Here is a 70,980-nt window from a genome sequence, read left to right on the forward strand (position 1 = left end):
CAGCACATGTGCTATTCATCTCTGAGCATAATATTCCTCTACCTATCCTCTTGTTGCCATTATTGCGTCTCTCTGTTCAGCACTCAGTTATTCAGATACCTTTCTTAGGGTCCTGGATCTCTGTTCTCAAGCATGTTCTATCAGTGTGTCATTGATCAATGTGATCAGGATTGCCAATCATGTTTTGATCATATTCTTTTTATTTTTAGCATGTCCTCTCATGATAGTATTGGCACATTTAGGGCCAAGTGCTGAGACCTCACATGCAGCCTAACCCCTCTGGTATTAGTCTGTTACTAGGCCATGCACTCTGCTTATTGTTACTTCAGTTTAGCATTATGATAGCTAGGTTTCTGTGTGCTCTAGTCCTATTTTCTGTTACATGCTTACTGGACTGGAATGCAGTCCATGTATTTGCAATTTTTGCAATTTTACATGCCTGAACATAGAGAGGGCATGTCACCAGGACTTCCATGCTGACCAGACTCCATCAGTCCAACTTCCAGAGCTTCACCCCATTCCAAATCGACTCTGGATAACCAGCAGACTCCATTCTTATACAAACCTATCTACTCCTATTCTCTCTCAGAGTCTTTTACTACAAAAGCACACCCAAAGATCTCCATCATACCTGCTGCCACATTTGTCCAAGCCAGTGCAGAAGAAGGTGCTCAGCAGTTCACACTGCAGCCTTCCTTGCCTAATATTGGAGCCAAAGCCACATCTGCAGAACCAGCAGATCTTTCATCAGTGCTAGTAGAGTACCACAATTTTGCAGACATCTTCAGTGATACCCTCTCCAAAAAGCTATCTGAACACAGGCCATATGACCTCAAAATCAACCTTGAGGAAGGAACATCTCTACTGCTTGGCCCTATTTATTCTCTCTCAGAATCTGAACTCAAGGCCCTATAAGAGTTTATTGATGATAATCTGCGCAATAGGTTCATGACTTCATCCCACTCTCCACATGGGGCTCCAGTTCTATTTGTCAAGAAAAAGACCAGTGAACTCCGACTTTGTGTTGACTACTGTGGCCTAAACAAAATCTCCAAGAAAGATCACTATCCCCTCTCCCTCATTTCTGATCTCCTTGATTCCACCTGCTCCATGTGCATCTATACCAAGCTTGACCTTAGGCATACCTACTATCTTGTTCACATAGCTAAGGGAGATGAATGGAAAACAGCCTTTCAGACCCATTACAGTTCCTTTGAATAGCACATCATGCCTTTTGGCCTCACAAATGCTCCAGCAGCATTCCAATGATTTGTGAATGATATATTCTCTGACATGCTTGACATATCAGTAGTGGTCTATCTCAACGACATTCTCATATATTCCAACAACTCAGAAGATCACCAGAAACATGTTCAAGAGGTCCTACACAGGCTTAGAGCTAATGGACTCTACTGCAAGGGCTTCAAATGCGAATTCAACTGGGACTCTGTAGAGTACCTAGGCTACATCCTATCACCTGAAGGACTTCACATGTCAGAAGAAAAAGTCAAGACCATTGTTGACTAGCCAGTGCCATGAAAAGTCAAGGACATCCAATCCTTCCTTGGCTTTGCCAACTTCTACCATCACTTCATACATGGATATAGTGACATCATCATTCCCCTTACATGACTCACTCACAAGGGAACTCCATGAAAATTTAATGACAAATGCTTAGCTGCCTTTAATGAATTGAAAGAGGCCTTTACACATGCTCCCATTCTTACTCACTGGGTCCCTGATCAAAAGATAGTGGTGGAAACTGATGCCTCTGATTATGCCATTGCAGCTATCCTCTCCATCTGCCTTGAAGATGGTGAAATTCACCCAATTGCATTCCACTCCTGAAGCCTCCACAATGCTGAGCTCAACTATGACACCCATGACAAAGAGCTCCTGGCCATTTTTGAAGCTTTTAAACATTGGCAGCACTACCTTGAAGGCTCCGCAGACTCCATTGATGTCATAACAGACCACAAGAACCTTGAATACTTCACCACCACTAAGATTCTAACCCGCAGACAAGTCTGCTGGTCTGAATACCTATCTCAGTTCAACCTAGTAATATGTTTCCACCCTGAAAAACTTGGTGGAAAACCAGATGTGCTCACTAGACAATAGGATGTCTACCCTAAAGAGGGAGATAGCCAATATGCCCAAGTCAACCCCCACAACTTCTGACCTGTATTCACCCAAGAACAACTTTCCACATCACTCCATGCAACCTACCTTGAAGGCCCTACCCTCTGAGCCAGTGCCATCATGGACATTGACAAGCTCCACATCAATATCAAACAAGCACAATCTTCTGACCCTATATCCTCTGATGGTGTTACGATTTTTCCTATTTTCTTTTCTTTTCTTTTCTTTTCCCTTCAAGAGTGACCCCTATCTTTGCTTAGTCAGGGCACTTAGACCAGTGCTTAGGATCATGGGAATGCTTAGCTCAGCAACCCAGTTGGTCACTCTCCTATCATGATGCTGTGTGCTGTGAAGGGAGAGACAATATCCCTTTTGTCCTCCAACTGCAGTGCAGCAGTAACAGCACAACAGCAAGACAACAGCTTTTGTGGAGAGTCTGGCAACAGCAGGGGCAACAGCTCTATGACAGACAATATCTTTTGTGAACAACTATTAATAGCCAGATAACAGAACAGTATTTAAGTAGCTTAGTTCTTGCTGTAATACTCCAGTCTCGAACTAAAGTTTATTCTTCACTATCCTATCTTGAGCAACTTGTAACTGCCTTGATCCACTACTGCTATTACTTGTGAACTCAGTCAGCCTAACCCGAAGTGCAAGGTTCTGAACTGTTTATCACATGTTAATAGTCATGTGGAGTTTGGGCTTAACAGATGGCCTCTGCTAGGCTAAGGCCACTTCAGAATCCTCCCCCTCTCAGTGGTCCATTGATGAATCAGATATCCTCTGCTTTGAAGGCTGCATCTATGTCCCAGAGTCCAGAGATCTCTGTCTCCATATACTACAGAACAATCATGACCACATCTTGGCAGACCACTTTGGTCAAAACTGGACATTAGAATTAGTCTAGTGAAACTATACCTGGCCAAAGATGCACAAATACATCCAACACTATGTTAAGTCCTGCACAGTTTGTGGATGCAATAAGGCACCTAGACACCACCCCTATGGGTTACTCAAACCTCTGCCAGTTCCTGAATGGCCATGAGATTCTATTTTCATGGACTTTATTGAACAACTACCAGACTCCAACAGATTCACTGCCATCTTAGTAGTCATAGACTGAGCTAGCAAGCAAGCCATCTTCATTCCCACTCACAACACCATTAACTCTGTGGAGCTTGCCCAACTTTTCCTTATCCATGTATTCTCCAAACATGAGGTACCCAGTCACATTATATCTGACTGCAGCTTTGAATTCATCTCCCAATTTACTCACACCTTAGCCATAGCCCTTGACATGGAGCTCCACCTTACCTCTGGTTACCATCTGGAGGCCGATGGACAAACCAAACAGGCAAACCAAACTCTGGAACAGTACATCCATATCTACTGCTCCTACCAACAGGACAACTGAGACACCCTCCTACCCATTGCTGAATTTGCTTACAACAATGCCTCTAACATGTCCACTGGAATTTCCCCATTTTTTGCTAACAAGGGTTACCACCCCAACATCACTGTTCATCCTGAAAGGGACATTGCCTCTGCCCAGGCCCAAGATTTTGCAGTCAACCTTGACAAACTTCATCAATTACTGAAGGATGAAATTTTTGAAGCTCAGTCTCACTACAAGATCCAAGCAGATAAGCATTGGATTCCAGCACCCCCATTCACAGTGAGGGACAAGGCCTACCTCAGCTCTAAACATATCAAAACCATCCATCCGACCAGAAAATTTTCAGAAAAATACCTTGGTCCTTTTGAAATCATAGCCCAATCTGGTACTCACTCCTTTACCCTGAGGCTTCCACTGGATCTCCAGTCTATTCATCCCATCTTCCACATGTCACAATTGGAACCCATAGAAGAAAACACCATTCCTAACTGAATCTAACCATCACTGCCTCCAGTTGAAGTTGACAGAGAAGAACATTTCAAAATAGCCTAAATCCTTGACTCTAAACTGGACCACCAGTTCTGCTGCTCACTGTTGTACAAACTCCAGTGGCTAGGATATGAAGGTACCAATAAAGAATTTGCTTGGTTACCAGCCTCCAAGTTCTCCACTGATGAATTCATTGAAGAATTCCACCACTGATACCCAGGCAAACCAGGACCCTTGTCCAAAGTCATTCAAACATCCCATTTCTAATACAATGCTACTCTGGACACCACCAGCACTCCATCTTACCATTTCAATTCTAACCACTAATTACTACTATTTCAATCACTCTTACACTTTCAAATCAAAATCTTGTATTTACATTTTCTTTCTCCACTACCAACATCCGATGCCCTTTTCTATATACTTCATACAAATATTTTACAAAAAAGTGGAACCCGATGGGCTCACACCAGAATCCAAACTCTCCTCCCACTCCTTCAACTTCTCTATATCCTCATTCAGCCCCTTCAACATCGCCTCCCAAAGATCCTCCACCTTCTGATCCCTCTCATCCTTGAAAATCAGTCAGGCCTTCTTCCAGGCCTTCACCTTGGACTCCAAAAACAGCTCCAAAGGAGATGACATATCATCAGAACCATAGTCATCTTGAAGACCTGCCACAGTATCATGAACATCTGCTACCTCATCTGCCAACTCATCCAAGCAATGCATCAACTTGCATATCAATTTTGAAAGTTGGTGGAGATTAGCAGAGACCTCCACACTGCTGATCACCTCACTTGCAGTGATGCCCTTGTTGAACAAACAGGCAGTTTTCTTGACCTTGCAGCAAGAGCAAGTCCACCTTCGACCAGTGCCTTTGGTTACCAGTTGTGCATAACACTGTGTGCTATCTTGACAACAATGCACACAACTCCCTGAAAACAAAAGCTAAGTTAAGCCATAAAAGAAAACCAAGACACTTACTTTCACCATCCAACAATTCTTCACCTCCTGCCAGTCCTGCCACTTCCAACTTCACCTGCTTTTTGGAGCTAACAACCACCTCTGTCCCACTACTATCCACTATGCTCCTCAACCTGAACTTGTGTTTACAGCCCTTCTCCACTGGACCCACTATCCTTCTCTTTCTCTCCTGCATCTTCTTCCTCCTCTCCAGAGTCTCCTTGGATTTCTCGGACTCATTGTCCCTCTCAGTTCCCTTGTCCTGCTCATCATCAGACCCTGGAGGCACAGGGTGAGCCACCTTCTTGAAGCAAAGACCAGGGCCAGGATCAAACCGTTCTGTCAACACTTGATGCAGCCAGAAATCAACAGCCTCTGCAGGGGTCATTTGCAACCCATCCTCCATAACCATCCCCTCTAGCTCTACCTCCTCAGTTTCAGCCCTTGCTGCTGTCTCCATGGCCTCCCTCTCCTCAGCCTCCCTCCAAGCCACCTCTCTCAATGCCTCCTCTGCCTCCTTCGCCTGCCTCTCCACAGCCTGCTGAATCTCCTCCCTCTTCCTCTCCAATTCCTCCCTCTGCTCCTTTTTCTGTGACTCCCAGGCCCTCTCCTCCTGCTCTCACTTCCCTTGCCATTCCAAATGGCTCTCTATGGCTTTCACATATTCTTCCTCCATGGTTCACCATTCCAGACAAAACAATTCCTTGGCCTCTTCAGGGCCATCAGAGGTGGACCCTCTCACCAGAGGCTTGGGAGTGTATAAGCAATGATATGTGGTGAGCAATGATATAGGTGAAGATGGTGGTTTCAGTTCAAGCTGCAAAACTCCTATGGCCACCAACAATTTTCCATGTGGCCCCACTGGCCATCAGGATCTGTGCTCTTGAGGGCAAGAACACTAAGGGGGGGATACTGTTATGCACATGCCACCAGCCTCCATGTCATCTCAACCAACCATGAATCCAATCATGCTACCCACCGGACTCTGGCTGCTTCCCATTACCTACCAATTTCATTTCACCATTATCATTTCACATCTGTATTTCACATTGTAATATCTAGACCCTGAACTTGGTAGCAAATACTGACACCGGAATCTAATGGAACCTGACTCAGAATTAGCTACCATTAGTATATAAAGCCATGTACATCATCGTAACTACTCAGTTCGAATATCAACTTGGATAAGCCATCTACACTTCACACTCACTTCCACTCCTCCCTACCTCATCCATTGGATTCTGCTCTGAAGGATATTCCTATTCACTTCTCTAATGGAACTCTGTTCTGTCCATCCAGATCCTTGGGCTCTGACTCAAAGGTGATGTTGCCAATAGCTTCATCGATGCCCATGCACTCTGCCAGACTCTATGCATGCACTCAAGCCTACTCAATTGGCATGTTCCTAACACCACCACCAGATCTAATCAATGATGAAGAGCACTATGAAGTTGACCAAGTATTGAACTATAAGCTACACAAAATCAAAGCAAAAGGAGACAGTATGACCATGATGGTTGATTATCTGGTTAGCTGGAAGGGTTATAGCCTGGAGTCCAACTAATAGATTAATGAAAAACAAATGAATACTGACAATGCTATATATGATTATGAACTATCTCTAAATTAAGCCATTGGGATGATGGTCTTAAAGAGAGGGTAATGTTATAATTTTTTCTTTATTCTATTTCTTTTCTTATGATTAACCCCTATTTATGCTTAGTCAGAGTGCTTAAAGGGAGTGCTTAAGACTGTGAGACAAGGCTTAGTCATTACAACTAGCCAAGTCCATCATTGTCTTTTGACACAACAGTGTGGCTCAACAATGCACAATTGATCTTTTTGATGGTGTGCATCTTGCACATTGTTGATTCATTTAGTATCACTTCACAGCATTTCAGTGCCATTTTACATCAAGTACACTTTTGGTGTCTGATTGTCTATTGTAAAACCTCTATGGTCTGCTTGTTCCTCCACCCATATCTCATCAAAGACCACCCTACATGTCTCTCCCCTCAAATTTGACAGTGAGATGCTGGTTCTTCATAAGGATGACAACCAGCAGTTGTTTACCTGGAGGATATAGTGTTTTGGGTATCTAATAACCACATTTCCAGGATTGTCAGCTGTTCTAGCTATTTTCTTGCTTAATCAAGAAGTTGTTCCTATTGGTGTCAGGTGATAGTCATCATAACTTCTAAAAAAGTCATTCAAACTTATTAGCAACATTTTTCAGTGCTGCTTTGACTTTGATACTGCATACTGACTTTCTAATGCACATATAAGTACTGTTATATACATGCTGCTGGCCTCTGCATCATCTCAACCAACCATGAATTCAATCACCAAGTTTCACTGGACTCTACCCATTCTCTATTATCTACTAATTTTATTTACTATTATCATTTCACATCTGTATTTCACATTGTAGTATCTAGACTCTGAAGATGGTAGTGAACAGCTGAGACCTCAACTCAACAGACCTCAACTCAGAATTAACTACCATTAGTATATAAACCATATACAATTATTATAACTATTTAGTTTAAATACCAACTTGGATAGCCATTCACACTTCATGCTCACTTCAGTTTCTCTTCATCTCATCTGTCAGATTCTGCTCTGAAGGATATTCCTCTTTACTTCTCCAATAGAACTCTATTCTGTCAATCCAAATCCTTGGACCTCAACTCAAGGGTAACATTGCCAATAGCTTCATTGATGCCTATGCACTCTACCAGTCTCCATGTATGCACTCAAGTCTAATATTTTGGCATATTCCTAACAAGTATTCAGGAAAATTTTTCCTTTTCTTCCTCTCTTACTCTCATGTCAAGCACCTCTGCTCCACATCTCATTCTTTACAAAAATTTTAGATCCTTACATGCTGCTCTGCTTCACTCTTGAGGAGGCTCCTGAACTGTGAGACTCTGGTCTATGTGATACCCTGAGCAACTGAAAAATTGCAGCACAGATAGACATTGCCTATGGCTTTCTGGTAGGTCTTGTTTTAAACATCCTTCTTCACACTTAAGGTCCTTTTCTAAGTGGCTTATTGGAGCTCTTATACTCAGCCTTACTCTGTGGCAATTGATAGATTCTTCACTACAGCATCTTCTGTTGTTGAGGACCTGTCCAACCATTTTCTCAATAGACTATGGCTGGGATGGGATGGGTGTACCCATCCAAGGAGACTGCCACTATCCTGAAGGTAGCTGACTGCACTTGCTCTTCTTTCTCAGTACTCAAGCTCCTGTTAGACTGGTGGTTTTACAAAAGCAGACACTTGCCTGTTTGACTCTCCTAAACCTCTCTCAGTAGTCTTATTGAGGAAACACAACATCTGTGAACCTTCACTGTCTGTTAACCCTGCTCTCTGGTTCAGCCTATCTGGTGACACTTCTGTTCATTCATATAAAAAAATCCACTCTAGTGCAATATTCTTACAGGTCTACTCTATAGTAGATGTTGCATCCTCCTTGACTGGCCAAGTGACCAAGAGAGTGACAATGATGAACCAGAAATTATTTATAAAGACTCCTTGCAGGCAGAAAACACAAAACCTATCTGATAAGTGAAACCAAGACACAGAATATGAAGGCTGGTCCAGGTGAGTCTAGTTGTGTACCTCTATATGGTAACTAGTCTCCAAAGGAGTGTAGCAAGAAGTAGCTACAAGGATATAAGACTCTGAGTTGTGTACAGTGACTCACAGTATGTATGCAAACTTTTCTATAACAGAAATGTCACATATGGATCTGGATACTGAGTGGTGCAACCTATATATAATGCAAACTTTTAATGTTGGAATCCTATATGTGATCCTGGTGGAGTCTAGGGAAACTATTAGTGTTATCAAGTTACTCTTCAAAGTCTTTTGTTAGGTCTAGAAAGTATGAGGATGATATGCAAGGGCAGCAGATCTGTTTCATGTTTTTGGAAATAAAGCAAGACAAGTCAATATTTTGTGAATTAATAAGTTTGCTAGTGTTGTATGCAAGCCTCCAGGTAGGGTGTAAGATCATTGAGATGCTCTGGTGCTTTTGGTTGAAGGATATTGACCTATAGACAGTCTGCATAACTGATTCTATTGGAGGGGTATTGTACTGATGTATAGTTTAGTATGGATCTTGATTAGTCTCTCTATTGCTCCTCTCTTTTTCTCTATTCTCCTGTACACTACTTATGCTATCCCTTTACTAATACTAAGTATGCTACATTTAAACAGCCTTTGTAACTGCAGTATTTGTTTAGTGAGCATAGCAAACTTTGTATTGCATAAAGTCTTCAAGGCTGTGAAGCTTTTAGTAAACATAGTGTATTTAAAAGTTCACATAGCTAATAGTATGCTAGTTCTTCTAATATTCCTTACTAATCAAACACATGGTTAGTCTCCTGCAGCCTATTACCTTTTCTCATGCTAACTGTAAAAAGCTTAGACATCTGCAGTCAGCCTTGTATATATGTCATGATGGACCTTGTGGGCAGCCTTAGAGTGCCACATGTATACTAATAATGATATATGTCTGATCAGGTATTATAGTGTCAGGCCATGCCTATGGCATTTATTATTGAATAGAAAGTTCACACATGATGAAAGTTAATGGAAAAAGTTTGCAAGGCCAAGTAAAGTTTGCATACAAATGGAAAGTTCATATATAACATATAGTCTTCATGTACAAGGGGATGCCTGTGAATAATGAATAGTTCTTGACAAAATTACTGCTATTGAACCTGAAATGAGTGGTTTACTGAAAGCCTATTTAAGGGCAAAGGCTGAAAATAATTATTGAGGTCTATGATGTGGTGAGAAACAGCTAAGTGACTAAGAGAGGCAAGTGAGAAATGAACTCCTGAACACCAACACCTAACCACTCAATGCATGATCACTAATACAGATGAGTTCAGATGGTTTGAATATAATAGAAGCACTTTGCAGACTCAGATAAATCAAATATAAAGATATAAAGGTGGTTTATTCAAGGCTAGTTTTTGTTTTCTAAGATGCAATACTCATAAGGATGGTAGAAATAAGATATGGTAGGTGAATTGAGACTTAAAATGCAGAGCTACAATGCTCAGCTTAACTTAGAATACTCTAAAACCCAATACCAAGTCTCTCAAGCACTTAGGCTTGGCTAACTGCACCTGTGGCTAGCTAGCAGTCCTTGAAACCAAAGAATTGATACTCAGATGTCAAAACTCTTATTAAGCCAAAACCCAAATTATACCAAACCCCAAAGTCCAATAAAGACTTCAATTCTTATTCAATACAAGATGACTTAATAACAATAGCTATCCAAGTTAAGATTACACACAAAACTGCTGATATAGGTACAAACTACTGAGAGCTAGAATGCTTAAATCACAGGGATGGGTTATCTGTTGCACAATCCTCTCTCATCCTGCTTTTATACATAACTAACTCATATAGAATCTATAAATAATTTAGTCTGGTTACTTATTTGCTTGGCTAGCCCCAAAATTAAGTCATTATCCCACCTTGGCATGCCTCATATATCCTTTTCAGATGACCTGGAAAGCCCTTGGCTCTCTGTTTCTATAGTCCATGAATATTTACTATATAATTGATCAACAGATGTGGTGGCTTCAGTGCTGATTATAGTGATCCAAGGCAGCTGAGCTTTCCAGTTGTGGCTCATTCCCTAAACTTATTGTGAGATGACACAAGTATTTGATCAATGGTGCACTGATGGAACATGCTTTAGAACAGAGAACTGAGACCCAAAGAAAGGTATCTGAATAACTGGGTGTTGAACAGAGAAATAAAATGATGGCAACAAAGGGATAGATAGAGGAATACTACCCTCAGAGATGAATAGCACATGTACTGCTCAGACACTTGTATGCATACTTACAGTGCCTTAGCATGCTTAACACAGTGAGGGACTCTGCATCATACTGCAGTATAACACATACTATATTGAGTAAGTTAATTAATGCATGTCAGGCCAGAAGTAGTGCATTTTATGAGCCAGAGAGAATGATGAGACACTGGAAAAGAGAATATAACTATTGTGGCTGACTCCAGACATGGGAGATAACTCTAGAGGTCCAGAACAGTTTACTGCTGTCAGGGATGTGTCACTGAGGAAATAAGAAAGTGAGCAGACCTGGCTAGGCCAGCTAGCTGAGGTCAGCTAGCAAGGAAACATTGCGCTGACATGCCCTCTCCATGTTCAGGCATGTAAAATTGCAAAAATTGCGAATACATGGACTGCATTCCAGTCCAGTAAGCATGTAACAGAAAATAGGACTAGAGCACACAGAAACCTAGCTATCATAATGATAAACTGAAGTAACAATAAGCAGAGTGCATGACCTAGTAACAGACTAATACCAGAGGGGTTAGGCTGCATGTGAGGTCCCAGCACTTGGCCCTAAATGCACCAATACTATTACAAGAGGACATGCTAAAAATAAAAAGACTATGATTGAAATATGATTGGCAATCCTGATCACATTGATCAATGATGCACTGATGGGACATGCTTTAGAACAGGAAACTGAGATCCAAAGAAAGGTATCTGAATAACAGGGTGCTGAACAGAGAAGTGACATGATGGCAACAAAGGAATAGATAGAGGAATACTACCCTCAGAGATGAATAGCATGTGTACTGCTCAGAGACTTGCCTGCATACTTACTGTGCCTTAGTGTGCTTAACATAGTGAGGGACTCTGCATCATACCACAGTATGACACCTACCATATTGGGTCAGTTAATTAATGCATGTCAGGCCAGAAGTAGTGCAATTTATGAGCCAGAGGGAATGTTGAGACACAGGAGAAGAAAACATAACTATTGTGGCTGACTCCAGACATGGGAGATAACTCCAGGGGTCCAGAACAGTTTACTGCTGTCAGAGATATGTCACCAAGACAAGAAGAAAGTGAGCAGACCTGGTGAGGCCAGCTAGCTGATGTCAGCTAGCAAAGAAACAGTGGGCACAGTCATCACCTGAAAGAGAATAAGCATGGTAACTGCAATATGTGTGTGAATAATACCTGTGGGATCCAGCATGGAGTCCTGCACTTTGAGGATACCATAGTAGGATTGTATTAGTAAGTATCCTAGTAGAGTATTTAAATATGGTATTGTATGACTGGAAGGGAGAGTTTTCTGACCCCCCACAGTTGTGGTGTATTGGGCACAGAAAGCCTTGCACTCTAGCTCTGGGTTTGTGTTAGTAACTCTGGGCAAGAGAATAAACTTATTATTGAATATCATTGAGAGAGCTGTGAGAACTAAGCGAGGCATCGAAGCTCACAAAGGACTTAGGCCCAGTTTGATAAGAGGTTTTGGATTGTGCTATAATCTGAGAATAAGGGAGCAGTGTCTGAAGGGTGTCATCTTGAGTTTTTGAGGTATTTGTGATGCACAGTGCTACAGGTGGCAGAGGTTCAAACTCTTTGGTCTGTTGGACAGGGTTTCATTGTGTTTGTGTCTCTGGATCACATAGGTTTGAATCCTGTGGGTCTATGATCAGTTTGGAAGCTTGTGAACAGAGATCTGTGCTCTTTGGCACTTGTGGACATGTTTGTGATTGGTTTCTGCTTAGAGCACGAGGCTTTGAGTTGTGTATTGTGTGTGTTAGAGATTTGAGTTGATCTGAGCTGTGCTTGGGACCATTTGAGAGTTTTGAAGGAGTGTTTCAATGTATTGTATTGAACTGTGGTACCCTTTGCCTTGAGGCCCAGCAACACCAGTTGCCACCTCTTGTTTTGATAAAACAAAAAGCTTTGAGACTTAGAGAGATCTACAACTGTTATACATGTGCTATTACTGTTCACACACTGTGGATGCATTGAAGAAGACAATTATATTTGTTGATTACTACTTTTATCACATTATAATCCCCCCATGAACTAAGAGTTTTGTGTGTGTGTTGGTGTGAGTGTGGTCAGTGGATAGTGCTCTGCTGTATCTGTTTTCACCTTGTGCGCACTCAGATCCTCTTCACCGTGTTGGTGTCCGGCATTATCACTAGCGATACCATTTTCCATGGTGGTTGCGGCTCCAGCGGATTTCTCTGACAGCTGTACAGCCAAAGCAATGAGTGCCTGAACTGAGAAAGAAATGTACACATGTCAGTGCAAGGCATTGCAACAGAACTCGCTGTACTCAGTCCCGATATCGCTCTCTTCATCTTATGACCATCCAAGCGCGGTTTGAAATGCTCGTCGTGGCGTATTCAACCTCTAATCGCTGGAGTACATTTGAGGTTTGGAGGAAAGGCGATCGATGTCGATGAGACCTCGTTTTTCTCACACACGGCATCAAAGAGGATGGTATGCGAGTTGTGGGTCCGTCACCGCCATGAGCATCACATATTCAGAGAGGCGAGAGGTGAACACACGCCTACATTGGTGCATGCGTCCTTCAGCTTCATCTCCGGTCCTTCGCAACCAACTTTGTCACCCTGGAGCCAGGGCAAGACCAACGAGAGGAAAAGCTCTCGCCCTCTTCATGACCTCTGCGTTCCCTCAACACGCCTCGATCTCCCAATTGATATTTGATACACATACACACCTTCTCTCTGCGTTTGCTTTGTTTCACTCAGAGTGTCCTGATGGGCAACAAGACAAATTTCGCCTTGGCAAAGGGGTAGTCGATGTGTAGCGCTATCCGGAAGTGTTCATGCGAGGAACATGGGAGAAACTGGTAGATGGGAAACGAAGTGTCGATTCGTCATCGGTGAGTACCCTTGCTCTTTCCAACTATGTTTCTCATCAGCATCCTCCAGGTGCTCAGCTGTTTGTTCTTTGACTTTGAAACCGCCTCTCGTCGAGGTAATTTCCATCCAGACATGAAGCAAAGTGGTTCACCCCTGCTGTGGAGTCCGAGATTCCCACTGCGTTGTCGCATCCATCCCTGGTGAGATCGGGCTGGACTGCCAATACACGCTTTCGCCGCCAGATGTCCAGCAACGGGTGTTCGCCCGTCAGCTACGGATACCTGTGGATCGCGGTATCCCTATTACAGTCCACACACGAAAAGCAGAAGAAGATAGAGAATCATGAAGGAAATAGTGCCCAAGGACCGCCGAGTACGTCTTTTTCTCTATCGGGGTGCTGACAGTGCTGACTATATATGTAACGACAGGTCCACATTCACTGCTTCACCGACATTGCTGCCTTTGGCCTCCGCCTCCTCGATCACTTCCCGAACCTCCACATCGGCGTGACGGACGTCGTCTGCTATGCATCGAACCTCAACGCTCCTCAAGCAGGTGGCAGCCACCGACAACAAGCGAATCCTGCCGGAGACCGACGTGCGGTATATGGTCTCAGCGAACGTGTAGGCGTGCTGGAGCCGAAGCAGTCAAGGTTGTCATTCTCCCATTCGCCGATGATACCCTGGACTGAAGTGTTTGCAGCGGATGCTATGAGCGAGGGGTGGGATACGGAGCGGGTGTTGGATCTGGCGAAGGAGTACTCGGAGGGTATATGGGGTGGAAGGTAAGGGATTATCATCAAGCATACATCTATGCCAGGAACTAATCTAAACGAGACTAGATCTGATGTGGAGGACGGGAAGAAAAATATCATTGGACGCGATATAATATATTTAGTCTTGAAGCTCATCCAAGGCACGGCGCACCAGTACTCCGCATTGTCACCTTCCGGGTAGAACCTCCTCTGCGGTTGGCTATAGGCTAGAGTGATTGCATGAAACAGGAGAAAGGATGTGGACAGGAAAGATTGGATGTTAGAAAAAGTGGTACTCGGGCCCGAGCCTGTAGAATCTGACGACGAGGAGCTCTCAGAGAGACGATCGCCATTGTGTGATGGGGGAATAACTGTCACATACAGAGAAAAATGTTTAGTTTCGCCACCCCAAAACCAAAAAAATGAGGATATTATAATATTACTATTTCGCACATATACATGGGAATTGACGTACTTGTGTACTTGCGCCTTAAACTTGCATCATTGTCGTATGCCTAGAGCAAGTACTGACGCTAATATCATCAACGATACGAAGGTAAAAGGTCGGTGTTAGACGATCGAGGAAAGATGGCGTGGGAACCCACGACGTCGTTTCCAAATCTGATTCCGCGGCAGTACTTTGCTTACCACCAGGATATCATACAGAGATTCTTTACTGATGAACCACACTGAAGCATTACCCTCCCCTTGAGTCTGACCCAGAAATATTCAACGAGCTCCTCCGCCGCCTCGGCGTCAACAACAGCATCAAATTCATCGACATCTTCTCCCTGGACATAGACCCTGACGTTCCCCGGCCACCATTAGCGCTCATTTTTATATGCCCATGCGGCCTGCCACCATGACCAGGCGAAGAAGTATTGGAACGCATAGCAAAAGGTCCCTTTGATTCAAGGATGTTTTGGGTGCCGCAGTCAATTCGCCATGTCTGTGGGCTGTACGCGCTATTGCACTCTGTCTGTAACGGTGACGCGAGGAAGCACGTATGTCGTATGCTGCATTCCCTCCACATCACTCATCTGTGCATGTAGATCCTGCCAAACACACCTCTCTCGCGCCTACTCGAAAAGACATCCACCTTGACTTCAAGTCCTGAGCTGGCTCGCGTCTTGGAGGATGACAGTGACATTGAAGAGGCGCACTGCTCGATTGGGAGACGAGGGAACACGCCGATACCAGATGTTTCTGTGAATGCCGGAGGTCAGTACCTCGCTTTCGTCCTTAGGAGCAAAGAACGGGAAAACGCATCGTCTACGACAAAGTGCTCACACCAGACCAGGACTCGCTCAGCGAGCCAGTCCTCGACCTTATCCGTGGGTACATCAAGGACCTGAGCGCCGATGGGAACCTCGAGTTCAGTTTGATGGCTTTGGTAGAGGACAATTCTATGCTAGAGTGTATTGGTACTGATGTACATTAAAGTACTATTATGTTTCGAATCAAGTGCGAACCCACTGACAAAATCGATATCATAAACGCTTGGGTCCTGCACATGCTGAAGGAAAAGTTGCCACCGTTGCCGCAGCAATTCTGCAACAGTAAATATATGAGAACGAAGGACATACAATTCTATGCAGTCATGCGTATTCAGTATGGTCATGAATAAAACGTGTGTGCATCATACGATAGTTGTACGAGCTTACCTGTAGTGCGTTCGCATGGCTTTGATGTGCGGCATGATTTTCCATCCTACAGTCTTCTTCTGTCACCTCTACTTTCTCTTCGAGTGCGCTTAACTGCATCTGCAGCTTCACCCTCGACATGATAAGAGGATACAAGTGTGCCGACGACACAGTACATATTCCCCTGAGCCGCAAAAATCGGAGAAACATCGCAATTGCACTACGGACCCTCTTCCTTCCTCAGCCTCTTCTTCAAATCAACCTCGGGCATACGACCCTCATCTCTCGTAACAACAGGACTCGTATTCGGCATCGCCAGCGTCTCCCCACCCATCTCATCCACAAAAGACCACGTTATATTGATCCTCCCCAAAGTCTGATTAGCGAGCTACTGAACACGCTCGGGGAAAAGTCGAGGCTCCACCGGATCTGACATCCCGCACAGCGGTCTACGATGGTGATCTCTTGCGTGGTGGTTTCTTGTTGCGTGTTTGGGTCCGTGTCTGCCAATGGTCAGCAGTTGCCGGGGAAATGATGTGAATTAAGTAGGAGAAATGGGCTACTGACAGTGAGCTACGAGCTTCTTCCCGCAGATAGGGTTTCTGCTTACAAGTCAGAAACCCATGAGCTCTGTGCGATACGCAAGGAACACATACGTATTCGGGTTCTTAGTCGTCGAACCACTGCCATTGGCATCGCACTGAGTCGATCAAGTAAATCTCTGGTGTAAAACAGGTACATACGGCCAGTAGTCGAAGAGCAAGTACGATACTGCCGCTATGGGGTCCCCCTCTGTGTTGTTCTGTCCGCAGGCGCCCGAACCTGGAGTATACCATGTGCCTAAAAAGACATCTGGTTCATTCCGGGCAGCAAACGAGGGTGAGACTTATTCATTTACCATCTCCGATATGCATACCATCCAGCGACTCGACGGGAACAGGGGTGGTCGGGTCTGTACCGACGGCAGTACTCGTCAAAGTCCTGGTACCGTACATTTCACTCGTAGTGGTATACGTGCTGGTCGGTTCTCCAGCAAAACTTGTCAAAGCCCCAGCATCGTACGTTCCACTCGTGGTGGTGGTGGCGGTGGTATACGGCTGGCTGCTGCCGGGATCAGTATCAGTGGTAGTCGTGGCATAGGCGGTAGTTTGAGTCGGACTCTGTATAGTTTGGGACCCCGGGTCTGCTTCCATGGGAAAGGCGCTGACTGCCACAGCGAAGAAGAGAAAAAGAGCAGCGGAAAACATCATCAAGACATTAGGAGAAAAGGTCTGAAGGAGGTAAGAGCAGTTGAATGGTACCGCCTGCAGACCTGGGGATGAGGCTAGCTAGGGTCTGTCCAAGTCTGACGGAGAAACCTGTGCCCACTGGATGGAAGCAATCCACAGTGTCCTCCGTCCAGGTTGATGGGAAAATTTCATTGAAACAAGCATGGGCCAAGGGATAGAGGTGGGGGATAAGAAGTGAGTCAGACCATGCTGTGGGGAGACCGATTTCTCTGTGTACTTGCTATATATCATGTAACGAGCCCCTGGCATGTCGACCCAGAGTAAATATTGCAATTGATGACGCGTGACGTCATGGGGAGGAAAGGATCATCGTCGATACGCGGGTGGATGCAATATTTACGAGCAGGGGGGACATGCTATCAACCTGTTGCGTGAGACACCATATCCTCCGGGAAAACAACTGTTGGTCGCCATCCTTGTGAAGAACCAGTGCCTGTATCAAAACTCGACCTGCCAGACCCGGCAGCTAAATACCGGATATCATTCCCCAATGCAGGGTGGCCTTCGATGAGATATGGGAGGAGGAACAAGGCATTTGTCGACCCAGAACGGACCACCATGGCAAGACCATAGAGGTCCTACAACGGACGATCAGACACCGAAAGCGTACTTGATGTAAAATGGCACGATTCCATGAATGTGCCTTCATATTTGGCCATGGCTCCCATTTATTGCACAATGCCCTGCAAGCTGCACTAGAGCAAAGACGCAGTGGAACAGGTAATTGTTTGTCCTATTCGTTGAACTACCCCGGTCCTTCAGAGAATACACCGCCGAATGCGGCTGTTTCTTCCTACATTCCAGCGTCTCGACAAGACATTCCACAGTGTCCTCGGTTCATCATGAACCAGCCTAGGCAACGCAAGCAATATCAGCGCGCAACACGGCAACGGATGCAGATAAGACGCACATGCAGGATTTCTGAAAACGACGGAGCGACTGCTGCCTTCGAGATTATACTTGCCCTTCGAAAGACGCTACAGCCGTGTCCGTGTCCCCTACCAAATTCATCCCGATATCTGGAAGGCCAGCGTGCAACAGCGAGAATAGTTTGCGTTCCCAACACAGACGTAATCAGTGCAAGAGAGACGGGCCAAATATTTCCCACGCTATTTTGCTTTCAACCACCATTATCTCTGCAGCTCTCTAGGCTCGGATTTTCTTCTACCTCGACGCTTGACGCGACTTTGAGTCACGAACAAAGACGGCTACGACTGCAGATCATCTATATGCTATAACGGTAACGGCAGTGTCATCGTTCTATGCGATGGCCACGTTACAAAATGACGGGAAATCCACAAAGGTAGCTCTTGCTGTCTTGATTGATATCAGACTCTGATATCTTTATAGCGCTATGCGAAGGTCTAGTACAAAGATTCTAGCTGCAAAGGTCGGTCGTCCCGACACTTCGAAAATATGATACATATCCCTCAAGAAAAGACAGTTTCATCATCATCAAATGGACCTAGGACCATTCATTTATAACAAGCCGCGCAAGTTCATACGAAATATCATGCATGGTCTGGATCCAGACCCATTGCAGACGATATATCCTCCAGCCGCTATCCAGGAAGACGGCCGAAAAGTCGAGATAACCGGTCCTCGCTATCTCGGCTCTTACAGCTGGCTGACCGGCCGAACACCCAGAATCCTCGTCCCCGGCGCGCCCCGCATCTGGGTCGACAGACCAACACCCTTCACTCTGTCCCCCGACTCCGGCTTCCAATCCTGCGACCACAACGCTTACCAGCTCCCCCCCTACCCCCTCCTACCCATCTTCCTCGCCGTCACCACCACCTTCGACTGGTCCTCCGTGGACGTCGTCGCAGACTGCCACAGCTTCCTCCGTCTCATCGCCTTCGCCACCGGCCAACGACACGACTTCCGCATGGACCTGCAGCTCGCCGGGTCCAAGACCGTCTTGTGCACCAGGTGGGAGCCCAAGGTCCTCATGAGCGCCGACCCGGGCGGGTACGGCCGCAACTTTGAGCGCATGCTCACGCGCCCTGCGCCTGGGTGCACGAATGCCGCCTCGCACCACCGAGTGATCACGTACGACCTTGCGGGGATGAAGCTCGTCGTGCGGGCCGAGGTCGACGCGTGTTTACCCTCTGGCAAGGCGGCGGCCGCACATGCGCAACAACAACAACAACCACACGTTCCACCACAGTCCGCCCTGGTGGAGCTGACGACGAAATCGAAAAACAACTGTTCCCGTGCATCGAGGATGGCGTACAAGCACATGCAGATGTGTCTCGCGCAGACGCCCAATCTGATCTGCGGGACGCACCAGTATGGTGTGTTCGGCAAGGTGGTGAGGAGGGAAATGTCGGATGAGGGGCGGGGCCAGAGGGAGGCGAAGCTTCGGCTGCTCAGAGATGCTCTGGGGAGCATCCAGCAGCTGGTGGTCGACGCGGGGCGGGGCGGCAGGTTGACGCTTGTTTATAAGGATAGAGTGTTGAAGCTCTATCGGAGGAGCTCGATGAACAGTCTGTTGCCTGAAGAGTATATGAGGATGTTCCAGCCGAACGCCTCGGTCTTTTTTCGATTGTTTAATAGGTGATGGTGGCAAATGACTCTGAGAATGCGACTATACGACAGTGCACAGACCGAAGCGGCGTAAAGCAGCATCACAACTCCCCTCCCTTCTCTCATATGAGGCCGGAGACGTACTCTGCCTTTCCTTTCATCTCAGCGATATCTTCATCTCCCATCTGAGAGGATCGAGCGCGTACATCTCTTCTTACCCGCTCTTTCTCCTGCTCTTCACCTAGAGGCTCCGCGTCTCTCCGCTATCAACCGTACGAATTCTAGATACCGCACCGCTTCCTCCCCACAGAAGATCCTCAGGACTCCGCGGTATCGCACCTATGCGTCCGACTGGGTGCTATTAGAGCGGGACGTGGTTCTACCGGCGGAATTTCTGCGCTACTTGAGCGGACGGGGGGAATAGAGCACGTCATTTAGATGCCGATTGTGCGTCTGCGGAAATACGAAAGACTTTGTTCTCCTTTGGTGGATGAAGAGCCTCGTTTTGACCGAGTGAGGAGGCACACGTCTCGGCAGTATTATCATCACTGCTCGATCTGTGTAGACAAGGTATCTGGAAGAACCATATGTGTGCACCGAGAGAAAAAATATCGAGCCTAGCAAGCTACCACTATCGCAAGACAGTCTCCGTTAATGAGATATCAAAGCAAGTTTATTTATTTTTTCCAAGTACCCTTTATCCTCCTTGCAACAAAAAAAAAAACATTTTCTAGACCGTCAGACCCTCAGAAGCATCAACAGCGCTGGCGGACGCTTCCGCGCCCTCGGCCAAAGACACGGTAGGGATGACACCGACGGGGTTGGAGTCGCTGGTGTCGAAAATGGCGGTGGTGTCGACGCCGACGGTGATGTATCCGACGAGACCGTCCTCGAGGGTGTCGCCCAGGAGTTCCGTAGATACGAAGGCGCTGTATCCGTCGTTGTTGGCTCCGCTGATGATGGAGTCCGCCTGGATTCATTACGGAGTCAGCACTAGTTAGTTGGTATACTACTGAAGAAGAGGAGGAAGGATGGACATCGTTCGTAACACGGGTGAGGGTACTCAAGTGGGCTGTGTAAGCTTCGATTTCGTACACTTGGTTGATGAGGGATTCTTGGAAGAACAGTTGGCTGTAATGTAATGAGAAAAGGTGATGATAATCATCGAGAGTACTCGCCCGACGTGTTGGATGCTCGAAGTCGCGAGAGTGTTGGTGCCGTCCTCGGAAACGGACCCATTGACGCTAGACGTGTGTGTGGTATTGTGACTCCGAGGTTAACTTGATAAAGAAAATAGGGACGAACTGGACGGCAATATCTGGGTATGATGTCAGGATGGATGGATTCAAAGCGTAAGAAGAGGGCTCGAGCTTACGGATGTGGGTCGTACGCGAGGCGTAATATCCTGGGAAGATCGTAAGGAACCTGATAGTCGCAATCAACAACTCGCAAAAGTGGGGGGGGTTAGGAGAAATCGTACTCGGCGATACCGTTCTCGTCAGTTGCAGTGAACCCGTGGAGGAACGCCTTGTCATCAGTGGTTCCGTCCGAGCGGAGTGTCACACCTAAAAAAATGGATACACGATGAGTTAGTCAAGACGAACCGTCGTAGGGCTCGACAGTGTCCGGGTCAATCCCGGTGTATCCACTGGAATGCTCCAATTAAAAAAGCAGCACAGGATGGTGAAAGGAATGGTAAATGGTTACCTGTAAATGCCGTCTGCGTTGCAGTGCTGGTAAAGGAGAGGTAAAACGAAGAGGGAACAAAGCAGAGAGAGAACGCGCGAGTCTACCCAGAAGTCAATGTATGCGCCCTCAATCGGCTCGCACGTATCAACGTCGACTATAAACCATCATGGTTAGAAAAAAACGCACGTTCCATTCCAGAAGTAGAAGCAGACACACTCAGTCCGATATCCAGGTACAAATCGATACCGTCAGAGCCCTCACGAATATCACGACGGTACAGCTCCCCTGAAAAGAGTTCAGCGGCGACAGTGGTTCTACGTCGCAGCCATACGGACCGTCAACGTAGTAGGGCCCAAAGATCGTGTCCGGGGACAAAATGCAAGTGTCGTTCTGGATGGTAGGATACTTGGCTCGCGCTTCCAGATCCAGGCCGCGCGCAGCGAGCTTGGTGGTGGTGTCCTCGCTGAGGCGGCGCTGGAGACTTCGACGGCGGGCTTCCGCGAGGCTGCGCGTGCGCTTGGCGATAGTCGGCGCAGCCGGCGGCACCCCTGCGCGTGACTTGTCCCCAAACAAAGATCAGAAACGGTGGTGCGGAAAACGCGTTCGAAAAATACCTGAGGGCACTGGGGACGACGCCTTGTGCGGGTGTGCCGGAGTCGACGAAAGGAGCGAGAGCGCGAGGGTGGCGAGAGTGAATACTGAGCGCATCTTAAGAACGAGTCAGGAGATTTTTTGGTGATCCATGGCGAGCTCATTACGCCTCTTTTTAAACAAAGAGTCGCGTCGCCACCGCGGGGATTCCTGTAATCTGCCTCCGAACTGCGCTTCGCACCACATGCCCAGAGTCGCTAATGTGTGCGTTCTCATTGGTTCGCCCGAACGAGTCTAAGCAAAAGAACATTCTGCTCCAACCTGCTGCAAAGTGCCAAGAGCACGATCGTTCGCTGATCGCGTGGCCAGAAAGATGGTAAAGGCCCGAGATTGAAAAAATTCAGCGTTCGTTGTTTGTTGCGACCCCGAGATGGATGACGCGAATCCAACCAACTGACCGTAAAAGTCATGAAAATCTCATAATGGGGAACTGCGCAGGGATCCTGGAAATTTCTGGCAGTCGGCTGGGCGTGCCTCGCCCAGACATTCGCGAGTGCCCGGTCCGACGCGTCGTTATTGGAGAGACGATCTCATGATCAGTAAACACGAACAACGGGGACGACCACAGTAAATTTCTGAGCCTGATACCGACACGCTGAGACGCACATGTCAAGAGTGAATGAATTTCTCGACAGAGAAACCTTACCCGTCATTTCTTTGTAGAAGAAATGGGTCTCACAAAGACCGAGGGATTGACAGTGACCGGCCGCCGATGGGAAATCGCTTAATGTTGCAATTTCGTGAGTCCAGGTGGAACAAGTCACCTCTGCCGGCAGGAAAATGGCTCACATCCGAGGTTGGGGATAGAGCCGTGCAGAGAGACGCACCTGAGAGGTTCCGGGCGGATTTTCAGCCTCGAAAATGTATATAATAACTCCATGTGCATGAAAGGCACATGTGTGGTTGCTTTGGTATAGCCCTGGAACCGCAGATGAACTTCAAAGCTGTATGGCGCTGAGGAGGATTTAGATGTCTGAGCACTGCATACGAAGTTGCGTGGATCGAGCACCATAGCAGGAAAATTATCGTATGGAAGCAGAAAGACCAAGATTTGAAATAAAACAGAAGGTCATCGTGGTCTTGAACAACGCCGAATAAGTAGCACAGCCTTCAGGAACGGGCGATCTTTGCTTACTGGGTCCATGCTGTGTAAACTAGAGGGATGTAGCAGTGCTACATCTTGTATACTTGCGTCTGACGTGCCATGATGGTATTGGCCTCAGCCGCCTCATAGCCAATCCCCACAGTTCTTGTATACTTTCTGTAATTTCTAGTACTTTTCCACATACCAGTACAATCATTAATGGAAGGGATAAGTTAAATCACAGAGCCCAGAAGAGAGTTTAACAAAGGAGTGCTATCCGAGTGTAAGTTCATGTCGGATTCAGATGAAAGAATGGAATGTTGCGATTAAACCAACGAAAGTAGCAACGCCGGACACCAGTAGATGATCAATTGTGATTCTGCGCGCGCCATTCTGTGCTGCTCCAGTACAAAGTGTCCCTTTGCTATCCAGATATCGCGCGAGTAAGATGACCTAGCCACGTTTTGTGAGGTGATTTGTGGTAGAACATCCGAAGAACTTACTTGAGGCAGGCCATACCTCGACTCTACGGTCAGGCTACCAGTGACGGGATCGACGTTGTAAGGCTGACACGTCAATACATCTATCAAAGTCTGCCCCTTCAAAAAGAGACCAGCATCTTCGGGTATGGTCCATGTAGCCGTGCTAGAGTTTCCGGCATTCGTAAGAAGAGCAAGGAGAGGAGGTTTGGATACCGCTATCACATTGTCGTTTGACTGAGGAATGAAGGTCATCTGATGGGTCGTTAGTTTCATGGACAAATGTAGAGAACCGTGGGGTCTTGTCCTACCTGGGTGGTCAAGAAGTCCTGTTTCGAATTGATGGCAAGCTTTCGTACGGCATTCAAGTTAGTCATATGTTGCACGAGCGGCTTTTGGTAGACGCGGTAGTAACTTGACCATAATCTATTTCAAGCAAGGTCCAATAAGCGCTGGTCAAATAAGCGTATTTGGTACGTACGGTTCGTGGTTACTGGGGACAGCACCACCTTGAAAACCCTGTTCCTGTCCTACAACGTCAATTAGCACTGCGATACAGTCTTCAAGAAGGTAACGTACCGTAGTAAACGATAGGTATGCCGTCGTGAATGAACGGCCAAGTGACAGCATTCTTAATCAGAGACTCATCCTTTGTAAAAGACGGGAAGCGAGGCTGATCATAGTTCTCCACGAAAGATCCAGTCATGCATAGGCCACTAGCATACTTTTCTTGCGATTCGATGACGGTGCTCATGAGGCTGTCGAAATTGCCATTCGTATCGGAAAAGGCATCCGTCATCGTGAACCAGGTCGGATAATCGAGTACAGCGTCGAGGACCTCTATCCAGCTACTTAGGTCAATACATGAATAAGCAGATACAGAACCACGAACGAGTGTAATCGCTTGTATAGCTGACATTGTCGCTGAGAATCTGATAGTAATGGCATCAAAATGAATCTCCTACTAATTCATAGTAGATGACATACCTCACCCATAGCGAATACGCCCGCCGCCCCGGTGAAATCGCGCCAGAATGATTGGCGAATATACCGAGCGGCTGAGATTCGCAGACCATCAATATGATACTCCAGCACTAGATCCTGGATCCAGTTCCTGAGCATCTCGAAGTTTGTCGGGTTTTCGGTGTCGATATCAAGGAGTGGGAGACTGAAAACAGGAGTCAGTAGAAGCTGATTATCTATTTGAGATGGGGTCGTACCTGGCATCTCCGAGCCAGCATTGTTCGACCTCGGTTTGGTTCGAATTGTCGGTTATGAAGCATTGAGGATGGAAATCATTCACTGATGTGAATGGAGTTAGAGAAGAAAAATCAAAGGATTGTGGGATTTTATCTGAGATGTTAGTCGGGGTAGCTGCATAGCTTGATACGCGAAAATGAGGTCATTGAGTTTCGACATTAGCATTATGGACTTACTGATTAACAAGCACGTCGACCATGAGATACATATCTCGATCATGAAGCGCGGAACTGAGCGATTTCAAGTCACCAGGTGTACCGAATTTTGGGTTGAGGACGTTTAAATCTCGGGTCCAATAGCTTCCGTGAGAATCAGCATGATAAAGCGGAATGAAATGTCCATGCTTGCCCGTGATATGCATCCCCATAAGCTGTTTCCTCTTCAATGTTCGCTGAAACGGGAGAGATCCAGACAGCATCGAAGCCAATGTTCTGTATATAGTCAAGATGGTTGATGAGGCCCTGCCATGTTCCACCGCAGTATTTTCTTGCTTTGGGATCACAAGGACTAGCAGAGTCATTAGCCGTTGCAAATCTGTCGATGACGACCTGTTTACGAGTAGGATAAGCAATAAGGATAGACCTTTTGAAACATTCAGCGCACCTGGTATATCGACCTCGATCGCCAATCGGCGGCCGATGCTGCAAATGCTGGCACGACAAAAAAGAGTGTAGTCGCGAGAGAACGAAACAGCATGGCGGGTTGCAGGTAACGAAGACTGGGGAACCTGCTTTAAACGAACATCTAAAAGTCCAATGGTCAGCCAACAGTACATATTTAGAGCATTAAAGTGAAAAAAATGAAGGCATGGTCAATACCAGATATTGAATCATTTGTCGCAAGAATGACCACGTGCAGACGTGATCCTTCGGTAGATCTGAGTTTTGGATGAGAAGGAAGCATCGTCACTCTGGAGTTGTCGTCAAGCATTCGTCCGTAAATAGAGTCACGGGATCTTGAATGGCTACGGAAGGTGATGAATCTTCTGAGAAAGAAAAGTAGAGAAGGGCGAATAGAAGCAGACCGAAGGATGCAGCATAAACAGTCAGAGCTGAGAACTCGGCATAAATTGGTGTTCGGGAGGTGAAGTCTGTTGGGATTTTGCTGGAAAGTTCTAGAAAGGGCAATCTGGCATCATGCCGAGAGTTGACGAGTAAGCTCGAGAGAAAGAGAAAGTTGTAGTAAATTCTAGATATAAGCCTGGAGAGTATAAATACAAGCTCTGTAGGAGCTGTAGAATAAGAAGTTCATTCCATCTGGCCTTACCAGCCTGGAGTCTACCCTGCGCATCACCGAGGATTTCCAACGAAGTCCATTCAGGAGTGGTGAGTGTTATGAACTGACCTTCTATTTCGCGGTGTAGAATAGTTGATGGTCTTGAGCCTCATAATTGGGCTAGTTTTGTCGTCACACGGAGATAACGTTGAAAATTGGCACGGATAACACCGGAGGGTTGCAGGGGTTAAGCGATTTACGATGGCATAAAAACGGATAGAAGGAGGGTAAACTTCATTAGTCCATGAATTCATACACAAATGTCGCCGGGTCCAATAGTCATTGTTCGGAACTTAGGATGTAGTCTTCAGCCTCCTTCGATCGAGGCTTGATCGAACATTTGAAAGGTTCCGGTAGACTTTTGCAGGATTGTCGATCAGTGCAACTGAGATATTAAAGAAAAACGCGTTGCGTACCAAACCAGTCCTGTATAAACTTTGTCACTCGGTTCTATAATCATGCCATTTTCATCGACTGCTTTCGTGATATCGAAGACGGCAAGTATCGAAGCCACAGTAATCCATACAGATGCGTAGGCCAAATGCCTTCCTGGACATATCCTGCAAAGATTCTTTCAGGGAATCATTTTAGTGGCCGAAGGAACATGTCAAACCTTCGACCATAACCAAACGCTACTATGGTGGGATCTTTGACTGTAAGATCCAGTCTCCCATTTTTCATGAATCGGTCAGGATTGAAGGAAAAAGGATCCGGATACGCCACCTGCAGATGATGAGAAATTAGATCCTGTAAGAGTCACGGAGAAGTGCGAACCTCATCGTGAAGAATTGCCCTGGATAATTGTTAAACAAATTATAGGATATTTATCTAAAACTCGCGTACCATGTGTTGGGAACAACCACAGAACCAGCAGGAAGCCGATAGCCTTTATAGACGTCATCTATTTCGAGAAGATGCGGTATCGCTGTCCAATAACTTTGAGATATGCAACGACACGTTCGTTTCCCCAGCGGCCTTACCAATGGGAGTAACATTTTTCCATCGCAACACTTCTTTGACGATTGCTGTGACATAAGGCATTGATTCCTGGTCATCGAATGTGGGGAGTCTTTCCTGATGGAGAACTCGATCGATCTCTGCTTGCCCTTTTCTTTGTGCTTCCGGGTTAAACAGTGCCCCAAGAATAAATGTCGCGAATGCAGAAACGGTCTATACACGGGAGGGTGAGATATGCTTTTAGGCAACAAATGTGTGGGATTTACCGTGTCCGACCCAGCTTCAATGACAACAATCAGTTCCGTTGACATCAGCGTTGATTGAAGAAACTGACCGGCATACATAGTTCCAGCAGTATTCTTGATGATCCGTTGTTGGCATGCCATATCTTGCTCGGCACCTATCCTATCCAAATTGGAGGAAGTGAAGGACGGTTTGTACGAACCATCAGCCTAGAGATAGAAGCACTGTTACCATTATGCAATTGCAGCAATCAATACCCAACTGACGATTTGGCGGATCGTCTCGCCATATGGGATGTCGACCATCCTTCGAGCCAATACTTTCCATTCTTTAGCTGTCCGCTGGAATCCAGCCCCCGGGAACCATTCTGGAGTGTACTCAGTCGCACGTCAGACAGCGAACAATGAGCAGAGGTTACCTGGTACGTATTTCAAAATCGGTAGAAAGTCCTGTTGATTATGTGTGAGCTGTCGACAATCCAAGAACAGAAAATGCCGGCATACCACCAAGAAGGTTCCCGGTACAACAGCGAGCCCGACAGTGTGCATTGCATCTTCTGCGACGGCAACGAAAGGGTCTCCATCTGGAAGGATATCAATACCGTACGTTATAGACATGATGACACGGGCAGCCATACTGCAGTGATTGGTTATTACTAAAACTGCATCACGACCATTGTCACTCACTAACGAAGGTGGGTCATGAAGTCTTCAGGCCTGTCCAATAACCGTCGTAGTAGTTCGCGAGTAGCATCAAGCACCTGAGGATGGAAGTGCAATGCCGCTTTGGCGTTCAATGTCTGCTGGCAAAGGCGGCGGTGGGCACGCCTAAAATGCACGTCGAGTTTGTCATCAAATTTGGTACGGAAAAACTGAATTACCAATCGTTTCCTAGAATTACTCTTCTCAGAGACGCCGAAATCAACGGTGAAAGATCAGCTTACCGTAGGGCATGAGGCCTACCAGAAAGTCCCATCCCATCAATTCTCTAACCATTGAGAGATGAGCTCTATGCGTTTCAATGTATTGAGCTTCTTCTACGACCACCAGAATAGGAGAAATATTTACCTGCTTGAATAAATTGACGATCGTTTATCGAGAAGATCAGAAGTAGCTTCCAACGAGTTGAGGACAATAATGGAAGTTCCAACCACGTCGAGATGTATGATATCGGAGTCTGCACCAGCTTCAGCATTTCAGTTTCGTTTCCAGACACAGAAAATAATATCACCGTGCTCTTTCCCCCATCTATGATACGTCTCCCACTCGAACGAAGTAGGCATGTCTTTGAGATTCCCGATAAGGAATCGCTTCTTGGGACCAGGGGGCAGAGAGAGTTGCCAAGACTGAGACCTGCGCAAGTGCAGAAGTACAGCCAGGGCGATAGAGATGATGCCAGCGATGATGTCAAGGTAAATCATGGTCATCGTTACCAATGAAGCTGTGCGAGAGTCGGTATTATTATGTTCGAATACCCCCCGGAGAAGTCACGGCACCGATGGACTGCTTCGATATCGGTGGATCAAAACATGATGTCTTCCTGTGAAAGTGCCCAGGAAGGTAAGTTCTTCTCGAGAGGGGGGGAAGCTGGCCCGTTGTCGTTTTAATTGAGTGGAATATTTGAAATAGACAAAGTGATGAACATTAGCTTACAAGACCGCTTCAACTTTTTGAATACGTGCGTCCAGAAATTGTGCTGGCTTTCGGAGTAAAACCCATATTTTGGACCAACAGATGCAGCCGCAGTAACAGCGAAAATGCCTTCGCTACTGCCAGTGGGTGTCCACAAGGCTTGCGGCTTAAAGTTTGAAGTCGGGGATATACCGTATTCAGTCGAAGACGGCCTGCTTGCCCCCGAGGTCACGGTCGTGGTATGATATTATATGCTCATATCACTAGTGCCGACCTAGCCAGCCACCTCTAAAGGGGAGACCTGTGTCAAGAAGGTCAGTCGACACCCAACGTTGGCCTTTCGGAGTTACACATGTTTATAATTATTTTCGTTCTGATGTACCTCAGTCTTTTATAACCATTCAAGTGAAGACAGAGGTATGTTTTTCTTAACTCTACACATTAAACATAGTACTTATTACTATGTAGATTGCTGTTTCCTAACAGGTTATGCGGCCCCATTGTGCTTAACAACTGCACCCAAACCTATCTCAGACTCAAGAAATTGATTACTGAACCCTCAAAACAAAAGCTTGGGATCATAGATGTTGGCTCATGTAACTTATCACAAAACTAGACCCCTATAAAATTTTCACACCAAAGCATGCTGACAATGGTGACATCCCAAATATTGCCTTTCAAACTTGAAGCTGATGAGAAGTTCAACAGCAAAAATTGGGCATTGTGGGAGATGCTAATGATTGCTGAAGAAGGTCCATGTGGACTTATGAACTACTGAGAAAACAGTGTCCCCACAGCTGCTGAACCTCCTCCCTTTACCTGCCATGGGATTAACCAGCCTCAGCCTGTTTGACCATGAATACACCCAGCATGAGAGCACAGCACTCTCCTCTATCATCCAGAACATCACAGACCCATTCAGTTTTGGCCTTGACTCATGCAGCAAGGCACATGAGGCATGGAGCAAGCTGCAAAAAGAGTATGGAGCCAATTCTGACATAATTTGAAAGAGGAGGTAAGACATACTAAGGGAGACAAAGTTTTAAGATGGAGAGAAGGTTACTGGTGATGGCAGGCATGTTGAGAAAATGAAGCACTTGCTGAAGGAGGAAAATGATGCTGGAACTGGAATCAAAAGCAAGACCTTTGTGACCATTTTGATTGACTCATTCTCTGAGTCATGAGACTCTGTCATTAGTATGCTACATAGTGAGAAGAACATTGTCAAAATAGTCACATGCCTCTCTGCACATGGTGATAGAGTCACTGGCCATCATGGACATCCTACAAGTTCAACATCTACAGACCTATCAAACCTGGCATTGCACATCTCAATCACAGCATTAACACAGCAAGTACAGAGACTGAACACCATATACTGCTGCAACCAAAAGCCACCTAGCAGGAAGTCCCACAAGATGAATGAGGACTGCAAAGTAGGGATCCACACTGTATCTGTAACTATGATATTATGGGATGGTTGATATGAGTACTATAACTGTACCATACTTGATCTTCATCACAACCATACAGGTTGGTATACAGTATGGACTGCACCCATACAACCTGTACAAAACATGGCCATGTATGGCCATATATACAGATATCCAAGTGGTGTCATTGGATCTTGAAATGACATCAATCAGCTGATTGATTGTGTGACCTTCTTTCTCCAGAGCTGTCATGTTGACAACCATTCTAACTGTTCTATTCCCTGTTACCCTTGCATTTGCCCACTGCTTGCAGCTTGACATTTTTTTCACTTATCACTTCCCAACTCTATCTCCAGATCATGATTATCTCTTCTGTAATGACCTTCTTAGCCAATATGCAATATATCACTAGCTATTTCACTCCATGTAGTGGAAGTTTCAGTCAAGAAAATTTCTGTGGCATCACTCTCTTTACCTCCTGTTCATGGCTAATCCTTTTCTAGTTTGACATGAGTCTGATAGATATAGAAGCCCACCACAAAAATATCTTGCCAAAATGCCCTCCCAACTTCTCTTTCAAAGTGGAGAGACACATGGGATTCTTCTTGCTTTATCCTCTAATGCTATTGTTTTTTGTGCAAGTCTTTGGTTTGCTATTTCTGTGGTACTCTTTCTTACCCCAGCACTTGGCATTCTCTGGACTACACCAGGACTAACCTGCTTGTTTCTTCTCAAATTTCCAGCTTTGGTTGATTTGCTGACAGAGGCTCTTATTCTGATGTACCTCTATTGTGTGGTCTCACTCTTTATGTTCAGTAAGCCTGTCCTCTCATGTTCATGTTGATTCTCACACTAATTGACCAACTTTGAAGTCAACATGATCTTTTCCACTTTCTTTACCCTTAGTTGACTGGTTTTTGAGCTATGATTTTATTTTCATTAGTCTCATATTTCATAAATGCATCAGGATTAGTTTCACAAGCTCTTGAAGGTGGGCATCACAATATTTTTTGTGACCAGATACTATGATAAGTGCTTATAAGTAGGATAGCTCTCACTGGTATAATCTCAGCTTTGAGCTAAAGTTTATTCACACTCATTCTACTCTCAAGCTATCTCCTTACATCTTGAAGCACTCAATCTACATAAACACAATAAGTGAACTCTAGTGGAAGTCTCAAATGTGAAGGCACACTAGTTTATCATGTGTTTCAGATCATGTGCAGCTTGAGCCTAACAATTAGCTTGAAGCTTTATCATCCCTTTCCTCATGCACTATAGTGTGAAGGAAACCAAATGCCATCTATCAACCCATCAGACCCAAACTTCAATCATGAGTTCTTTGAACTCCTCACCTTTATCATCAGAACATTGTTGAGATTATTGGTAATCATACAGCTGTGCTGTGAATGCCAATCAATCACAGCATGAGCAGTTAGACACTACCATGAATTTCAGAACATCCATTGCATCTTACAAAACATAACCCCCAACTTACCCCTTTATAACATCTCATCCCCAAATCCAAGTGAATGTCCCACCAGCCCCTGGGGCACTCTATACCTGAAGCAGAGCCTAGTGGCTTGCATATGAGGGACATTCAAGAAGAAGAAAGACACCAATACCCTCTCCAATGACCAGATGATCAAAACCAGAACCCTTGCATCACAGGATTCTGGAACTCATAGATCCTGCTCCCCATCTCTAACCATAAAGACAAAGACCTTCCTAAGAACTTCTTTAATGAGATGCCTTCCCCTGACCCTTTCTCTGCTACAAGAGCCTCTGAGATTGCTGACCATACTAGAGACTCTCTTGATGCCACTCAGATGGCTTTAAGATCCAGAAGTGTTTTGCCACACTCAAGAGAAGCAGAACACAACTCCCTCTATGCAACACCAACTAGAAGCCTCATCCACTTGGTCCATTCCCACCATGGTGGCCAAGGGATGGGCAGGCTGCCTAGTGGACCTGGACATAGCACAAGGCAGAAAGCCAGAGATCAAATCATACACCAATTATTCCTGGATTGGGACCTTCAAGTCTCATTCAATTTTGACATAGCAGTCTGACAATGAGAACAATGATAAGAAGAGTGAGCCTGGGATGACTCCAAGCAAGCTTGAGAAGATCTTGCAGAGCATGCCAGGGCAGAGGCTCAGCACCAGTATGAAGAAGAGGAGTATGACTGACAAAGACATTATCAGCAGCAGGAAGCAGAGGCAGCCTGCCTAGAGAGTGGATCCTCAGGTTGGTATGGTCTCTGATCAGAGCTTTTCACCTCCATCTTCAGAAAACCCAGCACTATCAACACTGACCTATGAGCAGAGCCCTATAGTCTCATCACTCTCAGTGAAGTCAACAGAAGAGAAAATAGAGATGGCATCCTCTATCCTCCCCAATGCACCATCAGCCCTGAAACCCTCAAATATCCCTCTTCCTGACATACCCCCAGTTCTGACACCATCTGCTAGAGTGATGAGTCCATCCTCAACCACTATAGGTTACAAGTACCTCTCAACACCTATAACACCAATCATGCTCTTCAGAGATTCCTTAGAAGTTAAATCACTCAACAGTTCCTCAACAAGGAGTTCTACAGAAACTTCTGAATCTATAGCCAGGACTTGGAGGCAACATGAGCACATGGCAGCAACAGGTATGATGTTGAGATTGAAGCCAGTCCCTGAGTGGGACTCACTGCCACTTCTGTTCCCCTCAGCCTCAAAGCCAGGCTCAGTACCCAGCCTCAGCAGCTCTCCTGCAACACTCAAACCTTCAGTTGGAAGCATCTTCAACCAGCCCATCACTTTTCTTCTTGAGAAGAACAGCAAGAGCAACAAGATCAGAAATGATGAGGAAACAGAGAGCAGCAAAGAGCCATATAGGCTTAAGGATTTTATGAAATATGCCTGAAAAAATATTGATGAAGAAGCACTGCAAGAGGAGATTCAGAGGTTGCAGGTTGAAGAGTACCATGATCTGTATCAGACAGAAGTAACTTTTTTATGGCATGATGCCGAATGGTTGGCATCACAGATAGGATTATTATATATTAATGCAGACACAGATGAATGATAGGATATTCTACAATATGCCACCACCAAATATGCTGTTCAAACTTACAATGACAGGCATCTAGAAGATCAGCTCCATAAGCTGCCACCATACAAGTCAAAGTTTGACATACAACCAATGTCATAGTCACCATCTGTCACTTCAAAACAAGCTGCCTACATGGCACCCTTAGTATGAAGCCAGAAGAGCTGGCAGTCATACTCCACACCATCAGTCTGATCATCAGCAATGCAGCTCTCTTGTTCCAGGCCTCAACCAGCTTTCTGGCCTATCATTCCTCAAAACCTATAGACCAGCAAGGAAAGCCAACTTCTAGGTGCACAGCCACTGCTAGACAAGGCCATGGAAAGTAGCATCAGAAAAGAGCTAATTTATGACAATCCAGAAGCAATCTGACTAGGATTCACTATATGAGACAGGGTAATAGTGTGAAAGAAAGCTGTGCCCCAGAGAAGTCCTGTAGCTGGTGATGGATCTCTCCATTCATTCTCTGGGCCACCCACTGACTAGTGCCACCTGCTCTTTAATGAATGGCTCAACCCTATGAGACCACTACTAGAGAATGCTGCTGTCCTCTAATATCAACCTGATCTACTTTATAAGCTCCAACCCTTCAAAGGGGGCCTCCAATGACATCGACTAATTCCTTATAGACTGTGAACAATACTTCAAAGTCTACACTGCATATCTAGAGACAGACATAAACCAAGTTGTCTTTGCTGCCTCTTATCTGGAAGACAAAGTGAAGACATGATGGATTTGTTATGATTTTCTTCTATTTCCCTCATTTTAACTCCTATTTATGCTTAGTCAGAGTGCCTAGAACAAGTGCTTAAGACCATGAGACAAAGCTTAGTCATCACAACTAGCCAAGTCTATCATTGTCTTTCAATGCAACAGTGTTGTCCAACAATACACAATGACCCTTTTATGAATGGTAATGACATCCAGGGATAATAGGCACCACAGCCTCAGGAAAACACAATAGGTAGTGATATTATTAGCATACAATGTATAGTATTTAAGATGCTCGCTCTCACTGATAATCCCCAGCTTTGAGCTAAAGTTTATTCATCTCATTCTACTTTTGAGCTGACCTTTCAGGCCTTGTGATACACTAATCAGAATACACATCAAGTGAACTCAGATGATCACCCAAAGTGCAAGGTGACTTCTGTTTATCACATGTATCTGCTCACATGATGCTTGAGTCTAACAATTAGCTTAAAGCTTTCTTCTCTCTTTTCTCATGCACTGTAGTGTAGAGAAAACTGAATGCTCTCAGTTATCCCATCAGACCTGAACTTTGATTGAGAGTTCTTTGAACTCCTATCCTCTATTATTGGAATGCTTTTAAGCTTACTTGTGATTATCCAGCTGTGCAGGAGACATCACTCAATTACTGCCTAGGCCATCAACCATTATAATGAATTCCAGCACATATGACAAATACTCCACAATGTAACCCCTGACCTACCCCTACATGACATCCCTGAATCCCAAAGAACATTCCACCAGCCCCTGATCAGCCCTCTACCTGAAGCTGGGCCTAGTGGCTCATATCAGAAGAGTGATCAAGGAGAAGAAGGACACCAATATTCCTTCTGATCCAACAGAAACAGCAACAATCATCTCACAGAGTTCAGGAACCCTTGGCAACAAACCCTCATCTCTGACCATGAGAATGAGAACCTTCTAGGTGACTTCTTTCAGCAGTCTCCCTCCTCTGACCTTTTTTGGATCTCTCAAACCCATGAGATTGGTGACTGTGCCTGAGACTCTCTCAGTCCCACTTGGATGGCTGTGAGGGTCTGACCAGAAGGAACTTGAAGCCAGTCTCACAGCCCTGCCAGTCACCACTCAGTTAGAACCAGCAGTGGGATGGGGCAGTCACTCTCAGACTGCCTCAATGATGAGCACTAGATCTGAGAGAACCAAAACAAAATTATCCACCATCTATTCTCTGCATGAGACCTTAACATCCCATTCAACTATGATGATGCCCTTTGACAGGAAGAGCAGAGGCAATGAAACCTCTCCCAGCTGCTCTGAAGTGAGCTTGAGGAGCATCTCATCCTTGAGGGACAGGCTCAAAGGGCCATAGAACATGACTGGCAGAATCAAGAGCAGCAAAGGCAAGTTGAGAGGGACTGACTTGCCTGGGCTGACATATCCAATTGGTATGGGCTCAGACCAGAAGTCACATCAGTTCTCACACCAGTATGAGCTGACCAGTTCCTCTCCACCCTGGTCTTCTGTGAGCTAAGCACTTCAGGATCTGACCCATAGGCTCTAGAAGCCTGGGCAGACACTAAAATCCTCACCACCAGTGAGGCCAGACAATGAAACAATGGAACCCCCCCCAGAGACAACACTCCAGGACTCTCCTGATGCCTCTCAACCCCACAGTATCTCTCACCTCAAAGAACTCCCAGTGCCAACACTATGTTCAGCAATGATGAGTTCATCCTCAGACATTATGGACTACAAGTACCTGGGACTGCCTATATCTCTGCCCACACCCTCTGAGGATTCCTTAGGAGCTGAGTGGTCAGACAGCTTCTCAATGATGGGTACAGAAGAAATGTCCAGCTCTATCATAAGTGAGTGGCAGCAGTGAGAGCAACAGGAGGAAACTGGTATGACTCTAATATTGGAAGTCAGCCCACTTTCACCTATCTTGATGCCTCAGACTTTTTGGGCCCCACTATTAGGCTCAGTATCCAGCCACAGCAGCAGATCAACAATGACAGCATGACCACATGAAGGCAAGGAGAGTTTCTATGACCCACCCACCACTTTCCTTCTCAAGGAAGAGAGAGATGATGAGCTTGAGAAGGGTGAGGAAACTGAAAGCAGTAATTCACCTTGGATGGACAGAGAACTTGCATATAGACTGCAGGAGGATACTGATGAAGAGGAACTGGAGAAAGCAATACAGGAAGCTCAGATGCAGGAATATCAGAAGCTTTATCTACAGGGGGTGAACTTCTTATAGCATGATGCAGACTGGTTGACATCACAACTTGGACAATTATATTTGCATTTAGAAACTAATGAGAAAACAGAAATTCTACAGCATGTGGCCACCAACTATGCTGTAAGAACCTATAACCAATGGCATCTGGAAGATCAGGTCAGCTGATTACTGGCATACCAGATAACTCCAATCATCTGACCAATGCCTTAGTCACTCCTGGTTATCCCAAAACATGCTGTATACATGGCCCTGTTGATCTGAAGCACATTTTCATACTCCATCTCTTCTTCATGCTCCATGGCAACTCAGCTATTAAAATTCTGAGTACAGCTGAGTAATCCACTGACCTCATACCAAAACCTGTAGACAGGCTGAGGAAGCCAGATTTTAGGGACACAGCTCCTACCAGATGAAGCAACAGAGAGCAGAGTGGAAAAAGAACTAATACAGGATGATTCCAAAGCAACCCAATTAGGGTTCATCATATGGGATGGTGTCATAGTACAAAAAGAGGAACTACCACAGAGAAGCCCAGTTGCAGATGATAATTCACTCCATTCATTCCCCAGGCCACTGCAGGAATGGCAGCAACCTCTATTCTCTGACTGGCCTAATCTGATGGGTGTGTTACCCAATGATATGGCAGTCCTTCAATATCGCCCAGATCTCCTGCAAAAATCCTGCCTCTTCAAGGGAGCATCTGATGACATCAACCAATTTCTTATAGACTGCAAACAGTATTTTAAAGTCTATATAGAGTATTTGAGGACCAACATGAACAAAGTGATCTTCACCACCTCTTATCTCAAAGAGAAGGTGAAGACATGGTGGATTCTCATCTCTCTGAACTTCTGATTGACAACTCAGAAACACTATCAGTACCTCTTGTAGCTGGTGTTTAAATGAATGCTGCATGATAAATTTATTGATCCAGCTGTACAAAAAGTCCACAAACAAAAAATCAAGAAGTACAGGATGAGAGATAAGGCTGCTTTGGACTCCTTTGATGAGCTAGAAAGGCTCACAAAGCTCACTGGAATTAGAGATGACACTGCAAATGATGGAAGAATAGTCGAGACCCTCAAGCAAGGAGTCTCTTCTTCATATGTCATGATGATCTTGGCAATTGGGATTAAAGCCTTAATGCCAGTGGGATATGATGAGTGGAAGGAATGAATCATTGAGATGTATAAAGAACAACAAAGGCAGAAAGTGGAATGCTTAATGCTGCAAGATGTTATGAAGAAGTCAACCCCATCAACCCTAAACAAATCATCAGGGACAACTGCCAGGAAATCATCAGGACCCTCTATAGCTCCTGCATATGGCATATAGAAAACTAGGATAGAAACAACTTACACAGAGAAGGGTAAACCAATAGACATTGATCACATGAAGAAAGAAGGCAAGTGTTTCAACTGTAGACAAAAGAGCCACATGGTGAAAGACTGCCCAAAGAAGAAATGCATGAGAGAAGACATCAGAGCACAAATTACTGAACTCCAAAAGGAGGAAGAAGAACTCAGCAAAGAAACAAAGATGGAGGAAGTAAAAGATAGGGCTGATCAGTGAGCGATTCCACTGGATCAGCCAAGGACTTTCATGGTGTGTGACCAATAGCCACTAGTCAGACTAATAAAGTTTCTGTAGTTACTCCTATATCTACCATATCTGAGCATTCAAATATACCCCAGTTATCCATCTTGCACATTAAGGAATCATCTAAAAAAACTCAAATGCCTCTAGGCTGAACAGAGACAGAGAGTCCCATCACATGACTCAAGCCATTTGACACTGAATGGATATGGCAGGCCATCAAAGATGCTAAAACTGAGGATATGGCAAAGGCCATACTCAATGATTGGATCCACTGAACTTGAATCAAAGAAGTAACCAACAACCTGGTAGAAGGAGTAAAGAAAGCCAAATGGGGCCAAGCCCTGGAATGGCTTGATGAGCTCCAAGGCCCACAGAAATTCATTCAACAGTCTAAAATCCCAGAGTGAGACCTGATCACTAAAGTTCAGATTGAGACACTCACATCTTGATCAACCTATGCTGTAACTGCTCTAATTGACAGTGGTTATACTGGGAGTTCAATCAATCAAGCTTTCATTGACAAGCACCAACTTCCAATCCAAACTATGGCAGCTCCAATCCTGGTTTATAATGTGGACAGAACAAGAAACCAAGCCAGCTTGATCACTGAATTTGTCAAGCTCAGGCTCATGATCAGTGATCACTCTGAGCAAATTGATCTGGCAGTAACCAATCTCAAAACCAAGGAAATATTCTTTGGATACAATTGGTTAATATGCCACAATCTGCTGATCAACTGGAAAACCAGAAGAATAACATTCATGAGATGTCAGTGTCAGAAAATTCTATTTGAATTGCCTGATGAAGATCTAGAGGATTGATAGAATGAGGAGATGGAAGATGGAGAAACCATTCTTACCATTGACCTTCAACATGAAATACATATCCAGGCAATTCACCATGCCAACAATCTGGCTGCCAAGACCAATGAACAGAAAAAGAAGAAAACCTTTGAAGAAATAGTACCTGCATGGGTATGTGACTTCAAGGACCTGTTCAAAAAAGAGAGTTTTGATGAGTTGCCAGAACCAAAGCCATGGAATCACACAATCAAACTAATCCCGAATGCCAATGCTAATCTAGATTGCAAGACCTACCCCCTTAGCAACCATGAACAGCAAGAACTCGACAAGTTCTTGGATGAAAACTTGTCCAGCAGATGAATCCAACCATCAAAGTCCCCAATGGTGTCACTATTTTTCTTTGTCAAAAAGAAAGATGGCAAGCTCTGACCAGTCTAAGGTTATTGCAAACTTAACAAGATGACCATCAAAAATTGATACCCTCTTCCACTAATCTCAGAACTGATGGATAAACTCTGAGGTGCAAGGTACTACACCAAACTCAATGTCTGGTGGAGGTACAACAACATTTGCATCAAGGAAGGAGACAAATGGAAAGCCACCTTTCAAATAAACTGTAGATTATTTGAACTCACTATTATATTCTTTGGGCTCACCAATTCACTGGCAACTTTTCAATGGATGATGAATGACATTTTCAAGGATCTCATCTCCACTGGAAAAGTCACCATCTACTTTGATGACATTCTAATCATGTCCAAAACAATGGAGGAGCATAGAAAGTTGGTATAATAAGTACTTGCTCTCATGAGGAAGCACAAACTATTCCTCAAGGTGGAGAAGTGTGAATTTGAGATACTTGAAACTGAATACCTCAGAGTCATCATCAGTGAAGAGAGCATTTGAATGGACCCCATCAAAGTAGCTGGGATAATGGAGTGGCCAGAGCCAGTCAAGAAGAAGAAGTTGCAATCCTTCCTTGGATTTACAAACTTCTACTGATGCTTCATCTGGAATTATAGCAAAATCATTTGGCCAATGACACAGTTAACTGGCAATACCTCATGGGCTTGGAGACTCTCTCAACAAGCCATGTTTGACAATCTCAAACAATGACTTGCTGAGAATGTGACTCTTGCCATCCCAACTCAGGAAGGAAGATTCTGGGTCAAGGCCAACTCCAGTGAAGGGGCTATAGGAGTGGTCCTCTCTCAGAAACAAGATAGAAGATGGCAACCTGTCACATTCCTATCCAAGGCTCTCACAGTCACTGAATGAAACTATGAAATTTATGACAAGAAGTTGCTCACCATCATGCTTGCCCTGGAAGAATGGTGACACTACCTAATCAGGGCCATGGAAGTATTTGAGATCTGGACTGACCACCAGAATCTCTGATACTTCCACCAACTACAGAAACTAAACCATCAACAAGCCAGATGGATCACTGAGCTCAGCCAGCATCAGTATACTCTCCACCACAAGGCAGATATAGCAAATAAGAAGGTGGACCTTCTAAGCTGACAAGCAGACTATAACCAGGGGGGTGATGATAATGAGGGAGTAACACTATTGCAGCCTAAGCATTTTTGGGCCATGACAATACTTATGGAGGAAGAGGTCTATGAGCAAATCAAAAGTGCAACTCAGAATAGCTACAAATGGGACCAGCAGATAGCACTATCCCTTAATTATGAGTGGGAGCTGACCAGAGAAGGAGGACTGATCTGGTACCATGAACAGATCTATATTCCCTGAGATCATACTCTGCATGGAGAAATCATTGCCATCTGTCACAACCATGCAACTGCCAGACACCTGGGAGTTGCTAAAACCAAGAAACTCATATTATGAGAGTACTGGTAGCCAAAGATAGAGAATGATATCACCTGATATGTCCAGGTCTGTGAAGTCTGCTAAAGGAGAAAGTCATCCATATAACTCTGCATGACACCATTACATCTGAATGAAGTCCCAACCTCACCCTGGATCCATATCTCTGTTGATATGATCACCAGGTTGCTGGACTGTAATAGATATGACACCATTATTGTCATCATGAATCGATTCTCAAAGGCAATCATTCTGATCACCTGCTCTATGGAATTATCCTTAGAGGAATGGGCCAAAATCCTACATGATGAAGTCTACACCAAGTATGGAATGCCCCAAGTGGTGATCTCTGACTGGGGACTGCAATTCATGTCCAAATTCTTGGATGACCTATACCAACTCCTGAACATCAAACAAAATGCCTCTATGGCATATCACCCCAAACAGACAGACAAACCAAAAGGGCCAATCAGGAGATTGAAAAATATCTTTGTTTATTCATCAACTATTGACAAGATGATTGGGTTGAATGGCTGGCTCTTGCTGCCTTCCAGCATAACAACCACATTCATTCCACAATAGGTAAAACCCTATTCTTTGTCAACTATAGTCGACACCCAAATGTCAACCAAACCATCTGATACCACAGCTCAACCCCTGCTTTCTTGGACTTTGCCACTAAAATGGCAAAGATCCACACTGAAACACAGGCAGCACTTAATAAAGCTACAGCCACAATGAAAATGCAGTACAATAAGCACTGACAACCCACACAAACATATGCTGATAATGACAAAGTCTGGCTGGATACAATGCATCTACTCCTCTCACACCCAAAAAAGAAACTCAGTGACAAGCATACCAGCCCCTTCCTGATCCTTCAAAAAATCAGAGAATCTGCATATAAACTGAAATTATCCATCACCTGAAAGATACATGATGTCTTCAATGAATTCCTCCTAATGCCTTACATTGCATCTGCATTTTCTAATCAAAAAAAACCACCTCCTCCATCACCTGACCTTATCAATAATGAAGAGCACTATAAAGTCAATCAGGTTCTGAACTATAAATTATACAAAGTCAAGGCGAAAGAGGGCAGAACAATGACCACTATCGACTATTTGGTTAGCTGGAAGGGATACAGGCCTAAATCCAATCAGTGAGTAAACAAAAAACTCATGGACATACATGAGGCCATACATGACTATGAATTATCCTTAAATTAAGCCATCAGGACAATGGTCTTAAGGAGAGAGTAATGTCATGATTTTCTTCTGTTTCCCTCATTTTAACCCCTATTTATGCTTAGTCAGAGTGCCTAGAACAAGTGCTTAAGACCATAGAATAAAGCTTAGTCATCACAACTAACCAAGTCTATCATTGTCTTTCAATGCAACAGTGTTGTCCAACAATGCACAATGACCCTTTTATGAACAGTAACAATATCCAGAGATAATAAGCACCACAGCCTCAGAAAAACACAATATGTAGCAATATTATTAGCATACAATATATAGTATTTAAGATGCTCACTCTTGCTGGTAATCCCCAGCTTTGAGCTAAAGTTTATTCATCTCATTCTACCCTTGAGCTGACCTTTCAGGCCTTGTGATACACTGATTAGAATATGCATCAAGTGAACTCAGACAATCATTCAAAGTGCAAGGTGACTTCTGTTTATCATGTATATCTGCTCACATGATGCTTGAGTCTAACAGAATTCTGATCTCTTCAAACTTCTGATTGATCACAAGAGAGCAATATCTCTTATGGCCACTATTCAAACAAATGTTAAATGACAAGTTCATTAATCTGGCAGTTCAAAAAGCACACAAGCAAAAAATCAAGGAATGGGAAATGAGAGATAAGATAGCAACCAATTACTTTGATGAGCTGGAATGGCTTGCCAAACTTGCAGGAATATAGAATGATGTAGCAGATGATGAAAGGATGGTTGAGACCCTCAAGAGAGGATCCCCACCCTCATACATCACCATGATCTTGGCCATCAGAAAATTTATTCTGAAAGGCTATAACAAATGAAAAGAACAGATCATTGAAATGTACAAAGAGTGACAATGGCAGAAGGCAGAGCAGACCACCTTGCAGGATTATTGAAAGCTGAACCAGTCTGTGGCCTCAGGATCCAAGACCAGTAACATGCCTAATACTGCTAAATTAAGATCATCAATGGCTAGTGCATCTTATGGCATACAGAAGACAGGCACAGAAACTATATATACAGGGACAGAAAAGCCCATAGATATTGACCAACTGAAGAAAAAAGGCATATGCTTCAACTGCAGCCAAAAGAGTCACATGTCAAAGAATTGCCTAAACAAGAAATAGACCTGTGAAGATATATGAGCATAGATCACTGAGCTGCAGAAAGAGGCAGAGGAACTTGGCACTAAAACAAAAATTGAGGAAGTAAAAGATGGGGCTGACCAGTGAGCAATTCCACTGGGTTAGCCAATAAACCTCATAGTGTGCAACCAACAGCTGCTGAATAGACTGATAGTACTTCTGTAGCTACCACTATACCTAAATTATGCATGCATTCAAGTATACCTGAATCAATTCCCATTTTGCATACCAAAGAATCACTGAAAAGAGAAGCTCAACTGCTCACAGGCTGAACAGAAGGAGAGACCCCTGTTAAATGGCTCAAACCATTCAACACCAAATGAACTTGGAGAACCATCAAGGAAGCCAGAACAGAAGAAGCAGCAAAAGCAGTACTCAAAAACTGAGTACACAAAATCTGAGCTGAGGAGGTTATTAATGAGATGATCAAGGAGATGAAGAGAGCAGAATGATGCTGTGCTCTGGAATGGCTCAACAAGTTGAAAGGATCACAGAGATACATCCACTGAACCAAGGCCACCAGAAGGGATCTAGTGATAAAGGCTCAGATTGAAACTCTTACCAATCAATCTACACATGCAGTAATCATACTAGTCAACAGCAGCTGCACAGGCAGCTCAATCATCTGTGCTTTTATCAGCAAGCACAGTCTCCTGACCAGAGCCACTGCAGCCCCCATACCCATCTATAATGCTGACAGAATAAAGAATCAGGCTGGCTCAATAACTGAATTCATCGAACTCTGACTCACTATCAGAGATCATTCTGAATGAATCAACCTAGCTATTACAGACCTCAGAACAAAAGAAGTTTTTCTCAGCTACAACTGGCTGATTTGCCACAACCTGCTAATCAACTGGGAGATCAGAAAGATCACTTTTACACAGTCCAAATGCTGAAAAATTTCATTTGAGTTGCCAGACAAAGATTCTGAAGACTGGTGGGATGAAAAAATAGAGAATGGTGAGACAATTCTCACCATGGATGTTGAGTGGGCCCTACACCCAAGGGCTGTGCATCATGCCAATGACCTAGCAGCAAAAGCAATAGTGGGGAGGGAGGAGAAGACATTTGAAGAAATGGTACCTGAGTGGGCATGAGACTACAGAGACCTCTTCAAAAAGGAAAGTTTTGATGAACTCCTGGAGTCCAAGCCATGGGACTATGCCATTGAGCTAGTCTCCAATGCTAATGCCAATCTGTATTGTAAAATGTATCTGCTCAGAAACAATGAGCAGCAAAAGCTTGACAAGTTCCTAGATGAGAATCTGTCCAGCAGAAGGATCTGACCATCCAAGTCACCCATGGCCTTCCCATTCTTCTTTATCAAGAAGAAAGATAGTAAACTCTGGCTGATCCAGGACTACTGAAGGCTGAATGAGATGATGATCAAGAATCATTATCCCCTTTCATTGATCTCAGAACTAATGGACAAACTTCAGGGGGCCAAATACTATACCAAGTTGGATGTCTGCTGGAGATATAACAATGTCCAAATCAAAGAAGACAACAAATGGAAGGCTGCCTTTTGAACAAACTGGGGACTGTTTGAGCCAATGATGATGTGCTTGGTAATGGCTAAGTGACTAAGAGAGGTGAATGAGGAATGAACTCTCAAACACCAACACCTAACCACTCAATACACAATCACCAAATATAGTTGAGGTTGGTTGTTTTGAGTATGATAGAAGCACTCTTGCAGTCTTAAGTAAAATCAAAGAAACAGTCAATAAAGATAGTTATTCAACTCTATCTTGCTTTCAAAGATGCAATACTTGTGAGAGTAGTTTATAGCAATGTTTAAGTATAATTAGGACTTAGAACCAATATACAATTGTGCTCCAAATCAACTTAGAATATTCCAAAACCCAAATACTAAGTCTATCAAGCACTTAGGCTTGACTAGCTGCACTCTTGGCTGGCTAGCAGTCCTCAAAACCGAAGAACTTGTATTCTGATGCTGAAACCCTTATAGTTTGAAACCCAAATTAATCCAAAACCCAAAATATAGTTATTATTCCAATCCAATCCTCTCTAAGTGACAAAGCAACTTAAATAAATCACTAAGTTGAAGCAGAACTCAAAATCCATTGTCCCAGGGACTAGCTACAGTGGGATAGAAGGCCTGAATGTGGGGGTGGGTCGCTTGCTTGCTATTTCCCCCTCATTCCCTTCTTTTATACACCAACAACAGGTATAGAATCTATAAATAAAGCATTCAAAATAATATTTCTCCTGTTTAAAGCGGAATCATGCCATTATTCTGGAATGGCAGCACTCCTGGACTCCCCTAGGCTTGCCCAGACCCGCATGGCGACTGCACAGCTTTATTTTAAGCCTACAGTGCCTGTGGGTACCTAACTCCTTTCTGTCTACTCAGAGTTTTAATCCTCTGAGTTATTCTTAGTAGCTCGATCAATCAGGCCTGGTCAGGCCTGGTCAACTGATCCTATCCACTCTATTCCTCTCAATTCTAAGTCCCTTAGGTCACCTGATATCTAGGAAACTCAGACTTAGGCATTTGAGTCAAAACTCACAGTGCTAGCCATAGATCATTGGGTCTCTCTTCTTACTGCTCCTGGATGATGCTATCTTTACTCAATACTCCACAACTGGCTATGGTATTATGCCCCTAGCTGTCTTAGAATATACTTATCTTAGTGGCATGTAGAGTTAGCCCCATTTGAGGTACCATTTCTAAGTCCAACTTGGACTTAGTATTTTCCAAGGTGTGGTGCTGAACTTTTCTAAGTTCAAATCTGACTTAGAATTTTTATCCTTAGGCCATATTATTTTTACAAAGTCCCTTTTGGACTTAGTATTAGTGACTAGCATGACTATCAGTTTGGAGCCTCAGCCATAGTCCTCTATTGGCTAATGATCCTCAGTTACTAGCATATTCTAGTGTGTTATACAGAATTTGCAAATTATAGGGCTGGACATGTAGTCTGCATATTATTGATGTCTCATCAGATGAGAACATTGATATCTCAGATGTATAAGTCACTTGGGGTTGAGGAGAGAGGACTGAGAGTCTGGAGAACTGGACTGTTTCAGGATGTTGCATAGAGAGTCATGTCCAGAGTTGGAGGATGGGTTCTGGAGAGTTATAGCCATCCTAGGGGCATTAAGAGAGTCTCTAGCATGGTTTCCAATGCCATGCTCAGGAGAGGCAGTGGAAGGATTGGGGGACAGTGCTGCCTCAAAGAAGTCACTGGAGAGATCTTTGTCCTTATAGTCTGAGACTGGAGAGAACTCCAGTGGGATCTATGGATTCTTAAAGCCTGTGAGCTGACAGTTGCTGTTTCTGCTATTAGTTCATTGGAGTCAAGGAGGGTATTGGTGTCTCTCTTCTTCCTCAGCACTCTGCAGATGCAGGCTGCTAGGCCTGACTTTGGGTACAGTTCTGGGCAGAGGCTGGAAGAAGATTCTTACAGAGGCAGGAATATCATAAAAAGGTAGATCAGAGGTTATGTTTCATAAAATTTGCTGTATATGTTAAAAGACCTGATAGTGTCTGACTATCCAAGCAGTTACTAATTGTCTTCCTCAACAAAGTTGGATGATTATGAGTAAGCCTAAAAGTGTGCCAATGATAGCTGCTAGTAGCTTAAAGAAGTTATCTGTGAGAGAATCTGGAGAGGAGGTGTTCAATAGTGACATTCAGTTTCCTTCATGCTATTATGCATAAAAAAAGAGAAGTGTAAGCTTCAAGCTAATTATTAAGCCCAAGCTATATGTGACCTAAACACATGATAAATGGATGCTGTATCACCTTCATACAGTCATGCCCAAGTCCACTTGTATGTATTTGTATGATGTTGTGTATCAAGGCTGTTACAAGAGGCTCAAGATAGAATGGTGTAAGAATAAACTTTAGCTTGAAGCTGAGGTTATACCAGCAAGAGCTAACCTACTTATATACTATTTGTTAGTTGAGATAAATATACTACTGCCTGTTGTATCTGTTCTGGTTTTTATGCTCATTGTCCTTGAGCATTGCTACTATCTACAAAAAGCCATTGTGTATTGTTGAGAGTCTGTTGCTATATTAGAGGACAATGACAGATTAGCCTGTTGTGATGACTAAGCCTGTCCCTTGGTTCTAAGCACTGGCCTAAGTGCTCTGACTAAGCATAAATAGGGGTTAATTGAAGAAAGAAATAGAAAAAATTATAACATAATGATACTATGATGGAAGCCATCAAGTGGAAGTGCAGAGAACAAGAGATCCCATTTTCAGTCAGAAATTCATATCTCCACTGCATGCCACATATGGTCCATCTTGCTGTTATTAAGGTACATTCAAATATAACATGAACTACTTATAATTCTAAAATATATTTATATAGCTATTAGAGAGAATAGGGGCAATGTCCAAAGATGACAGCAAAAAAGCAAAAGATAGCTGTTCTTCATTCTACTAGAACTCAATATATGCACCACTTGATTCTTCTCATGAAAATGAGGCTGCATTGCTAGATGAGAAAGCTGAACCTGAGATTTCTGATGATTTTGAGTCCTTAGTGGAATTATCAAGTCTGAAAAATATTGTGTCAAAGGTAAAGAATTTTTCAACTTCAGGACACACTATGTTCTAACCCAAATCAGCTTCAAAAGATTGTTCAAGCTGTATGGTCAAGTCTCCAGCATTAACAAACATGGTATCAGCAAATAGTAGGTGCAGCTGCTGCTGCCATAGGTTCAGTGAGTCCTGGAGCATATATGCTCATTCTTGATGTAAGAACACAGTGGTCCTCTGTTGAGATTTGGACTGTATCCAGAGTACATGCTTGTAAAACCTTTAGTCTTTAGATTACAAACTCTTGAGGAGTTTTCCTATCAACTTCTTATATTTATACTAGACTACTCCTTTTCTAGCAGTTTCTATCTAATTCCTTCTATTTCCTTCAGATTCTTTTCTTACTCAGCATGCCAGATTGCCAGATTGCTCAAACTCTCTCACAGATTCTAATATTCTCTACTCATCAAATGCTTTGTGAATATCCATTCTCTTCTAATACTATATTCAATCATACTGAGCTACTATTCAAGCTATGCTCTCAAATACCATGCTGCAGTTGACCAATTTGTTGCCATCAATCAAGAACTACACTCTCTTGAGCTTTCAAGTGATGTCTGGAAGGCAATCTCTATGTTCATAAAATGGTTAAAAGCATTCCATTCAGCAACAATATAGATGTCAACAATGACTAACCTAATGCTTTCAACAACTCATACTGTTTTTCAGGGTCTCCAAGATGATGTGTGTTGGGATTTTGCTGGAAAGTTCTAGAAAGGGCAATCCAGCATCATACTAAGAGTTGATAAGTAAGCTTGAGAGAAAGAGAAAGTTGTAATAAATTCTAGATATAAGCCTGGAGAGTATAAATACAAGCTCTGTAGAAGCTGTAGAATGACAAGTTCATTCTATCTGGCCTTACCAGTCTGGAGTCTACCCAGAACAACATTCTGGATTTCCAACAATGTGAAGACAATTATAGCTACTCTTTTTTCAACCATGTCTCTTGAGTTAAAAACAGGCCTGTTAGATGCATATCACAAACTTGGTGACTACTACTACAAATATGATGAATCACCATTCTATACATGAGCTACTTGTAAGTGATTGATTACTATATGAAGTGAGGGGACCAACCATTCTATAGTTCTTGATCCATGAATATCATACACTAAAGAGTTAAGATGAGACTATAAAAATGATGCTGATCTTGATACTCATCTTGAAAGTTCAAAATAGTTTTTATAAGACTACTTCAACCACTACTATCCTTCCACTATATCTAATCTTTGTGATACTCCATCACTTCCAGCAGCTGGACTATTGGAATCTATATTTCTTGATGAATTTCAAAAGGTGGACTTCATATCTTAATATGATGATGATGATTCTGCAGTCACTGTTGATAAGCTTAAATGATATTTTTCTCTCTCAAAGGAGAATTTCCATAACACTAACCTGGTGAATTGGTAGTATATTTGCCATTATAACTTTCTATAACTGTATTGTCTTGTCTATGATTTATTATCAATCTCAGATATGATTGTATATTAGATGATGCAATATGTGTGCTGACATTATGCTCAATCTCAGGCTCTGCAGTAGCAGTAGAGCATGTGTTTTCTGGAAGTAGAGACACTATTTTTCTGTGACAAGCATGGTTAAAGCCAGACACCATTTGTGTTCTGATGTTAGTCAAACACAAGCTTTGACTTGCTTACAATGCTGTCAAGAAACTTTTAGCTAACAATAAGAATGAGGTAAAATTTGTGCCATAGTTTTAGGTACATATTTAAGTACAGAACAAAGGTATGGTCATATACCTGTAATACAAGCAGTATTATTACCATATCATAAAGCTCCTAGATTTCTTCTGTACAGTTGCAGATACAGGATATCTATATCTGCATGCAATCTATATAGTTGACAGTCATACTCATATACAGGTACAGTATAGATCTCTATTGCAAAGGAGTTGGACAAACACAAAAAAAGTACTGAAAGATTGGAGAAGAGAAACAAGACCAGTATCCACCATGGTGGAAAGGAAAATGTGATGCACCTTTACCACCTTCTCCTGCCAACCTGGTGCAGTCAACAATCACCATAGATCCAGTCACTGGTGTTTCAACATTTGTATTTACATTGCATGCAAGTGGAGATATAGACAACAACATAGAGAAAGATGGAGTCCAAATGCTGATAGCTAAAAGAACAGGAGGATTAGATTCTTTCAAGTTATTTAGTGATTCACACTTTATCAAACAGAGAGTAGTATGGAAGAATTTCAGTATGAGGATAACTAGATAAAGTTGAAGTAAGCTCAGCTGTTACAGTTAACAAATGAGAAGAGCAACCAACAGCTATTTGTACATAAACAGCTGCTGAGACAAGAAGCACAGATACAAATACAAGGAAGATCATGCAATGAAAAGGCTATAATTAGATGTCACAAGCATTACAGTGACATGTTTGTCCATGGATCACTCAGCATTTCAGTACTCCTCTTTAAACATAGCATCATAAACCAAGTTCAGCTGCAAAATGCTTTACCTTTGGAGAAGGTAAGAGTTTAGTAAGAATATCAGCCACCATATCTGATGTTGGACAGTAGATTAAATAGATTTTGCCTCTCTCAATCACTCAGCATATGAAATAAAAATGAATATCAATATGCTTGGTGCAAAGATGGTATTTCTGATCTTTGATGAGCAAAATAGCCAATTGGTTGTTGGACAATAATGAGACAATATGAGTTAGATCTGAAAATAACTGTCAAATAAGTGAGTATAGCCATAGGGCTTCTTTTGATGCATATATGAGTGCCATGTATTCACTCTTGGTGGTGGACAAAGAGATAATTTCTTGTCTCTTTAAACTCCAGGATATGGCTCCTTCATCTATTAGGAAGGCATATCCTGATATAGCATGTCAATCTTCTGCTCTACTTCTATCTGCATCTGTATAGCCTAAAAGTGATATATTTTGACCACCATATGTTAGCCATAGGTCTGAAGTCCCTTTTAGATAGTGAAACACTCATTTCACAGCTTTTCAATGAACTGGTCCAGGATTTGCCATGTAATGAGACAAGGCAGCAACAGTGAATGCAATATCAGAATGAGTACTGACAGCTGCATACATCAATGAACTAATGGCTTCAGCATATGGAATACCATGCATTTTAGCATGCTGGTCTGGCATACAAGGAGATTGAAATGAAGAGAGCTGGACTTGAATGTCTATAGGGATGGATAACAGCTTCAAGTCTTCAAAATGATACCAGTGAATGATAGCTTTGATATAGACTTGTCATGAGAGATGAATAGAATGATGTTTTCTATCACATTGAATCTCAAACCCTAAAATCCAACAAATTTCATCAAGGTTTGTAATTTGTACATATTTTTAAATTTGAGACTTGAACTTTATGATAAGCTGAAGCAAGGAGGCTGCTAGGATATAATCATCAAGATGAATAATGACAATGAATACAAATTTTCCTTTTGCTTGACAAAAGAAGACAGCCTGGTTAACATCACATTGAGTAAAGCCTAATCTTTAACTAGTATGTCAACCAAGACTTGATACCAATGTCAGCCAGCTTTTTTTAATCTGTATAAGCCTTTAAGAAGACAACTGACTTTATAAGAATACTGGAGATTCAAATAGCCAGAAGATTGTCACATGTAGATGACTTCACTTTCTGTGAGTTGCCCATTCAAATATGCCTTCTTGATGTCAATCTGATGTAGCTCAAGATCATTGAAGAGGTTTTGCATATGCATAATGTGAAAACTGATACAGCAGAGTGCTCTTCACTGATCACACCCACACTAACACACATACAATACTTCTTAGTTCATTGGGGGGTTGTAATGTGATAAGAGTAATTTTATAGCAAGTACAATTGTCTCTTCAATGATTTACTGCACATGAATAGCAATAGCATGTGTTTAACAATCCTAGATCTCTTTAAGTCTCAAAGCTTTTTATTTTATCAAAAACAAGAGATAGCAACAAATGTTGCTGGACCTCAAGGCAAGAGTACTGTAGCTTAATACAATACATCAAAACACTCCCACAAAACTCTCAAAAGTCTCAAGCACTGCTCAAATCAGCTCAAAATCCCTAATATACACAATACAGGACTCAAAGCTTTATGCTCTAAGCAGAAACACCTTCAAAACACATCCATAAGTGCCAAAGAGTTCAAACCTCTGCACACAAGTTTTCAAACTGATTGTAGACTCATAGGATTCAAATCTATACAATCTAGAGACACAAAAACACAGTAAAACCCCATTCACAGATCCAAAGGGTTTGAACCTCTACAACATATAGTGCATTATATCACAAGTATCTGAAAAACTCAAGATAGTGCTCTTTAGACACTGTTCTCTTATTCTCAGGCCAGAGCACAATCCAAAACCTCTGGTTAAATCAAACTAGAGTCCCATAGGAGCTTCAATGCTTCACACAGTTCTCAATTCTCTCTGAATGATCTCAATAATGGGTCTATTCTCTCATCTAAAGTTACAAACACAAACTCAGAGCTGGAGTGTAAGGTCTTTATGCCCAATACACTGCAACTGTGGGGGGTTGCAAACTTGTCTACTACTTCTTACAATGCAGTATTTAAATAGGCTACTACTGTACTTACTAAGAGACATCAAATATAGTAGTTTCAATGCACAGAACTCTGTTCTGGAGTCTCTTACATGTCATTTGTGCACATATTGCTATCTGACATGCATATTCTGCTCTGGATCAGGACTGCACCTTTAGTTTCTATGCAACCTGACACTGGTTAGCTCTGTTAATAGCCTAGCCACTGGTCTCTTCACTTTTTTATCTCTCTGGAGTAATTAATCCATGCACAGGAGTCATTTCAGACTCCTGAGATCATTTCTGTGGTTATTACTTCCACCAAATCTTCTCATTTCCTGACCAATACTTCTGATATTTGGGTTTATCTCATTGTGCATAATGCTCTGTTCTAGAACATGTCCTACAGTCCATCAATACCTATGCATTATTGATCAATATGACATGAAGTCACATGCAAAGCTTTAATTATATTTTGATCATATGCTCCTTATTTTTAGTGGATCTTTCTGTACTTGTATTAGTGCATTCAGTGTCAAGTGCTGGAACCTCATGTGCAGTATGACCTCCTCTGGTATTATCTTACAGCTAGGCCCCACTTCTCTCCAGCAAGAAGCACTGGTACAGCAGCTTTCCTGGAATGTTAGCATGTATGATGAAATAATGAGATCATAGAATTTGTCTGACAGGATTACTATATTGATACATTATCTACCAAGAATTCAAGTTTTGCAAACTAGGGCAGTTAAGATGAGTATGGCCTTGAATCCAGCAATAGCCACACTGGCATCCAGATACCACTGCATTCTCAGAAGCTACTGTATATGGATCTTGATATGAGGCACCTCCACCTCTATGAGGATGACCTTTCAGAGTGCCTGTGAGCTGCTGAGTATATAGATGACCAACTGGATTCAGAGCTGATGGATCTTATAGTCTGTTCTGTCTTGATTGCTGGATATCTTGCCACTTAGATAGACAGTGAGTGAATCCTAATGTAAGATGAGCAGTTAGAACCTAGGTACCTGATATCATGCAGTTTTTTCAATAGATCATCAAGCTGTTTCTGAGTTTGAATACCCTGCAAAAGAGGCTTAATAGCAGCATGTGATTCATGAAACACAGTGTGAGCAGGCACTATATCATTACTACACTGAATAGGTGCTGATATTTTCAGGTGAAGTGCATGCAAAGGATTTAACCATGCTGCTGGTGGCATTGAGGCAAGAGGATCATGTCAGATTTGGTCTAATATGATTGATAGAATGATGGAGGAGTCTAGTCCTTGATTTATATATCATCTGAGTGAGAAAATTGATATGATTCAGAATTAGATGAGAAAAGAGTATACTATGCACAAATGAGCCCAATACTAAAATACAATCCCCAGATGCAAGTTGCCAAGGCCTGAAAGAAATGCCAGCAGGGTATACCAAGATTGAGGAGCATATAGCAGTTGCATATATGTTTTCCATCAGATAAAACAGCAAGATAGTGTGTAGCATCTGTTCTGCCAAGATGTTGGATATGGAGAAGATGTATAACTGTCAATCCATATTATAAGATAAGATTTAACTGCTAGCATGTCAAAATCAGAGCATGATCAGTTCCAAATGTTGAGATCATTTGCTAACAGCATGGCCAAGTTAATACTTATATCGATCATAAAATAATTGAGCAGTTCTCACTTTCTCCTCATTGTTTTCCCAATTATATTCTATCTCACTCTCAATGCAGACTGCATATTTGGTCTACCATGGTAAGGCCATAAGTATCAGAACAATAGTGGCACTGATAACAGGAGTACACACTCAATTTTTAATTCCTTCTAGTTTTTGAAGAACTTTGGTCTTATATAACATGCTGAGCTCCATCTGCTTAAAGCACATATGCAGGGCATATGGAACTATATGCTCATGTAATATTTGAAGAGGTTTCAGAAAGATACTTTCAATTGGCTTATCCTTTTGATATTGAGATAACTGTTCAGGCTTCAGCATAGGCTATAAGCAGCATGAGAAGTGGCTTACCTCATGAACATGAGTGTTATTTTGCTCTGATTGAGCTTCAGTGTGCTTACAAAGAGTGTTAAAGAGCTGCTTCAGAGAAGTTCTCAGACTTTCAAGTGGTTTGATCTATTAGTTCTCAATCTCAACATGTCCATTTGTATAGACACCACAAGTGAACACAGTGCTCACCCATGCTAAGGTTCAATGCTTTCAAGACATATATATTTCATCCTCCAGGTATGAATTAACTAGTGGATATTGTGCAACAAGAATTCTCCATAGTCACTTGAATTCCTGAGGTGATACTGCTCTGTAAACCTTCCAAAAGTTGGTCTGAAAGTTTTTCCAGTCACCTCCTAGGATTGGCCATAACTTTTGCACAATATTTCCTTTCAGATGGTGAAGACAATAAACATGGAGTATTAATGGAAGAACTTTAGCAATGGCAGATATCAGTGCTCTATCTCGATCACTGATAAAGATTTCAGGAGGAGAATCAATGATAGCTAAGAAGTTCTGTAAAACCCAGCAAAAAATTGCAGCATCTTCTCTCTCTTGAACATAATAGAAGAGGTTATGAGCTTTATGAAACCCATCAAGCTCAACACCAATATTGAGAAGGTAACCACAATTAATATAGTTATAGCTATTATCATTGATCAGAATATTATCATAAGAATGTGCAAGATGGACCTGGGCAGGAGACTTTCTCTCCTGTAGAGATTGGAGGATTGCTGAAATATCACCACCCATACTGTCAATTTTCTGGCAAGCAGAGTGCTTGATGCCAGCAACAAGATTTCTGACCTGGTGATGCCCCAAAGGATGAGTGTCAATCTGATTGTTTAAGACAGAACAAATCTGTGCTGATGTTAAATTTGCTTTAACAAGATTTCAAACTTCATCTTTATCTTTACTTGTTAGCAGCAGCTGGAGGATAGATCCAGGAGCTACAAGAGGACCATGATTATGCTCCAGATTGATTGTTTTGATATGCCATTGAATCTTCATTTGTGATAGATATTCCAGAAATATCACAGACAATGTTTACATGAGCATGGCAGTCTGTTTTGATTGATCTTCCCTCTCAGTGATCCCCAGGATCAATATTCAGACAATGAACTGATTTATGCTTTTCATACTGGTTGCAGCATATGGTTTTCCTTCAAATCATCCCATTTCCATCTCAGTGAATATGAGAATGCTTCCATTTATGACTCAACAAGCTCTCTTGGTATATAACAGTCTTGATTGCCTCCTCCAGTGTGTTATACATTATGCTCCAACATAGAACTGCTTGTGCAGATACCACATTGACACATGCTGGTGGAGACAAAAGCTGAATAGATGGCAACTGCTTTTAATACTGTTTTACACACTTTTATGAGGTGAAGATACAAGTTGAATAGATGATGACTGCTTTTTGACTATAATAGTGCCTTTATGTTGTTTGGGAGGTGGAGATGGTAGGAACTGAATGTATGGTGACTGTTTCTTGATTCTGACCTGCTTTGTAGAAGGTGGTGGTGATAAAAGGACCAATGATGGAGAATATTTGATCTCCTATTTTGATTTGACTTTAGATGGTCTTGGCAAGTGTGACAACAAAAGAATTACAGATGGCAATTGCAAACATGGCATTGAGAGACTAGCTTCTTGCTTTATTTCAAAGGCTGCACCAAGAGGAGAATAACATAGAGAATCAAAGCTTCCTTGTGGCTAAAGATCTAATATGGTCAGTAGCAGTGTCAGATGTAGACTGGAAAGATTTCAATCCAAGAATTTGAATATAGGATGAGTTTCCTATGATTGATTGGTCACTATAGTAATAATAGTGAATGAATCTAACATACTAGTAGTCTATAGATATTATACTCATTATAGCTGGTCAAACTAATCGAATAGCTGAGAGCAAGATCTTCACATTTATTATCACAAGATTCAATGCAATCAAAGAAGGACTGGTGTAGCACAAATAGTCAGATACATGTTGAAAATAAATATAGCCATACTCATGAAATTTTGATTTTGAGATATGTTATGATATACTAATAAGTCTCATAGTAAGATCTCTTGAAAATTGCCAGAGAATAATGGATCCTATTAAGGAATATCAGACTGAGCATGTATCTTCATAAAATTATAGGCCAAGATACCACAGCTACCATAGCCACCACTAGGATCCTGCAGTAGTACACTCTATGTGACAATATCAACATGAGGTTCAACACCATCAATTATCCAGTTAAAAACATCTTAAATGTCATATGCCAGTGGATAGTGAAGTGTATTTCCATGTTCAAAAAGCCCAAGATGACTGAAAAAGTAACCAACAAAGTGATTGTTGTTCCAGACAATAAATCCATACAATTTGACTCTTATGAAAGCCAATCTGTGTTAAAATGCAAGAATTTCAGGGGAAAAGAAGTGTGGGTTTTGTGAATAGCACCACTGTGCATCTGCAAAAAAAGATGTGAGAAAAAACAGACAAGTTGGATCCTTGCTTAGAAGGGCTACTTGGAAATACAGAAACTCAGATGCAAGATTCAGGACATTTTTCTTGACCCACTTCTCTCTTAGTAAATGCCCAAGTTTCTATAGCCATACATAAGCAGAATAAAAGCCCTGAACAAACAAAAAAGGTCTTGACTAGAGGAATAAGATATGGTCATGTGCAGGCAGAAGCTGATTGGTAATAATTGAATTGATGAGACATTTTGCTAAAGAAACACTCTTATGATGATTGTTGATAATGACACACAGACATAACTATAAATTATTAGATTAACTTATCAAACTCACAACATGGAGCATACTTTAGAGAAATGAAATTCTGTGTTTAATTTTTGTTATTCAGATGAATAGTGATATTCACAAAACAATATCCTTGTTCATAGGCAGTTGGAAAGTGTTAAATGATAGTGGCTAGATCTGCACCATTGGGAATTATGTTGTTGGATAGAATTAGCATACCAGATGCAGTAGATGAGATGTCTGTATCTTAGACAAAGTTTGACAATGAATATCTTGGTGCAATGCTGGGGTAGTCAAGGTCCACAATACTTGAAAATGTCAATTTGTCAAAGAAACTGTCTGAGAATTTTGCAGAAGGACTTGGTGACTGATACTTGGTAAAACCATGTAATGCAGCCATGACTTAGAGAGAGAAAAGTGAGATGGTTGAGAAAGACTGCAGAAAGACAGTGTATTTATATTTTTCTCAGTATGATAACCACTTCAAGTAAAGCTACTGAAATGTCAACTACAATACAATGGACAAAAATGGATTTAACCTTGTTCATTACTACCTCCTGCTCAGTTTTTATTGAGAAGACATGGCTCAGTGTGTCACAGCTGTTGAGGTTTGGGATTGAGATAAGGGTTGTAAACAAGTATAGAAAAGTTGTATTACACAACTATAGTTGGAGTTTATAGCAAGTTCCTTCAACATTGAAAAAATTTTAGCTACCTATATTGTTACAATTTTTTCCATTTTCTATTTTCTTTTTCTTTGAAAATGACTCCTATCTTTGCTTAGTCAAGGCACTTAGGCCAGTGCTTAGAACCATGGGAATGCTTAGCTCAGCAACCCAATCAGTCATCATCTTATCATGCTACTGTGTGCTGTGAAGGGAGAGACAATGCTCCTTTTATTTCCCAATTGCAGCAGCAACAGCACAACAGCAAGACAACAGCTTTTGTGGAGAGCCTGGCAACAGCAGGGGTAACAGCTCTATGACAGACAATATCTTTTGTGAACAGTTATTAATAGCCAGATAACAGAACAGTATTTAAGTAGCACTATTTTTGCTGTAGTAGCTCCAGTGTTAAGCTAAAGTTTATTCTTCACCATCTACTCTCGAGCTCAAGCTTTTGCTGATGCCTTGACAATACAACTCTATTAACACATCAATGAACTCAGTCAGTCTAACCCGAAGTGTGAGGTTCTGAACTGTTTATCACATGTTGATAGTCATGTGGAATTTGGGCTTAACAATTAGCTTAACACTTATTATTCCCTTCCTTAAGCCCAATTGTGCTGAGGAACCAAATGCCCCCTGCTCTTAACCCTTCCGATCCAAACTTTACTCACAAGTTCTTTAAACTCTTGGCTTCTATCATAGGAATTTTGATCGGTTTATTGGTGATCATACAGCTGTGCCATGGATGCCAATTGATCATAGCTTGGACAATCAGGCACTATTATGAATTCCAATGCATCTGAACCATTCTCCACAATGTTACACCAGACCTCCCCCTCCATGATATCCCTGCCTCTGCCTGACAGTCTTTCTGACCCACAGAAGAAACAGATCCTGAAAATGTCTCTGAGAGCTCGACTCAGGAATGTCCTAGGGAAGAAGAGGAGCAGCATCAGCAGCACACATACCCTCTATGACTCCCATCTGCAGTTGTCTGAGACTCTGGAAACCCTTGGGCTACAGGGTTTCAATGACTCTGATCCGACACCCCCATCTCATCCTCCAAGCAAGGCATCCCAGCAACAAGGACAACAAGCTCTGTCTCTAGCACCAGCATTGGGCACCATGCTAGAGACTCCTTGGATGCCCCATGGATGGCTCAAGAAACTGTGGGTTCCAGGGGCCATAGGTCCTAAAGATCAATGTCAGCACAAAGCAGAAGTACTGACCACAGAACAGGAGTCAATAGTGACCCCTACTGAAATGATGACAGCAACAAGCACCACTGGTGGTGAACTGCTGCCATTGAAGCTGACCAGTTGGAGTGCTGTGCAGCTAGTGGTAATACTAGCAGAATAGAGGGCATATGAATGGTTCCAGCAGGAATACAACCAACCTTGGCCCTTCCTTTGGTCCTCTCCAGAGAGGACTAAATTCGACATGCCCAAAACCTTCCTGAGTACAGGCAGGAGCAAGCATGCATCAACAATGAAATCATGAGGAAGAACATCCTCTTTGGGTGGTACCTCCAGGCATGAGCAGCAGAGGAGCATCGAAGGAATGAGGGAGGTAGTCAGACTACTACAGCCATTAGAACAACCATCTCCAACTCCCCATTCCAAGAACTGGCCACTCCCACTACTGAGTCTGACCCCTGGGCAGATCTCATCAGGAATGAGGCCTTGAGTCACCTCAGTGACAGTTGCCTATTATCATATGAGACTGATACCATTACAGATACAGATGACATCCCCATCTGAGGAAATGAGATACCAGAGGACCAAGGAGTCATCAGTGGGGATGATGAGAGTATTGACTCCACTGGCAATCTCAAGAAGTTTCTCGATGGGAACTTTGCAGCTTTATTTCTCAACCTGAAGTTTTACAGAAACTTCCACCAGTATCATAGAGCAATGGCACCAGGAACAACAACAAGCATTGAGGAGCCACCAGAGCAGTCCAAGCAGCCTGCTCCTTGACCCAGATCTGATGATGCTGGTCCCAGCACACAACCCCAGCCCAGCCACCCCAGAGGTCTTTGACTCACATGACAGTTCTCTCCTAGAGAAAGAGGAGGTGACTGACATGGACAATGAGGACAAGGGGGAGGACCTTGATCAGAGAGTCGAGGATCCTCTCTCTGAGTGGAAGGCAGGATTTAAGCCTCTGACAGAGGAGGAGTTATGGGAGAAGGAGTGTGAAGCATGAGCAGAGGAATTCATTCAGTTGTACCAAGAGCAGGTAGCCAAATTGTGGAAGGACAATCTCTGGTTGAGATCATCCATGGGATGAAGGTATGCCTCTGCTAATTTTATTGAGCATGAGGAAATTTTGCAATATGTGACCACCAAGCAGACCATTTTTAATTCTAATCAAAGATATTTACATTATCAGATGGGACCACTACCATCATACAAGCCGAAGTATGGCAGAAGAACAGCACCTATACCATGGATGCCAAGTGTGATGCTGCCCAAATCAGCATACACAACTCCATCAATCTGATCAGCAGTGACAAGATATTCTTTCACCATGTCAGCCATCCACAGCTCAGCATCTTGGCTTTCTCAATATCGACCCAAGCCAAGTAGCCATTTCTCAAACCTATGGAGATTTCCAGTCCAGTGACCATTTGCCAGACAACCACTGCCTGATGAAGCTAAAGGCAGTAGAGGAGCCTCTGTGGCTCCAGAAGGAGATGACCCTGATGCCACAGCCTAAGGCTGGACCATCCAGAATGGGCAGATCATGCAGAAGAAGCCTCCTCCATTAGAAAGTTCTATGGCTGATGATGGATCCCTTCATTCCTTCTCTGGTCCACCAGAAGAATGGGCAGGCCTGCCAGGGGGGGTGTCCCTGAACCTGATGCCCTCTATCACTGCAGGGGCACAAATTTTAAAGGTCACACTGACTCTTGTACAGGACCCACTCCCCTTTAAAGGGGCTTCAGATGACATTGATTGATTTCTTATGGATTGCGATCAATACTTCCAAGTGTTTGCCTCATACTTCTTACTCAACATATACAAGGTGACATATGCTTTGACTTATCTGAAGAATAAGGTGAAGGTATGGTGGGTGCTTCTTGCCCCTGCCTTCTGGTCAACCATGTGATAATATCACCAATACCTCTCATAGCCAGTATTCAAACAAATGATCTGAGACAAATTCATGAATCCAGCCATCCAGAAAGTCCACAAACAGAAGATGAAGGACTACAAGATGGGTGACAAGGCAGCCACCAACTACTTCAATAAGTTAGAATGACTCAGAAAGCTCACTGGGGTACAGGAGGATGTGGCTGATACCAGACAAATGGTTGAATATATGAAACGAGGACTATCATCCTTGTACCTCAAGACTATTTCTGATCTCAGCCATAGTATCCCAGTCAGTTATGAGGAGTGAAAGACCAGAATTATCATCATGTGGTGAGAACAGCAGTGGCAGAAGGTGGAATTGTCCACCCTATCATGGGATGGACACTGAACTCAGAGACAGGGTTGGAAGCCCTCTACCTCCCAGGCAACCACGTTATCTAAGCCTGGTGGCTCAGCCCCAACTTCTCAATATGTCAAGAAGCAAACTGGTATAGGCATGACATATATCAGAACAGATAAGCTGATGGACATGGATCACCTCAAGAAGGGAGGAAAGTGTTTTAATTGTGGTCAGAAGGGCTACATGGCATGAAACTGTCCCCAGAAGAAGGACAAATGCATCCAAGAAGATATTTGAGCACAGATTGCTGAGTTGATGAAGAAGGAACAGGACCTTGGCCAAGAAGACAAGGCCAAGGAGGTAAAAGGTGAGACTGAGCAGTGAGTGATTTCACTGACTCGGCCAAGAACACAAATAACAGGTCACAAACTGCTGGACAGACTGATATTTTACCCTCTATAGTACCATCCCCTATGTCTAAATTATGTGTGCATTCAAATATACCCAACCCTGTTACTCATTATTATGAATTGCCTAAGGAACTGACTCCAATGACTCAAGTGCTGACAAAGAGCTGAAGAAGGGCAGAAAGCCCCAAAGGTGTGTCATTATTAAAAGTTCATCAAGCTAAATATATGAAACAGACTCAATCACCTATGGGCTGAACAGGGGTAGAGAATCCTACTGATTGGTTAAAGCCATTCGACACCAAGTGGACTTAGTGAGCCATCAAGGATGCAAAGGACAAAGCAGCAGCAAAGACAGTACTCAAGAACTGGGTACACAAGACCTGAGCCAAAGAAGTGATCAATGAGATGATCACTGGAATGAGGGCCATGGAATGGTGCTAAGCTCTGGAATGGCTTGACAAATTGCATGGACCATAAAAATTCATCTGATGATCCAAGTCTCCAGAATAAGATCTATTGGCTAAAGTTCAGATCGAGATGTTAATGTCTTGATCTACCTATGCAGTCACTGCCCTGATTGACAGTGGCTGCACAGAGAGTTCCATCAATTGGGCTTTCATCAACAAGCACCAACTGCCCACTCAGACAACAGCAGTGCCTATCCCAGTCTATAATGCAGATGGAACAAAGAACTAAGCCAGATCAATTACTGAATATGTGGAGCTCAGGCTCACAATCGGAGATCATTCAGAATGAATCAATCTGGCAGTAACCAACTTAGAAACTAAGAAAGTATTTCTTGGTCATGATTGGCTAATCAGACACAATCTGCTAATCAATTGGAAAACCAGATGCATCATCTTCGCTCGATGCCATTGCCAGAAGATTCCATTTGAACTACCAGATGAAGATCCCAAGGACCAGTAGGATGAAGAGATGGAAGACAGTGAAACAATTCTTGCCATTGATTTACAAAGGGCCATCAGCATTTGAGCCATACACTATGCTAATGACCTGGCAGCAAAAGCTAATGCTGAAAAAGAGGAAAGGATCTTTGAGGAAATGGTACCTGAGTGAGCATGAGATTATTGGGACTTATTTGAAAAGGAAAGTTTTGATGAATTACCCAACCTAAAGCCCTGGGACCATGCCATTGAATTAATCCTCAACTTGAATGCCAATCTAAATTGCAAGTGTTACCCACTGGGCAATAACGAACAACAAGAGTTAGACAAGTTCCTCAAGGAGAACTTGTCTAGCGAAAGGATCTGACCATCAAAGTCCCTGATGGCATCACCCTTCTTTTTCATCAAAAAGAAGGATGAGAAACTTTGACTGGTACAGGATTATCAGAAGCTTAATGAGATGACAATCAAGAATCATTATCCACTTCCTTTAATTTCAGAATTGATGGACAAACTCCAAGGTGCCAAGTACTACACCAAATTGGATGTTTGGTGGGGGTACAACAATGTATGCATCAAGAAAGGTGATGAGTGGAAAGCCATCTTTTGAACTAACCATGATTTGTTCAAACTGATGGTTATATTCTTTGGACTCACCAACTCACTGGCCACCTTCCAGTGGATGATGAATGACATCTTCAAAGATCTCATTGCCACAGAGAAGGTAATGATCTACTTGGACGACATACTCATCATGTCCAAAACCAAGAAGAAACACTGAAGGATAGTACAACAAGTACTGTCCTTAATGAGAAAGCATTGACTTTTCCTCAAGGTTGAGAAGTGTGAGTTCAAGGTATTAGAAACTGAATACCTCAGAGTCATTATCAGTGAGGGAAGCATCAGAATGGACCCTGTTAAAGTGGCAGGGGTAACTGAATGGCCAGAACTGATGAAGAAGAAGGAACTGCAATCTTTTCTTAGATTCACCAACTTCTACTGATGATTTATCCAGGATTACAGCAAAATAGTCTGACTGATGACACAATTGACCAGGAATTCCCCATGGACTTGGGGAATTTTCCAACAGGCAGTGTTTAATGATCTTAAATGCTGATTAGCTGAAGACATCATTCTGGCCATACCAAGTCAGGATGGAAGATTCAGAGTGGAGGCTGACTCCAGTGAAGGCACTATTGGAGCTGTACTCTCACAGGAACAAGATGGCAAATGGTGACCAGTCACTTTTATGTCAAAGGTGCTCATAGTAACAGAGCATAATTATGAAATCTACAACAAGGAACTCCTCACTATAATACTCACTCTTGCCAAATGGTGGCATTATCTCATTGGAGCCATTCACACTTTTGAAATTTGGACCAATCATCAAAACCTATGATACTTCTGACAACCCCAAAAGCTTAATCACAGACAAGCCAGATGGGTCACAGAATTATCTGAATACAAATACACACTGCACCACAAGGCTGGAGCAGCAAACAAGAAGGCCAATTTCCTCAGCTGCAGGGCAGATCATAACCAAGAAGGAGATGACAACAAGGAGGTTGTATTACTACAACCAGAACACTTCCAGGTGATGATCATGCCAATAGAAGAAGAGATGCATGAACACATCAAAAGTGCCATATGAGATCCCCACAAGTGGAATCAGAAGATTGCTCCATCACTCAACTATGAGTGGGGGCTGAAGAAAGAAGGAGGAATGATCTGCTACAACAGACAGATCTATATTCCAAGAGAGCAGAGACTTCAAGGTGACATCATTGCCACCTACCATGATCATGCGACCACTAGACATTCAGGGATCACTAAAATAAAGGAATTAGTCTTGAGAGAATATTGGTGGCCAAAGATAGACCATGATATCACCTGATACATCAAAGCTTGCAAAGTTTGCCAATGAGGCAAGACTTCAACACAATCCAGGGCAGCTCCACTTCATTCAAATGAGGTCTCTTTGTCACCATAGACCCACATCTTGGTAGATATGATAACTGGACTTCCTGAAAGTGACAGCTATGATGCAATCATCATCATAGTCAATCACTTCTTGAAGGCAATCATTCTGATTGCCTGCTTGACAGAACTCACATCTGAGGGATAGGCAAAAATACTATGCAATGAGGTATATGCAAAATATGGCATGCCTCAAATAGTAATTTCAGACAGAGGACCACAATTCATGTCCAAATTCTTAGATGACTGATACCAACTCCTCAACATCAAATGAAATGCCTCAACAGCATACCATCCACAAACAGATGGCCAAACAGAATGGGCCAACCAAGAAATCAAAAAGTACCTCTGACTTTTCATCAGCTATCAACAGGATGACTGGACAGAGTGGCTAGCACTAGCTGCATTCCAACACAACAACAGAATTCACTCAGCAACGAGTAAAACACTGTTCTTTGTGAACTACAGATGGAACCCACCAGTTGCACAAATGGAACGTGTTCACACAACAACACCAGCATCAATGGACTTTGCAACAATGATGGCAAAGATCCACAAGGAAACTAAGACAGCCCTCGAAAAGGCTGCCTCAATGATGAAGAAGCAATATGACAAACACTGACATCTAGCATATAAATATTCAACCAATGATAAGGTTTGGTTGGATACAACAAATCTCTATCTGCCAAGACCAAAGCAGAAATTGGCAGACAAAAGAACAGGACTATTCAAAGTCATCACCAAAGTCAGCAACTCCACATACAAGTTGCAACTATCCACAACCTGGAAAGTTCATAATGTTTTTAATGAAACATTGTTGACACCATACATGGCTCCCACCTTTCCAAATCAAGAACAACCACCTCCACCTCTAGCAGAACTCATCAATGATGAAGAACACTATAAAATCGACAAAGTGCTAAACCACAAAACCCAAAAGGTTAAAGCACAAGGTGGAGGCATGAAAACAACCATTGACTATCTAGTCAGCTGGAAAGGATATGGACCAGAATCAAACCAATGGGTCAATGAAAAATACATGAATGCAGACAAGGCAATTCAAGACTACAAGCACAAAATCAACAAGGTGGATGTAGAGGGGGTCATGTTCAACATTATCCCTGAGCAAATATATCCACCTGTGGTCAATGTCTTTATGAATCTGCAATCCTGTCCTACAACAGGTCCAGCAGATCAACCACCTGGGATCAGCAGAAGACATGTGGGAACACAGAGCATCAACATCAGAGAGGATGGAGAGGCTGACCCTGCGATGGATGAGCCAGAAATGGTATGACATATAGGATCAGAGCATCCACCATCTGCAGAACCTCTACCAAGGGATATACAGTGAAGAGCAATCTCCAAGGAGGATGGAGGTGCTGATGCTGTGACTGACCAGGATGACTTATCCTGACTTAACCATCAGGATGATGGTCTTAAGAAGGGGGTAATATTATGATTTTTTCCATTTTCCATTTTCTTTTTCTTTGGAAATGACTCCTATCTTTGCTTAGTCAAGGCACTTAGGCCAGTGCTTAGAACCATGGGAATGCTTAGCTCAGCAACCCAATCAGTCATCATCTTATCATGCTGCTGTATGCTGTAAAGGGAGAGACAATGCTCCTTTTGTTCTCCAATTGCAGTGCAGCAGTAACAGCACAACAGCAAGACAACAGCTTTTGTGGAGAGCCTGGCAACAGCAGGGGTAACAGCTCTATGACAGACAATATCTTTTGTGAACAGTTATTAATAGCCAGATAACAGAACAGTATTTAAGTAGCACCATTTTTGCTGTAGTAGCTCTAGCATTAAGCTAAAGTTTATTCTTCACTATCTACTCTCGAGCTCAAGCCTTTGCCAACATCTTGACAACACAACTCTATTAACACATCAGTGAACTCAGTCAGTCTAACCCGAAGTGCAAGGTTCTGAACTGTTTATCACATGTTGATAGTCACATGGAATTTGGGCTTAACATATATTCTATAAGTTATATGTTTCTATAGTATTCTAGTAAGTTCCTATGCTGTCTCAGAGTCTCAGTGTGCAGTCAGCAATAAACTAACTTCAGTACTTTCATCATCTTGAAGTTTCCAGATTTTTCTGAATTGATGCTGAGTCTGGTATACTATATTTGATATAATCAATCATGCTCAATCATTCTTAAAAGCCATCTTGGCAAGCAAGGAGTGAAACACATGAAATTACAACATCAGAAAGAACTGCTACTCTAGTCTGTATGAGAGCTCAGTATAATAGCACAAACTATATTGATTTCTTGGACAGACTACTTTGACTACAGGTTCTAGCTCAGAGCCATGTCTGATGAGCAGAAGGTATGGTATAGCATCATGATAGTTGTCATATGTATAGTATGCAGCCTCCAGCTTAAATCAATCCTCCAGCTGAGGCAAAGTCTTGAGAATCCCTGAGGTTCCTCAATAGTTTTTTCTGGCTGAACATATACACAGTATATCACCATCCAGAAGTAGTAACAAAGTGGAATCCAATAATCTATAGCTAGCACTCTGAGTTTGACTCAAAATGTCTAAGTCAGCATTCTCATAGGTCAGGTGACTTAAGAGACTTAGAATCAAGAGAAATAGAGTGAGCTGGACCAATCTAGCTGGCCCTGATTGGACTGGGAACCCAGAGTAGCCCAGGGTAACAATTATTACTCTGGATAACATAAAGAAGCCAGATATCACCAGGCACTAATAGCCTAAAATAAAGCTGTGCAGAGGCTAGCCAAGTCTAGGGCAGTCCTAAGCAAGTCTAGAGATACTGCTAAGTTGAGATAATGGCCTGATTTTGAGGCCAGCCAAGAGAAATCATTATTCAGCTCTCTTATTTATAGTTTCTGTGTTTAGCTGTGTATGTATAAAAGTAAGAAGAAAGGGAAATTGCAAGACAAGTGATCCACCTCTGCATTCAGGCCTTTTAGCTCACTGTAGTTAGTCCCTGGGACAACAGTTATGGAGTTCTACTTTGACTTAGTGATTTATTTAAAGTTGCTTTGTCACTTAGAAAGAATAGGATTGGAATATTAACTGTATTTTGGGTTTCAGATTAATTTGGGTTTCAAACTATAAGGGTTTCAGTGTTAGAATACAAGTTCTTCAGTTTTAAGGACCACTAGCCTGTTAAGAGTGCAGCTAGTCAAGTCTAAGTGCTTGATAGACTTAGTATTTGGGTTTTAGAATATTCTGAGTTGATTTGAAGCATAATGGTGCATCAATTCTAAGTTCTAATTGTACTTAAAAATCATAATAAACTACACTCTCAGGTATTGCATCTTAGACAGCAAGATAAGACTGAATAATCATTTTTATCAACTGTTCTCTTGATTTATCCAGGACTGCAGAATGCTTCTATCATACTTGAAACAACTGACCTCAATTGTATTTTGTGATAGTGTATTGAGTGGTTAGATATTAGTGTTGAGAGTAGACTCCTCATTCACTTTCTCTAGTTGCTTAGCTATTACTAAGCATATCACTGCTCATCTCTAAACTCATAAGCAAACTACAAAGTATCAGATACTACTGAAAACTTGATGTATAGTGGAAATATAACAATATCTGCATTAAAGAGAGAGATAAGTGAAAGGCTGCATTCTGAACTAATCAGAGGCTGTTTGAACCTACAGTAATGTTCTTTGGACTCACAAACTCTCTTATAACATTTCAATAAATGATGAATGACATCTTCAAGGATCTCATTGCCACTGAGAAGATCATCATTTATCTTGATAACATCCTCATCATGCCCTGCAATAAGAAGGAACACTAGTGCTTTGTCTATCAGATTCTGATGATCATGAGAAAGTACAAGTTGTTTCTCAGAGAAATGTGAATTTGAAGTGCTTGAAACAGAATACCTGAAGGTCATTATCAATAAAGAGAGCATTCAAATGAATCCAATAAAGATTAGAGAAGTGACAGAGTAGCCAGAACCAATAAAGAAGAAAGAACTACAATTATTCCTAGGCTTCACTAACTTCTATCACTAGTCCATTAAGGACTACAGCAAGATTATCTGCATGATCACCCAGTTGACAGGCAATTGTTAGAGTTAATGAGATAAGAGTATGGATGTGGTGAATGAGAAAAAAAGTTTCAGAAGAGAACAGATGCTAGGATAAAACATCATAATGTTACTACATAGATGATAAGTAAATACAGTCAAGGATAGATATGTATAGAAGGTACTCACATCTTAGCATTCTGGTTGAAAGCTGAGATGTGCAGAATAATATGACATGCTAAAAAAGGAAGGAATATCAAATAGGTAAATGAACATGTGTGTATTGTACTATTCCGATGTCCAACACTCCCCCTCAAAATGTAAATGGTTCACTTACATGATGGCCAGCACTTTCACAAATTTCTTGAATTTTGGATGAGCCAATGGTTTTATGAGGATATTGGCAACCATATTATCAGTTGGGCAGTACATCAGTCTGATGTGGTCTTGCTTGATGGTTTGTCAAATAAAATGGTACTGAACTCCAATATGCTTCATTCATTCATGGAATACTGAATCCTTGGCAATAAAAAGTGCATTTTGACTATCAGAAAAGAGGATAGTAGAGTTTGTTAGGTAAATAGAAGGGTTTGCAACAAAGATAGAGAGCTCTGAGAGGAGTTTGTGAAGCCATATTATGTTCCTTGATGCTGGTGTGAGTCCAACATATTCTAATTCACTGATGGAGACAGTAACAATTGGTTGCTTTCTTGATGTCCACATAACAGCACCTTGACCCATGAATAGGACAAATCCAGACATAGACTTTTTCTCAGGCTGGTTGGCATATGCTGCATCATGATAGCCTTTAGGACTGATGCCAGGACCACTGATTATGAGCCATTGATCATGTGTACCCTTGAGATAACAGAGGACTCAAAATCCAGCTTTTAGATGAGTTGAATGTGGATCTTCCATGAATTGTGATAATGCTGATACTAGATAGCTGATTTCAGGGTGAGATCCAACTGCAACATATATGAGAGATTCTAGCAGCTTACAATAGAGTGCTTTTTCACATGGTGTAATAGATTCCATAGATATGAAAGGTGAATCCAGGTTTAGATCAAGATTTGCTTCTATTGGCATCACAAATGGTGCCATGTCCCAAACTCTGAATTGTTTTGCAATCTAGTCAATGTAGGCTGGCTGTCCAATGCTGATGGTCCACCTTTCCCAGTCCTGAGTGATATGCATCCCTAAGAGCCAATGCATGAGTCCAAGATCAACTAGCTTAAAATGTGAGCCTATTTCTCATTTGAATCAGTCTGATTCATTTTGGAAGTCTGCAATGATGGTGAAATCATCTGTAGCAACTGCAACAATAGTATATTTGGTCTCTGATTTGATCCAGTAGAAAATGGCCTCATCTGCATTGCTGATAGTGAATCCTAGAGAGATCATTGTTGCCTTCAGAGTCTGGTACCAGTCTTGTCCTGCTTGTTTTGTGCTGTACAGATATTTGCACAGCTTGGCACAAATGTTCTAGCCTTTAAGACGTTCTGGAATTGTGAAAAATTCTTCATATCTGTTTGGAAACTTGATATAGATTTTCTTAGTGATGTCAGCATGCAGGTATGCATTTTTGATATTGGCTTGGTCTATAATTGCATTTCAAGAGGCAGCCATGGAGAGTAGGATGCAGAGAGTGGGAAGATGGACAACTGGAGCATAGGTGTCAAAGTAGTCAATGCCTTGGATCTGAGAGAATTCTTGAGCTACAAAACAGGACTTAGTCTTTTCAGGCTCACCAGTTTCATTTTGTTTGACCTGATAGACAAACCTTATACCTATGATGTTTGAATCTGTGGAAACATCTTCTCTTTTCATCACCTCCCATGCTTTCTTCTTCTTGCACTGCCTTATCTCTGCAAGCATTGACTCATGCCATTCCCCTTCATCAGAACCACTCAGTGCCTCCTTCATGGTTACTGGTTTGACATCCACTATCATGGCATAGTCAACTGATGAGTAGCTGTCTGATTCATCATTATCATCTGATTCTGACTCATCTTCAAGTGCTGTTGCTGCAATTCCAGCTGTGATGGAATATTTGCACAAGTCTGAGGGTGTGAGTTGATCAGATTTCAGGGCTGCAGATCACTTAGAGCAGCTGGGTTGAGAGATAGGATCAGATTCTATGTTTGAGTGGAGATTCAGGCAGATTTTCAAAGAGTTTAGAAGCAGTTGATGACTTTGAGACAATAGGGTCAGTATCTTCATCCTCCCCCTCAACTACAAATGGTTCTGGAGTTAGATCATTCTTGTTAAAGTATACATCATATTCAATGCTGACTTTTCGCTTTTTAGGCCAGTAAACTCTCCAGCCTTTGGCTTCAGTATCAATACTCATAAAGTGAGTTTTAATAGCTTGCTCTCCAAG

At 42.9% G+C, this 70,980-nt stretch overlaps 10 protein-coding genes across 10 annotated transcripts; 4 read left to right on the forward strand and 6 right to left on the reverse strand.

Moving 5' to 3' along the window:
* Positions 1 to 13,336: 13,336 nt before the first annotated feature.
* Positions 13,337 to 14,827, forward strand: BT62DRAFT_1081164 (uncharacterized protein; the record flags this gene model as incomplete). The annotated part of the gene is made up of 7 exons (XM_043179642.1): positions 13,337 to 13,635; positions 13,699 to 13,714; positions 13,764 to 13,809; positions 13,859 to 13,987; positions 14,050 to 14,066; positions 14,123 to 14,478; positions 14,536 to 14,827. 7 exons carry the CDS (start codon positions 13,337 to 13,339, stop codon positions 14,648 to 14,650), a joined length of 978 nt encoding a protein of 325 aa, XP_043033580.1. The 3' UTR covers positions 14,651 to 14,827.
* Positions 14,828 to 15,086: 259 nt separating this feature from the next.
* Positions 15,087 to 15,889, forward strand: BT62DRAFT_997978 (cysteine proteinase; the record flags this gene model as incomplete). Its single annotated transcript, XM_043190695.1, has 3 exons — positions 15,087 to 15,452; positions 15,501 to 15,656; positions 15,695 to 15,889. Exons 1-3 carry the CDS (start codon positions 15,366 to 15,368, stop codon positions 15,887 to 15,889), a joined length of 438 nt encoding a protein of 145 aa, XP_043033581.1. The 5' UTR covers positions 15,087 to 15,365.
* A 674-nt stretch (positions 15,890 to 16,563) lies between these two features.
* On the reverse strand, positions 16,564 to 17,097 carry BT62DRAFT_938420 (uncharacterized protein; the record flags this gene model as incomplete). Its single annotated transcript, XM_043187539.1, has 4 exons — positions 16,564 to 16,594; positions 16,659 to 16,774; positions 16,835 to 16,931; positions 16,990 to 17,097. Coding segments are annotated over 3 exons (275 nt in total), but the record flags the coding sequence as incomplete, so codon positions are not given.
* A 610-nt stretch (positions 17,098 to 17,707) lies between these two features.
* BT62DRAFT_643688 (uncharacterized protein) lies at positions 17,708 to 18,773 on the forward strand. Its single transcript, XM_043181741.1, has 2 exons — positions 17,708 to 18,683; positions 18,731 to 18,773. The coding sequence occupies exon 1, from the start codon at positions 18,001 to 18,003 to the stop codon at positions 18,616 to 18,618; it is 618 nt and encodes a 205-aa protein (XP_043033583.1). The 5' UTR covers positions 17,708 to 18,000; the 3' UTR covers positions 18,619 to 18,683; positions 18,731 to 18,773.
* On the forward strand, positions 18,342 to 20,145 carry BT62DRAFT_643654 (uncharacterized protein). The gene is made up of 3 exons (XM_043181740.1): positions 18,342 to 18,683; positions 18,731 to 18,770; positions 18,821 to 20,145. Exon 3 carries the CDS (start codon positions 18,840 to 18,842, stop codon positions 19,941 to 19,943), a length of 1,104 nt encoding a protein of 367 aa, XP_043033584.1. The 5' UTR covers positions 18,342 to 18,683; positions 18,731 to 18,770; positions 18,821 to 18,839; the 3' UTR covers positions 19,944 to 20,145.
* A 494-nt stretch (positions 20,146 to 20,639) lies between these two features.
* On the reverse strand, positions 20,640 to 22,085 carry BT62DRAFT_976263 (aromatic compound dioxygenase; the record flags this gene model as incomplete). Its single annotated transcript, XM_043189223.1, has 10 exons — positions 20,640 to 20,879; positions 20,947 to 21,040; positions 21,088 to 21,153; positions 21,215 to 21,227; positions 21,285 to 21,334; positions 21,390 to 21,474; positions 21,514 to 21,557; positions 21,617 to 21,752; positions 21,815 to 21,883; positions 21,934 to 22,085. Coding segments are annotated over 10 exons (949 nt in total), but the record flags the coding sequence as incomplete, so codon positions are not given.
* Positions 22,086 to 23,530: 1,445 nt separating this feature from the next.
* BT62DRAFT_989379 (glycoside hydrolase family 13 protein) lies at positions 23,531 to 25,939 on the reverse strand. Its single transcript, XM_043190154.1, has 11 exons — positions 25,676 to 25,939; positions 25,421 to 25,620; positions 25,249 to 25,371; positions 25,033 to 25,194; positions 24,800 to 24,980; positions 24,705 to 24,744; positions 24,392 to 24,652; positions 24,294 to 24,342; positions 24,124 to 24,238; positions 23,837 to 24,067; positions 23,531 to 23,786 (listed from the first exon to the last, which is right to left on the reverse strand). The coding sequence occupies exons 1-11, from the start codon at positions 25,766 to 25,768 to the stop codon at positions 23,634 to 23,636; spliced, it is 1,608 nt and encodes a 535-aa protein (XP_043033586.1). The 5' UTR covers positions 25,769 to 25,939; the 3' UTR covers positions 23,531 to 23,633.
* A 314-nt stretch (positions 25,940 to 26,253) lies between these two features.
* Positions 26,254 to 29,016, reverse strand: BT62DRAFT_938423 (cytochrome P450). The gene is made up of 16 exons (XM_043187540.1): positions 28,778 to 29,016; positions 28,615 to 28,723; positions 28,491 to 28,555; positions 28,428 to 28,437; positions 28,234 to 28,374; positions 28,051 to 28,183; positions 27,966 to 27,996; positions 27,814 to 27,914; positions 27,639 to 27,756; positions 27,571 to 27,584; positions 27,328 to 27,517; positions 27,191 to 27,272; positions 27,122 to 27,140; positions 26,961 to 27,070; positions 26,764 to 26,907; positions 26,254 to 26,705 (listed from the first exon to the last, which is right to left on the reverse strand). Exons 1-16 carry the CDS (start codon positions 28,971 to 28,973, stop codon positions 26,627 to 26,629), a joined length of 1,542 nt encoding a protein of 513 aa, XP_043033587.1. The 5' UTR covers positions 28,974 to 29,016; the 3' UTR covers positions 26,254 to 26,626.
* A 24,738-nt stretch (positions 29,017 to 53,754) lies between these two features.
* On the reverse strand, positions 53,755 to 55,424 carry BT62DRAFT_983244 (uncharacterized protein; the record flags this gene model as incomplete). The annotated part of the gene is made up of 8 exons (XM_043189760.1): positions 53,755 to 53,948; positions 53,981 to 53,982; positions 54,265 to 54,386; positions 54,435 to 54,539; positions 54,561 to 54,597; positions 54,631 to 54,644; positions 54,720 to 54,919; positions 55,331 to 55,424. The coding sequence occupies 8 exons, from the start codon at positions 55,422 to 55,424 to the stop codon at positions 53,755 to 53,757; spliced, it is 768 nt and encodes a 255-aa protein (XP_043033588.1).
* A 1,990-nt stretch (positions 55,425 to 57,414) lies between these two features.
* Positions 57,415 to 57,567, reverse strand: BT62DRAFT_911411 (uncharacterized protein; the record flags this gene model as incomplete). Its single annotated transcript, XM_043183834.1, has 1 exon — positions 57,415 to 57,567. One exon carries the CDS (start codon positions 57,565 to 57,567, stop codon positions 57,415 to 57,417), a length of 153 nt encoding a protein of 50 aa, XP_043033589.1.
* Between the last annotated feature and the right edge of the window lie 13,413 nt (positions 57,568 to 70,980).

This window comes from Guyanagaster necrorhizus, assembly GCF_019112545.1.
Source record: "Guyanagaster necrorhizus MCA 3950 unplaced genomic scaffold BT62scaffold_55, whole genome shotgun sequence".
Classification (NCBI taxonomy): domain Eukaryota; kingdom Fungi; phylum Basidiomycota; class Agaricomycetes; order Agaricales; family Physalacriaceae; genus Guyanagaster; species Guyanagaster necrorhizus.

Coding starts and splice junctions, on each gene's coding strand:
- BT62DRAFT_643688 (XM_043181741.1), top strand. CDS start 18,001: ATGGCACGATTCCATGAATGTGCCTTCATATTTGGCCATGGCTCCCAT.
- BT62DRAFT_643654 (XM_043181740.1), top strand. CDS start 18,840: ATGGACCTAGGACCATTCATTTATAACAAGCCGCGCAAGTTCATACGA.
- BT62DRAFT_989379 (XM_043190154.1), bottom strand. CDS start 25,768: ATGCTGTTTCGTTCTCTCGCGACTACACTCTTTTTTGTCGTGCCAGCA. Junction 25,621..25,675: donor GATCGAGGTCGATATACCAG/GTGCGCTGAATG, acceptor ACTCGTAAACAG/GTCGTCATCGACAGATTTGC. Junction 24,239..24,293: donor GTCCCCAGTAACCACGAACC/GTACGTACCAAA, acceptor TGCTTGAAATAG/ATTATGGTCAAGTTACTACC.
- BT62DRAFT_938423 (XM_043187540.1), bottom strand. CDS start 28,973: ATGACCATGATTTACCTTGACATCATCGCTGGCATCATCTCTATCGCC. Junction 27,997..28,050: donor TACCGGGAACCTTCTTGGTG/GTATGCCGGCAT, acceptor CATAATCAACAG/GACTTTCTACCGATTTTGAA. Junction 27,915..27,965: donor GATTTTGAAATACGTACCAG/GTAACCTCTGCT, acceptor AGTACACTCCAG/AATGGTTCCCGGGGGCTGGA.